We start from the raw sequence: 69,076 nt of genomic DNA, 5'->3' as shown, positions 1-69,076 counted from the left end.
ATTTGGTGTCCTCATTGCTTCTTATGCTGAACCCTATTTATATTTGAATCTTTTGTACTACAAAAATGAAGTTTTGGAAAAATTCTATTGACTTGAGAGTTTTGTGATAATTGTAAATCCAAGTGTGAGCTTGTTATCAAAAATAAAATCCTACCTGTGTGGACTGGATGCTAATTAGACTTGGAAAGGGATATTCATTATCTTTTATTAATGGAATCTGTAATTGTATTTTACAAGAAGCTTGTTATGATGACTCTTATTTTGCTACCCCTGCAAAATTTGTAGAATAATTATTTATTGTTAGATGTTAACATATGGTACTTAAGCTATGCTTATAATTATTATTTCTCAAATTCCTTCCGAGCATAATCCCAAACACTGAATTTGACTGAGCATGTTGTCATGAAGCTAGAAATCTTTATTTGTTTGTTCTGAACTGCTGGAATTATGTAACCAGTATGGGACAAAAGGGCAGCCAATAACAAGAAGCCCTTGTCTTTTTGAATGAATTACAAAATTAATAAGAACATGGCAAACACTGATATGAATTCACACAAGAACAACAAGAACCAAAGAAATTCTAGAGAAAGAAAGTAGAGATTACAGAGAACCAATAAGGAAGACAATAAACAATATTTTTATTTTTTCTTCTGTCTCCAAATGGTTACATGCACTTTTAAAATGATTCTTCCACAAAACTAATTAATAGCTCATAACAACTCATAGCTGGATACAACCATATCAGCTGTCTCTCTATTCTGTGACAATAATTTATTTAAAACCAAATTAAAACTAATTAATATAAAATCCAAAATGCAATGCAAATGACAATATAATATTTATAGCTATAGAACGACACCGTCTGGTTTACTGAGCTATGTATTTTGATCAACCTCTTGATCGTTAACAAGTGATATCATGTTTGTTCCTCCTGGTTGATTCAAGTTCATATCAACATTCCCCTCTTCGATTGCCTTGACCTTAAGGGAGAAATGAGAAAAGTGTTGCCTCATTTCTTCTGCAAATTCCCAAGTTATGGCAGCCTGCGAAAACCTTCCCATTTTACCAGCACCTGAGTAGCTGCAATATTTTGACGCTTCACTATTCGTTGTCCAAAATAACCTCAAGGGTATGATCACGGATGGGAATCATACCTGGTAGAGTTGGCGAAGCCTGTATCTGAGCATACACAAGTTTGAGCTAAGAGACAGGAAAAACATTATGGATGTCAACATCAGGCGGTAGTTGAAGACGATATGCTATGGCGCCCACTCTGTCTTGTATCTGGAAAGGGCCATAGTATTTAGCTTGAAACTTTGGATGGCCTCGGTGCATGGTTTGTTGACGGTATAGTTGTAGTTTTAGATAGAACCTATCCCCAACTGAAAATTGCCTCTCTGTTCTTTTCTTGTCTACTGTCAATTTCATACGTTGTTGGGCATGTCGCATATGCCTTTTTAGGAGCTGAATGGTGTCCTCCCTTGATCAAAGGAATGCATCCACAACCTCTACTATGGAATCATTTGGAAAGTAGGGAACATGGATAGGAAGTGGATAACCATAAAGGGCCTCAAACGGTGACATATTAATGCTAGTATGGTGAGATGTATTATACCAAAATTCAGCTAAAGATAACCACCGAAATCATGTATGAGGTAAGTCTCCAGCCATACATCTTAAGTAGCATTCCAAACCCCTATTTACAACCTTCGTTTGACCATCTGTTTGTGGATGGTAAGCGGTTGATAATTGTATACTAACCCCCTGGAGTCTGAATAGCTCCTACCAAAACCTATTAATAAACACAGAGCCTCTGTCACTAGTGATTGTGTTTGGCAGCCCATGTCATTTGTAAACATTGTCTAAGAAGACTTAAGCTACGGTGACGACTGAGTATGGGTGTTACAGTCTGATAAAGTGACTGTACTTTGTAAGCCGATCAACTACCACCAAAATGACAGACTTACCTTACGATTTAGGAAAACCCTCTACAAAATTGGTTGTTATATATGTAAAATCCCAGTAGGAATAGGTAAAGGTTGTAAGAGACCTGGGGATGCTATATTTTCAGGTTTAAATCGTTGACATATAGAACACCTCTTGATGAAGTTTCTGACTTCTTTCCATAGACCCTTCTAATAAACAATTGAGCTTAATTTTCTTGTTATGACATTGATTCCAGAATGGCCACCCATGGCAGAGTTGTGAAACAATGCAATGAGATTATTTCGTAAAATAGCATTTCATCCTACCACATATTTCCTCTTCATCGTAACTTATTGTGGTTCCAAGAATAATTTTCATAGCTATTGGGATTCTGTTGTTTTGCCTTGATAATGGACTAGAGAAGCTCATCTTCAGTCCATGTTGCTTTCACCCTACATAAAATTTCAAAAGGTAGCAAACTAGAGATTAAGCAATTGATTTCCATTCCAGGTAATTGCGATAAGGCATCAGCAACTAAATTCTCCTTGCCTTTCTTATTAATGATATCGTAATCAAATTGCATGAGTTTCGCAATCCAGGCTTGTTGAGTTGGTGTAACATCCCTCCCTAGAAGTACTACCCATCAAAGGAAAAATGTTACGAATTAATATTCGGAGCGTCTATTTTTTTTTCTCTTTAAAAATACTTTAAAATAAACGCATCATTAAAAGTGTTTAGGAAGTATTCCAAGAAAACTAGAAATCTGGAAGCGAACAAAAGATGTATATACTCATATGAAGACTCATCTGAAAGTATCTGAAAATAGGGAGTAATCATATGTAACTGTACCATAATCTCAAAAGTCAAAAGTCCATAAGAACATGCTACTGTATGCATGTAATAAAAACCAGAGATAACCTGCTCCAGCTGGATCTACCTACGCTGACCTGACCCTGCCTCGCAGCTACCTCGATCACCTGTACCTGCAATCAGGAAAGAAAAGGGAGTGAGTGATAAGAACACTCAGTAAGGGGAAAAATTAAGTAAACTATCCTTTTTTCCTGTTCTAACTCACTTTTGGGACTCAACCCCACATCCTAACCTCTATAAGAGATTGAGGGGGTAATTTAGTTCACTCTTTACTATTTGGGTCATACTTTGTCCCATCTGGTGTCTATTTAATACTTTCTGGAAGCTAACTATAGGGATTTGGCACTTTTTTTTTAAGCTCAAGCTCTTTTTCTTTCACTACACTATTTCTGACTCTGAATTAAGCTCTACTGCGAGCATGCTCTACTGCGAGCGGACCCTACTGGGGGTCTATGTCCTACTACGGACGTGTCCTACTGCGGACGTGCCCTACTGCGGGCGGTGTAGTGTAAAGTGCCCCCTCATAGTTTATAGCATACATACGGGTCTTATATTTTACTACATTTGCTTCCATTTAATTTTATTCATAACTCACCAGACATTACTCTTGGGACGACCCCTAAATCTTGAGTCCTAAATTCTTTTTCTTATTTTTCTTTCTTTTTCTTTCCTTCTTTTCTTTCCTTTCCTTTCCTTTCTTTCCTTTCTTCTTCCTTTTCTTTCTTTCTTTCTTTCTTTCCTTCTTTCTTTCCTGCCCAAAATTGCAAAACACTGTTCACAGAATAGTCATTTAACAGGGCAACCTTCTTTTTCATACAATTTAACATCCCAAACGGTTTCTAATTCATACAAGCTATATATCATTGGAAAGAGGATTCAAAGAGCTTTCCAACAAGATATAATAGCACTCATAATTCAATAGATAAGGCAGTCAAAACGTGAGCTAAACTCAGTGATAAAATTACGAAATACTGTTCACAGAACAGACATTTAGCAGGGCAGCATACTTTTTATACAATTTAACAGCCCAAATGGTTTCTAATTCATACAAACTATATATCGTTGAAAAGAGGATTCCAAGATCTTTCCAACAAGCTATAATAGCACTCATAATTCATTCAATCAGGCAGTCAAAACAGCAGATAAAGTCAGTGGCAAAAACTGCCTCCCCTGTTTTTCTTTAGTAAAACAGTCCTTTCGGTTTATACAATCTTTAACAGTCCAAATGATCTCTAATTCATACAAGCTATATATCATTGGAAAGAGGATTCAAAGAGCTTTCCAAAAAGATATAATAGCACTCATAATTCATTCAATAAGGCAGCCAAAACATGGGACGAATTCAGTGGCAAAAACTGTAAATATTCTGTAACTTTCTGCCATGAACAAAATAACATACATAGACATCCTAAATGGCAAAACAACATTCCTCAACATCAAAATCAACATATATGATATAGATCTAAGGAACCAAAAGCCTAAAACATGTCACATATCAAGGAGGAAACCCCTTACCTTGTTTCAAGCCAAATCTTTGAAAGTTGGCTTCCTCCTCTTTGTTTTGCTTCCTTTATCACCAAGATCACTTTAAATCAATACCAAAACACTCTAACATATTCACATAACATGCAAATAAACATAGATGAAAGAAGAAGGAAGGAGATCTTTGGTTACCAAAGCTTTCAAGTGCTTCCTTTTCTTTTCTTTCCTTATTTATCTTCCAAAAGCCTTCCAAATCACCAACTTTTTTTCAAATCTTTCCTTTTTCTTCAAGAAACACAGGAAAAGCATGAAGAAGGCTGCCTTTCTTTGGAATGGACGGAGAAGGTGATAAACAAAGGTAGGAGTTGCCTTTGTTGACTTTTTCTTTCTTTAGGCAATTATATACATATATATATCTACATATATATCTTTATGCTTTATTTATTTATTCATTTTTTTTCCTTTTGCTTTCTGGCTTTTTGTTTTTTGTATATATATATATATATATATATATATATATATATATATATATATATATATATATATATATATATTTAAAATGAGAAAAATCTCAAAACAGGGTCAAAAGACATAATTACCCCTGGAATATACCTGAGAGTATTACAGTTGGTGTGGTAACCCTCTGCTTCAGAAGGTGTTTCAAACTCTCATGATCTGTTTTTATGGTGAAATGATGATTAACTAGATAGGATTCCCATTTTTTTATCGCAAAAAGGATAACGAGCATTTCTTTTTCATATACTGAAAGTAGTTGGTTCTTGGGAGATAAAGCTTTGCTAATATGCGATTGGATGTCCCTCTTGCATTAATACAACCCCAATTCCATCTCTACATGCATCGGTCTCTATCAAAAATTCTTTTGAGAAATCTAGGAGGGCCAAAACCAGGGTGGTAATCATGGCCACCTTAAGCCTTTCAAATGCCTCTTGAGTAGTATTGCTCCAATGAAAGACATTGGATTTGAGTAGCTCTAGTAGTGGTCAGGCTAGATGACTATACCCCCGTACAAACTTTTGGTAGTATCCTGTTAAGCCAAGAAATCTCCATAGTTGTTTCACTGTTTGTGGCACAGGCCAATTTGCTACAACTTTGATTTTTTCACGGTCTGTTCTTACTCCCTCAATTGAAATTATATGGCCTAAGTAGGTAATTTCCACACATCCAAATGAACATTTACTCCTTCTGGCAACCAACTAATTTTTTCTCAATAGCTCCAGCACCTGCCTTTAGTGTTTAAGATGCTCTTTTTTGTTTCTACTGTAAACCAATATATCGTCAAAAAACACCAAGACAAACCACCTTAAACAAGTCTTAAATACTGAATTCATTAAGTCTTGGAATGTTGACGGTGCATTAGTCAGGCCAAAATGGCATGACAACAAACTCATAGTGTCCCTCATGAGTTTTGAATGCGGTCTTCTCAATCGATTTCGGATGCATTCTGATCTGCCAGTACTCTGATTTAAGATCAATTTTTGAGAAGATTACAGCCCCTCCTAACTTGTCTAAAAGTTCTTCCACCACTGGAATGGGATATTTATTTTTTACAGTTGACTTGTTAAGACTCTTGTAGTTGATGCATAAGCGCCAACGACCACCTTTCTTTTTTACTAACACTGTCAGGCTTGAGTATGGGCTGCTATTAGGTTTGATAACTCCTGATTCTAGCATTTCCCTCGCCATTTTCTCAAGAATATCTTTTTGCAGGCTGTTATGTTTGTATGGTCTCAAGTTGATTGGCTTAGCGTCATTTTTTAAAATAATCTAGTGGTCATGTGTTTGTGAGGGAGGCAGTCCCATCTAATCATTGTAAACATCTTGAAATTGTTGCAAGAGCAGTTCTAGTTCTGGCCACTCTCCGTTACTTACTTCTCCAGTTGTATGGATCATAGACAACTCCATTTCTCCTGGTTGCATAATTAATTGAACTAATACTAGTTGTTGATCCCTTTGCAATAATTTCAGTAGTTGAATATTATTAATAAGAGCTAGCTCACTATCTCTATGACCTTGCAACAACCTGTGCTACCCTTTTTGTGTAAACATCATTCGTAGCTCTTCGAAATTCCATAAAATATCACCTAAAGTTGCTAGCCATTAAGCCCCTAAAATCAAGTCATAGTTGGCAAGTGGAAGAATGTAAGCATCTACTATAAATTCCTGTCCTTGAGCCCTCCATGTAAAGCTTTCACATAGTTTATTACATTGTAAATGTTACCCATTAGCCACCTTAACCTTGGTTTCTTCCACTGGCACCATTGCACAACCTAGTCTCAGAGCAGTCTTTTCACCTAAGAATTTGTGAGTGCTGCATGAATTAATTAGAATGTATATAGGTCTCCTCCGATGTAATTCTTGTAGCCTCATAACCCTTGATTTTGCAACCCCATTGAACGTATTTAAAGAGAGGTGCATCAAACTGGTTTCCTCATTTCCTTCATTCTCTGTTGAACTTTGGTCTGCCTCTTCCTCTTCTCCAGTGTCAACCTCTAATTGGAGGGTATACAGTTGTTTCTTCTTACACCTATGGTCGAGGGAATATTTTTCGTTGTACCAAAAACAAAGGCCTTTAGCCCTCTTCTCATCAAATTCTTTACTGGTCAGAGGTTTGTTATTTCGTGATGGTTGTGTGTTTTGCAATTTAGATATATTTGGAGTAGGCAACAAGCCTGGTTGTGAATTTGGTTTTGTGTTTGTGTTTGGGATGGAAATTGATGCATTATGAGGTGATTGAGAGAAACTTGAATTCTTGTAAGAGTGAGTTACTCCCAGTAGCAATGGCTTGGTGAACGGTTTAGGTTGTTCTTTCATGGCAGACATTGTAAACTCTTGTAGTTTAGCCAGAGCATATGCCTATGCTAAGCTCTTTGGTCGAAACATGCGGACCGACATTTGAAGTACATCAACTAACCTAGATAAAAAGAAACTGAGGGCTTGGTATTTTGTGATACCAGCTCTTGGATGTAATTCATCGAATGCATCCAAGTAGTGTTGGAGAGAACCAGTCTGTCGTAAATTTCGAAGGTCCGCCAAAGTGTCATCATAACCATAGGATCCAAACCAAGCATTCAAAAGGTGGAAACATTCTTCCTATGTTATAGATTGGATTTCTCTAGACTTGATTAATCCTTGATGCCATTGGATAACCCTTCCATCTAGGTGTAGTGCAGCCAACTTCACTCGATTCTCTAGCGAAGTTCCATCCAATTCAAAAAAATATTCAACACGAAGAAGCCAGTTGTCAAATTCATCTTCATTGAATTTCGGAAACTCCAACTTGGTGGATCCACCCCACGTCAACTTCTGAACTTCTTCTGAAGAGGTTCCCTCCCCTATCATCTCTATCATTTGTTGCTTAGTGACAATCTCAGACTATTACACACTTAACTCACCGATCAAGTTTTTGATCTCATCAATGGAATCTTTCAACAATTGTTGTTGGCGAAGCTCCGATTCCTGTACCAACTGTGCTAATTCTTGGCAAAGCTCCTGACTTCGGGTACCATCAACCATATTTCAGATCACTGCTTTGATACCACTTGATAAACACTTATATGAATTCACACAAGAACAACAAAAACCAAAAAAAATCTAGAGAAAGAAAGTAGAGATTACAAAGAACCAATAAGGAAGACAATGAACAATATTTTTATTTTTCCTTTTGTCTCCAAATGGTTATATGCACTTTTAAAGGGATTCTTCCACAAAACTAATTAATAGCTCATATCAACTCATAGCTGGATATAGCCACATCAGCTACTTTTCTATTCTATAGCAATAATTTATTTAAAACCAAATTAAAACTAATTCAAATAAAATCCAAAACGCAATGCAAATGACAATATAATATTTATAGCTATAGAACGACATCGTCTGGTTTACTGAGCTATGCATTTTGATCAACCTCTTGATCATTAATAGGTGATGTCATGTTTGTTCCTTCTGGTTGATTCAAGTTCATATCAGAACATCAAGATAGTATTTGTTTATTAGTATTTTGTTTGGGGCAGAAAAGAATCCATAAACTAGACAGGAGATTGCAAAAAAATGTAAGGGGTAGTTGTCCCTTTAAATTACTAAGTATACAAGACAAGTTTAATTGTTTTATGCTGATTAACTTTTATATCTCCGAACTCTAACGGAACAAAAGGGGAGTTGATGGCAAGAATTCTTTCTGGGTGTGGCATATGGGAATACATTGAGAGACAATTTTGCTATGCATGCCGTTCTTTAGATTGAACTGCACAAACTACAGAATGAGAAAAAATGTGTCTGATACCTTGAGCATATGAATTTTCAGTTACTGATCTCATATGGGGTTCAATAAAAGTAAATCTTTTTGCAATTTGTGCTTGAGTGTGGAAGCTCTTGAAGAGGCATCACACTGTCCAAATTAAAGACATGAGTTTCTTTCAGCCCAGATTAGTTTATGCCCTTTAAATTTGGATTGTCAGAGATTGTAGATATTGTGGTCATATATATATATATATATATATATATATATGAGATGATTTATACATGGATCTTGACCAAGGTTATGTCATATATATTACATAATTTGGAATCTGGGATTATACCAAAACTGGCTCCTGCTAAGGGATAGAGAAAACAGGATTTTGTTTTCCTGTTGAGCTTGGGTATGAGAATTTTGTACTCTTTCAATGTTAAGAGATTTCAAGTTCTTTGGTTCAATATGAACTGTTGAAAACTGCTTCTTACTGAAACTGAGTAATTTGATTTATTGGAATTTTCGCTGAAGTTAAAGATTTGAGCTTCCAATGGAGACTGAAAAAACAGACTGTGTATTCTGGAGTGCAGAGCCATGGAGTTTCATGGGAAACTGATGATTTAGATATTCATTTGGTTAAAGATCATGGGGAAACAGAAGAATTCTAATATTTATAAGCCACAATATATAAAACTAAATATAATCAAGGAAGATAGTTCAAAAAAGAAACGTCAAAACGTTAAGAATTCAACTGCTTTTAAAGACAATATAACAGAAAACATAAGAGGTTTGAGCCGTCATGAACAGCGTCATGGAGAAACTTCTTGTACAGAGGTTAAACTTGGCTCCCAACTGGATCCAAGGCCAATTCTTCCTTTTGGAAGGGGTGGTATAAAAGGCTTCTTTCCTTTTCCACCTCTTCTCTTTGACTGTCCTGACCCTCTGCCCTTGGCAATATAAAATTCTTTTGCAGATCGAGCAGGTTCATGCATATTATCTCTCTTTGTATCCCAAGTGATCCTTGCATCTGACATATCTATGCCTTCCGCAGGTGCTTTGAATCTAACCTTACTGTGGTATCTTCGCTTCAGTTTCTTTGCTGTAGAAGTTGGAATCATATAATATTTCTGACCAGGCAATAGGTTTTCTTCGGGCCACAAAAGGGATTCATGGGGTTTTTTGAAAACTTCAGGTCGAGCGACACACATCCCAGGATATTTTTCCATCAATTGAGAAACAGAAACTTCATTTTGGTACAGCTCTTCTCGCCCACCAGCATGAACTATCCTCACAGAAATATCCTTTGATAGTGAGGTGGTGTCCAGAGATACGGGAGCTCCTCTAAATTCTTTATTTCTTCTGGAACTGACATCCTTTTGCCTGCCTCGCCCCAACAATTGACCACAAAGCTGCAGCATTGCTGGCAATCAGTAGCTGTCTGACCCAAAAATTTCATTAGAGTCTTCTTGCAGGGGAAGTGGAAACATCATAGCTTGTAAGTATTTCAAAATTCTCGGTACATTGTGTGGGTTGGTTATACCTTTGTTTCCCTTGGCCGGCTTTCCGTAATTTAATATTTTCTCACAATAGTAGTGATGAATCCAAGGCCCAGCATTGAAGGAAATATAAAAGAAAAGTATCTACATCTCCTTGCTCCCACGGTGTTACCAAAGGTAGCATCAGATAAGAATAAGAAAAATCACCAAGTGTCAAATTTAACTCATCAACTTGGTTTTGTGCCAGCTCTGTATACACATCCTTGTGGTAATGTCATACTCCCATAGGCCTGACAAGACCTGACGTTCCAATTTTTTTAACCTCCCACTGATCCAATTATTGTGAAGAACAAGACAACCTATCTTTGCACAGGCTCCTTTCACATTTTTCTTCAGCCACAAGTCTAAGTAAGCCCCATTTGGGAAAAGTTTTCTGTCCAAGAAATGAACTGTTAAGTTCGTTTCAGGCTCCACACATTTATTATCACCCACACGATTGGACCCACCTTCGCCGCATAAAGTGTCGTAGAAGCTTGGCTGCTCAGATAGGCCAGAAGTCGCAGCATGCTTCACCACTTTTTCCATAGCAGCAATTGTTAAATTATTAGAACGAGCAAAGTAGAAGCCAGAGTTCAGGCGTCTTGGCAGGTTTATAGGTCCTGAAAATAGAACAGCAGCAGACAGGCTTTGTGAGTTTATTTATTCATCGTCCAGTCCAGAAGGTTCACAGTTTACCACTATGTCATCACCAGAGTCATATTGATGGAGGAGAAACAAAATGCCAGTGATTATTTTACGCAACCAGCAACACTACTTTTTTACACCATACATAGAGAAAGAACAGAAGTTATAAAGAAGTAAATTGCATAATAATCCAATAAAATATCCTGTTAATCAAATCCCTTCACTGTACCTATACAAGCCATACTTAAAAACCATGCCACCAATGATTAATAATTTTAATTGTGCCAAGAGTGGGAAGTAACCTGTTCTGTTGTGCTCATCTGACTGTGCCGCAAGAACAGAGAGACCAAAAGAGTAAAGCAACGGCAATGGATTTCTGAACCAATACACATCCACATCACTCAAAAGCACATTGTATCCTAGCTTCAGTATCTGCAAAACTATTCTGGACTTCACTTTGGTAACCCTCTGAAAGCATTTTGTTCCAAAGTGGCAATCATTAAAGCTGATATTACTTGGAGCTGATGGATCATTGAAAACAGGCAGGCCCTAGCACAAAATAGAATCAACCAAAGTCTTGATAAACACCTCCAACAAGGTCAGAGGGAAAACAAAACAATGAAAATTTCAAATGCTATTATATATCACAGAGCACATAGAAGGGGCACTTCAATTCAGATGATTTACACTTGTGATATCAACCGTTTTTCACCAAAACCTTAGATTTTACTGACAGTCAGATGTATAAAGCCATTAAGGAGAATAATCCAAATTATAACAGCTTCAAGATGTTTAAAATCTTCCCATAAGGTGTCAACTACTGGCCCCCCAATTCCACAATGGATCTGATCTGCTTGTATTTCCTATAATTTTAGTGAAAGTGCCTTTCTTATGCTGTTAATTACTAAAACCTTGGTTTAACAGAAGTAAGCCACTTTCCTCTTTTTTTTTGTATTGTATTGTCCATGCATGTGTTCACACAATATTTTTTCAGCCACTTATAATGACCATAGAAGTTATTACCTGCAAGATTGAAAACTGATAGGTTTCATGGTCTAGTGCACAAACCACAAAATTAGTGACTCTGAGGAGGCGTAATCTGCATACCCAACTCATCAGCATATCCTTGTAGCTATATCCAGCAACTGCAAGCACAACTGTCCTATTCTTGTCTGCAACGACTGAAAGAAGTGACTCTAATGGAAATGGATAATCTAATGGAGCAGAGGTCTTTAACTGATCTGTGAGGGAGCAGTCTAATCTTCTGTTGGATGCTTCAGTATCATCAACACAAGCCATAGTTTTCTTTAAACTTGAAGAATGGAAGAATTTTTCCTTCCAGGTGAATGGCCTCTCATGTATAACTGGAAAAACGGTATTTTTTGCCATATTGACAAAATTATATTTCCCGTAGCAATTCATAACTTTTGCCAAACAAGAAGAATTAATTTCATGAAAGGAAGACGATCCATATAGCGCTCCAAGATGAGAATTGCCAACATATTCCCAGTTTCTCTTTTCTGCATCAGTAACATGGGATACTCTGCCAAACTGATTAGACCAATGCACAGGATCATTCAAAGAAAAACTTGAGACAGTCAAACTAGCATCAAACACAAATCTTAATTCACACAACAAGGCCTCACTAATGACCCAGGGGTTGTGAGTCCCCTTCCCAAACAAGAAAGGAGGGAAGACTCCATTGTTTAAGGGTAGCTCCCCACTGTTCCATGCCATTAGCATTTTCCCTTCACAAAGATTCCCCTGCTGACTCTGATCAAGAATCTCCTGAAACTGATGAAAAATAAAATGATGTCACTTGATTTCTCACCAATAGGTCATCAGCTTTCAATCTGGAGTATATTCCTTCATACCTCATGGGTTCTAACCCTTCTCCCATCCTTAGTTAGCCATTGTTTTCCATCATCACTCAAGTAGAATGGAAAACGGGAAACATTGTGTGATGAAGCAACAAGGAGCCAATCCCTGTTAATCTTGTAAGCACGATTCAGCATAAAAATGAAGTCAGGCAGGAGAATAGTATCAGGATCTATCAAAACATATATGTCAGAGGTAAATGCCCATGCTCTAGCCATCATCGAGTGAAAGAATGGAGTGCCAAGGAACCTAGAAAAGCAAGAGGCTAATGAATAAATAGACGTTCCTTGTGAAAGAAACAAGAAATAGCTAACATCTATAACACTGAGCATCAACAAGTTTACAATTGCCAAAATGGATAACATTTCAAATAGGGAAATTCAATTCATAGTACATTTAATAATGATAACCAATATATTCAACTAGGCGCAGTCAAATCACAAAAAATGCAAAACAATAAAAGAACGGTTAAAAAGCTGGTATGCTTACGTGAAATCAATATTGGGTTCAACCATTAGTCGGGAACCAAAATCCCTAGCAAAAGCAACCGCAGAAGGGTGTTGGGTGAAGAGAAGAACAGTTATTTGCGGTGACAGACCAAGCCAAGACCGCATAGCTAAACTCTGACTGGATCCAATAGAACCTATAAAGGGGGCAGGAGCAGTGAATATTGCAATTTTCGGACCGCTGTGATTAAAGTGGTTATGGTTAATTCGATCACTGTTGAAGATAGTTAAGTTACGAGTAGCATAAAAGTTGAGAGCAATGAAGAGGAGCCCAGATAGCCATATTGACAACACTCCCACTTGCAACACCTGTAAATCAAAAGAAAACAATTTCATTAATTAGACATAGACAGAAGACAAGAAGAGAAACGCAGAAAGGAACTGCACCTTCATTTTTGTTAAGTCAAGTTAATAGGAATGGAATAAATTGGATTCGTTTGTACTTTAGTAAAAGTAGAATTGGGTTTGGCGTGAACAAGAAAGAGTGGAACTTCAACTGAAAAAAAGTAGAAAAAAAAGAGCGGCTGGCAGATTGGCACCACCAAGACGGGGAAAAACCATTAAAGACATGTGAGGTTTGGCGTCATCGACACATCACCTCTACATTCTACATTTTTCAGTTGAAAAATACTGGTATTGGCATCAAGTTTTTTAATTAAAATGAAAAAATACCGTTATTATTATCATAGATGGCATGGCATGATTAACACTAGGAAATTACATATATTTCCGAATATAACCAGGTGAAATGACAATACTTCTCATTGTAAGAAATTTCTATATAAAAAATAATATATTTACAAAGCTTTATTTAAAAAAAATTGCAATGGGCATAACCTCCCCAATGGCATCTTATTAGTATCATTATTTCAAAACCAATCCTTCCATATGGTGATACATCACATTTAGTATATAAATTAATATATATTATAAATTCCTTTTCAATTTTTTTTTTTAACAAAATATCTTAGTTCAAATGAAATCAATCAAACCAAGTTTAAAAATCACTCAAACTCAAATCAAATCTATAATACCCAATTTGAATTCAAATCTTAAACTTAAACCCAAACTCGATTTAGACTGATATATAATATCACTCAAAGTATGGCAACCAAGTGACAAGTCTCAATATAAAAGTGAACGATATCATTGATAGAATAAACAATATTATTAGATGAATAACAAACAAATCTTTATCCGAACTATCAAATTAGAGATCCAACTCAAGATAAACTCATTCAAACCAATCCATGAATTCGAACCTAACCAATTCAAATAGGATCCACCCATACATCTTTGCTTCTACCAATTAAAAAAAAAAAAATAGAAAGGCTCCAAGCTAATCTGATATCAGTAGACCCATGATTAAAACAGCTACAGCATTGAAAGATTATCACACGATTAGGCAATGAATACCTTTCAATATGAGAAAGGTTTTGAACCAGCACTCCTAGTGTTATTCTGCGCAGAATTGGCCAGCCAGCAGCAAATCTACGGATACGGAGAAACATCGGAGAATCTGCTGTTATGATTCACATCTTTACACTAAAATGCTGGACTAGCTTTATATCAAGAACTATACATTTGCTACTGAAATACAGGTTAACCTAAAAAAATGTGCCAAGCTTAAGCCAAAAACTGAGATACAAATCTCTATTAAAACTCAGCAAGAAATAATACAAGCATATATGCATTATCATCTAGAGAACCATCCAAATTATACGGGACTTAAACTTCCTTAATAATGCATTCATTTCTCATTGGACTCATTGAGCATGAAATAGATGTATTAGCCAAATCTCCGGTTTCAGGTACATCGAATCTTCAGGTACACCTGACAAGAATTCTCTGTGCTTCAGAGATCAGATCAACACTAAAAATATAACCTCTAATCATCTCTGCCTCCTCACAGGTGATGTGGACCTTGACCTTCTTCTCCTGCCAAAACAAGAATTAATGAACCAAGCAAAATTGAAAGTCTGTCAAGAAAAAAAATACAAGTCATATATTTGGCATCCTGCTTCTTTCACCTGAGCTGCATACTGTTATAATGATGGTTGTGTATGTCTTATGATTAACATAATCTTAATCTTTTAATACAATGTAGTGACATACCTGGTTGTCTCAAGAGAAGAATAAGGAGAATGCCTGCGCTGAGATGGCCTGCTATGTGGTGACCGCATAACTTGTCTAAAAATGAAAACATCCATTATTCTGATTCGGTAAGTTCAATATATATAGTTCATGAGATATGCTTAGCCTTCTAGAGTCAAAACTTAATATCCAGTGTGCCATTTCTTATCTGACATTAATGACACAGGATCCAACTCATCAAAGACCATCAACAAAGGTAATTTTTTAGGGGAAAAAAAAAGGGGCATCTCAATGCATCCTAATAATGACCGTATAATTTTTTTTTACCTGAATCCAAAATATAAAAAACTTGGACTTTTTTAGCTTTAATATAAAATAGAATGTCTTAATGGTTGTATCTATAAGAACTCTTAAAAAATTCCACGAGCGATTCATCAATTTACATATCTTGTCCAACATAGCATAAACTTTTTCTCTTTATATTTCTTTGAACCAAATTACCAATCCATTTTCTTGGCTTATGAAATTAAACTATAAAATAATGCTATAAATCTAAGTAATATATCCAACTTCTCAAGTACTATATCTACATGACATTACTGTTTTGCTTAAACATCAACTTATCACATACACATTAGTGTTTATAAAAACACACATAACATTACATGACATACTTGGACAACATCACAGAATCATTGTGCTGTCATTCACAAACAAGTTTGGTTTAGAATATGATAATTTATTGGTTTGTAAATGTTTGTACAATATAAAATACTAAAAATATGTACACAACTTTTATGAGAACATGTGTACTAAAATGTTGATTTTCAGATGCTTTTGCTTTGTCATACAAAAATACTAATGTTTGGTCATAAGCAGGACAATATAAAAGACAACAAAATAACATTTCAGACACACACATTAAGGTTTATTTACTTCAATTGAAATTATTAAAAAAACAAACAAATGCAACCCTAAACTAAATATCCACCCAAAGTTTTTGCTGACATTGTCTTGTCTAGTTTGTCAAGTAATAAAAGAGTATAATAACTTACCATTTATTACTTAATAAACCAAGTTAATATCAACAATAAAATATTACAGTAATTTTTTATTACCAATTTAACGTGCAAGTAATATAAGAGGTAATATAATTATCATATTCTCTTTAGTTATTAAAATACTACTAAGATAATCTTAATTTTGTTACAATTTTACCCCTACTTAATAAATTTAATTAAACATATCAAGGACATATAAGTAAATTAATATCTCAATATTTTTTTTATTAGTACTAACCAAATAGAATAATTATTTATATATAACAATATATCCAAACACATTATTAATTTATCTTTATAGTAATATTTTACTTTTGATAATAAAAGATTCCCAAAACCAAACACATCCTAAAAGTGCAGTCCAGTAGTCAAATACATAAATAACCTTAATAATGAAATACAATTTACCTGAGAATGGAGTCAACTAGTCAATAACTATAAAAGCTTAATGTAAAATAAGATTACCTTAAAATGCAGTCAATTAGACGATACCTAAATAAGCTTAATGACAGAATAAAACAAAAAATTTATAATTGCAATAAACAAAGATTCCTACCACAAGAATCAAAATTCAGTTCACAAACTCAATGTCATTAATTTATCAAACAATTTCTAATGCAAGACGGGAACCTCATGTTGCTTACATGGATTTAATAAGAAGTCTTGAACCACACCAGATGCAACTTAAATCAAATTCCAACCAACAGATGAAAACTACAAAAAGATATCGAGAAGGGAGATGACAGGAGAAAAATTAACTAAACATGTATCAAGCATCTATCTAATTCACATGTCAGCAATAACTATTGATTAAATCATGCTCACAGCAGCATGCACTGAAAAAACAAAACAAAAGAACCTGACACAACTAAAATCATTGTCCTTCACTGTCCAATTATCATATTAACTAAAAAGATCCCAAGTTGGGATATTGCACAAAGTGGATTTAAACTACTGCCACTCAGTGATTCAAATGGTTGCACTCTGTCCAAAAAACATAAATACCTCAACCTGCTTGGTGAACTAGAATTCCAATGTTGAGCACTCATCACATATTATAAACTATGGTTTTCAACCTTTGAAGACACATACGAATAGTAACAAGGATAGAAGCAACAAAAATCTAATAAAAATTTACCTTCTCCTAGGCCTGTCAGGCGATGGAGACAAATTACGTTTTCTTGAATGTGGCTTCCTGCAATATATAACAGAATTTAAGATTCTATACACAGTACAAGGGGGAAAAATAGATAAAAATCTCAATAGCAAACCTTTTAGAGTCATGTGATGTATCATCACTTGACTCATTGGCCTGGCCAACTGAGCTGTCATTGCTGTTTCTACCCTTACTGCTAACTGAAGAGGAGCCCCTTCTCTTACATTTGCTTGAGTCACTAGTAAGTTTATTTCTAGATGAATTCTCCTCCTTTGACCATTTACATTCTTTATCAATAACTTCTTTGGTACTAGATCTATGTTGTTTCTCTAAATCTCTTCTATTCTCCTTGACATCAACGTCAGTGGATCTTTTTCTTGACTTGGATTCCTTAGTTTTTTCCTCAGGCCTGACATTGTAATCTTTCCTTTTATCTCTTGAACCATTCCGATCATCTGTCTTTTCCTTTCTTATATGTCTTTCATCCTCCCTCCTACGATTTTCATCTCCCTTCTCACCTGCACTACCACCAGTCTCTATTTCCTTACCTCTATCTTTTCTAGAACTCTTTTTACTATCAGGCCGATCATTTTCAACTGATCTCAATCTGTTTTCAGTATGTTGAGAATTATCATTCATTAACTCTTTTGAACCAAAATCTGCACCAGGTAGTTGAGGCTTCGTTTTCATTCCAATCTTTTCTCTTGATGTCATATTCAACCCAGAACCATTATTTCCATCCAGCAATTTTTTGCTATCAACACTATTTTCATTATCTATCTCTCTTGCACCACTGTTATTATTTTTGGATGTAGATGCATTACTTTTTCTGGGATCAAACTCCAAGTTTCTCTGGCCTCGATTATGCACCTCAAGTCCCACAGGTGAATTATCTTCAGCTGTATTATGTACCTCTTCTGGAAGCTTATCTATGCTTGACTGATGAACATCGTTATTTTTAGACTTTGGCATGCTGTGAATTTCAGCATCTCCAGCATCATCATCATCAGAGGCATAATTTGCAAGACCTAAAACATCTCCAGGGGAGCTGGAACCAGTATTTTCACTGGCTTCTTCAGTCTCCGGTTCCCTGGCTTTAACTGAAACTAGAACCTTCGCAGATGCCTTAGGAGTTGGAACAGCTGGAGGAGGTTGTGAGACTTTATGATTTGATATATTGTTGTGATTGACTGGAACAAAAAAAAACTTACATCACAAGAAAAATTTTTGGAATACAACAAGAAGTTAGCTGACTTCAAAGCTCACGCTGAGAATTCACCTTCAACTGTCAAATCATTTTCCATAAGAACTTTAGTTGCAATTTCATCAAAGAGCTCATCAGTAACCTGTTGAAAACATAACAATTATAACTATGAAAGTGAGACATTATATTAGAAAAACATAAGTCTTCAGGCAACTTAACCTTTAAAAGAACTTCAGTAAGGATGCGTTTAATTTCCTGGTTAATTGCTGCAGTTCTTGCTGCTTCCACATAATCCTGCATGGAGAAAACAGTTCAAATTCCAAAGACAAATTACATTGATGCAAATAACTATTTCACAATAATAATAACCCATTGAAAGAAAACTAACTCATCTGCAGGATTAACAGATAAAGAGTTAAAACCTCATCGTCATCCTCTTCTGTTGATTTAGAAGAATCAAGGCTTTTGCTATCTGCCTGATCACCTTTCCCAGATGGTCTATGAGCAGATTCATCATCGATGGATTCTGATTCCTCTTTTGGATTCTCGATAGATGACTTTGTGATGGCAGCTTTATTCTTAATTATTTCCTCTTTAAGCCAGTTAGGCACAGAAGCCTAGTAAAAATTACATGGGTAGCTCATATGTTGATGCGCAATCAAGAATGATTATGAAGATATTTAAATTCAACCAGTGTAAAGGAGTAATAACCTTTTTAGGGCGTTCAGAAACACTAGAAACCGCATACGCATCCACTGGGAAAGCTGTTGAAGGATGAAGTGCAGCTCCTGCACCAAGGCCAAAAGCACTGGTAGATGGAATTGCTGGCTGGAATCCTGGACCAGGAAACCTTCCAAATTGAGGTGCAACAGGCCCAGGAACTGCAGATATGGTCAAGGAAGGATCATGCTGAAAAATAAAGCATATTCATGTAAGTGTAATCCCAACAATTGACATATGTCAAAGGAGTACTCACAAAATCAGAATCATCACCTGTGGCCCTGACTGATAAGCAGGTGGAATTGGAGGAAAACCTACACCAGATGCAACTGGAGAAGTCCATGAATTAACAGAAGCCAGGGCTGCAACAGGGTCAGCACCTCTTAGTGTTCCTACTGAGTCATGATGAGCAGCATAACTAGACTGCAAATGAATATCACGATCATGGTTAAATCTACACGCAAAATCTAATGGTTGATCACTAAGATCCACCATTGGATCAGCTGCTTGATTCCCAAAAGCAAAGGGCTGCCCTTCCTGAGCAGAGGATATGGGCATAGGAAATGATCTATGCAAGTGTTCCTTTTGATCTGCAGGCTCTTCTTTAACTGCCATTGTGCAAAAAGTCAAAAAGCAGGAAAGAAAATATAAAACAAAGTTACAAAACATCATAAGCAATAGAATTCAGTTCCATTAGCAATTTGCTAGGTGTGATGAAAAGCACAAAACTTCAGAAAAAATTTAGGTTCATAAAATTTTAGGTCCTGAAATTCAATATACACATAAGGATAAGAAACTCTTTTTCCTATGCAATATACCCAATTTTTCTTTATTATAAGCTACTAGTCTCTATCCCTATTTTACAGCAGAACAATATGAAATGACTTTTAAATCCTGGTTTGTTATGTATTATAATTATAATTCGCTTGATATGCCATAGAATCCAGGCATCTGATGGGTGTTCTTATAATGATGAAATAAAATTAGATCCCATTTTGTGAATCTTTTTCACATCATTATATTTTGTTGAAAACATAAATCCACATGGGGGATTGAACCTGCAGAACAATATGCCAATTTTAAATGTTATAGTATTCTAAATCACATAATTATAAACCAAATAATCTACCCCTATGTTTCAATAAGATTTTAACTAATAGAAGGAACTAATTTTGATTAGGAGATAAACAAACCAAGTATATAAAAGAACTAGAAAAAGAATGTAGAAGAAGAAAAATAATACATTTTATGGGGTGGAAGTTTTTATGAATCAAAAGACCTGTGATTATTCTCTTTAGCTTCAATCATTCAGAGTTTGAACTTCATCTAATTTTTTTTTCAAAGAGGCAAGAAATCGTTCTCTACTAGTATATCCTTTCAATTTCAAGGTTCCTAGAAATCGGCACCCATATTTTTTTCTATTTTCCCAATATCTTGCACCATATTTTCTATCTAATAAAGTTCCATATTACTTAGACAATCATATATCTTTCAAAGAACCAAGAGCATAACTCAATAAGCCAGAAAGCGGGCATAGAAAAAAAACCTAAGTGACATACAGTTCCCTCCTTGTTCACAAATATCATTTTGAACCATTAAATTACTATCATAGGGATTTAGACTTTAAGTACAATAAAGCATCCAAACAGAAGACTAAGCTCTGACGAAGAATGCTCATATTGCCAACAAAATTAGGGGAAGGAACACCTCAATAGCATGAATGCTTAATCAATTACTTTCAAAATAAACAAATAACATGAAAAACAGCAAAATCTTGATATGGGAGTATTAATTCTCCAGCCCCTGTCCAAACACAATACAAAAAGAAAGAGTTCAGATGAAACAAGAAAACACTAAAATCACTGAGGTTGAAAATGCTATAATCACGAAATATTTTCACAAAAGTAGCTCCAAGAAGGTTGAATTGATGAGTGAGTATCAACACAAAGAAGATAGTGTCAACTAGAAAAAGATGAGGTCGATAGAAGTAATGTTGAGCACAAGCTTCACATGCAAGTTCAATATGCTCAGTGTATTATTACCTGTAACAGAAGAATAACTACAAGGTACCTCCTGCTGATGAACAGATGGACTGGAATGTAAATTTTCTTGATGAGGAAATCCAGCATTTGGTTCTACAGCTGAAGATCCATCATAGGGTAACTGCACATCAGGAGTATATGAAGATGGAGCAGAACTTATAGATGCATTCTCCAGTTGATAAGCAACTGGTGGCTGCTGTAAAGATGCAGCTGGAACTGGAAACTGTTGATAACCAGATGCAGGAAGTGAATGATGTTGGGTATCTACATAAGAAGATTGCGGATACTGATCATGGTAATGATTTTGTTCTTCTGGTCTGGAAACAAGCGTAAACTGGGAGTGGAAATGCTGGTTCTCCATTGCAGCCCTTGCATTGGCCCATTCTTTAGCCTTGGCAGCCCAATCTTGTGCACCACTGTGGGCTGCCATTACAAGAATCATTTAAAGGTAACTAAAAAAATTACTGAACCAAATAAAATATACATAAAGAAAGAAAGAAAGAAAGAAACACTGAGATCAGAATCACCTTTTACCAAAATTCTGTGAAGATATATATATTTCAAGTGAAAAAAACAGAATGGACAATTTTTTTACATACTTACATTCCTAAATTTTGAAGACCCTTAAAGCCATTGTCAGCACTCACCAAGAAAGCATGAAAGTATTAAGGTTGTTTTGGCAGCATGCACATGAACCATCATTTTGATTACTTAGTGTATTAATTAAAAGGTATAGATGCACCCCAAGGTTTAAGCTTAGTGGTAAAAGCAAGAGGTGAAGAGTTCAAATTGCCTTGTGCAACCTACTTGGAGTATAATATTCAACAAAGCTTCCAGTTTGAAGGGTCTAGAAGTAGCTCTTAATTCATAACTCAATGAACATGTAGCAAAATATAGACAAAGAAGCTTCTACAGTTCATGATAGAGTGATGGACTTGCTTTTAAAATTCTGATGTTCTGCCATAAATATCACAATGAGATTTATTGTTCCACAAATTTCAGAAAGTCCATGATAGAGTTGGGGCAAACCGATGACAGGTCTAATATGTTATCATCAGTCCAAGGACAAATCAATCACAAATTACATGACGCCGCGACAATAGAATTGAATTGCAATAAACCAGACCACAGTAATAACAGTATAGCGAACTTTTAAATTATACAATGGAAAAACATCTACTTACCGCTGTAATCCCAGCTTTGCTGGTGATGGCCCCAGTTCGGATTGCCCCAATCCTACCAACATTGATTTAATTGATAAAGTAAAAGAAACGCATCGCCAGATATTTTAAAAGAGAGAGAGAGAGAGAGAGAGAGAAAAGGAAAAAACAATGAGGTTAACTACCTGATTGGGCTGAGGATAAGACTGAGAGATCTGCGAAGGCGCGGGAGGACGAGGAGGAAGAGCGTAGTTGTTGTTGTGGTATTGCACAGGATAAGGAAGCGGAGGAGGTGGTGGAGGAGGATAAGAAGAAGCGGGAGGGGTAACCCACTGAGAGGGAGGAGGAGGAGGAGGAGAAGGAGAGTGAGATGAAGGATGTTGGTAGTGGAATTGATTGGAGTACCATTGGTTGCCATGTGGATGGACTGGCGGTCTTGGTGGTTGCTGCTGCTGTTGGTAAAGGAAATGATGGTGAAGATGCTGATCCGCCGTGGGTGGTGGCTGTTGAGGTGGAGGCGGCGGCGGCGGTCCCATATACCGGTGGGGCTGTTGATACGCGTCCATTTTTGTTTATTTTAGGTTCCTTCTAGTTGAACGACGAATAAAGAAAAGGAGAAGCGATATTTTTCGGACGAGCAGGAGCAGGTGCAGTGAATCACAGTGTAAACTGCTGTTGGGGATTTTTACCCCGTGAAGAGGCGAGAATTAGTGCACAAGCTTATATTGGGAAATTATTTTTACGAGTATGATCAGTGGGATAATATTTTATTATTAAAATTAAAAATTTATTTAAATATTATTTACGTTATTTAAATTAAAATATATTAATATATTATATTATTTAAATATTTTTTAATATAATTATTTTAAAATATTTTTTATATTAGTTAAAAATATATTTATTTTTATTATAAAATTTTTTTAATATTTAAAGTAATGATAGAAATCAAATTATCTTTTATATTATCTATCACATTACTACTGATAATAAAATATTATCGAAATATTTCATTAGTTATCAACTAAATAAAGTAATATAATTAATAAAAAATAAATAATAAGACCTCTTAACCAAACGACTCCTAAAGGCATTTAAAATTAAAATATTAAAATTTTTACCGCAAAATATGTATGTTTATGCAAATATATCACACTTTTAATAAACTAAACATTTATCAACTAAATAAAGTAATATAATTAATAAAAAATAAATAATCAGACCTCTTAACCAAACGACTCCTAAAAGCATTTAAAATTAAAATATTAAAATTTTTACCGCAAAATATGTATGTTTATGCAAATATATCACACTTTTAATAAACTAAACATTTATATTATAAAATTTACTGAATACCTAAGCTACACTTGTCTTTAACCTTATAACACAAGTTGGGCTTTACATACTAAAAATCACATATTTTCAAAAAAATCTTACAGGAAAATCATCCAAATCTATACCCCTTATGTTATATATTTTTTTTTTGTTTAGCGATTGAAAATAAAAAAATGTATGTTAGGTTAATATTATGATTTTATGTAAAATATAATTTACTATTGTTTAATGTTATAATTTTATCTTGTTATATTATTTGATAATGATATAATATAGTTAGAATATTGATATTTAAATTGAGAATAAATTAAACGAAAGATCCACTTTATTTATGGATCAAAAATAATATGAAAAACTGATTGACAAGATCACCACCCGTAGCTGAGATTGTCAAAGATAGACAATCATGTCAACCCGTTCTTCTGAACTCATGAATTACAATTAATTATCCGAGATATTTATTTAATGTTTTAAGTTCGGTTTAAGTCAAAGATTGTAAACATTGTATTTAGTTTCAATTTCATGTGTAAACAATAACAAGGTCAAAATTCACATGCAAACAGTAACCAACAACATTAGATTGACAAACGAAGGGCCTTTTTGAAATTCTTCTTAATTTATGGTAAAAATATTTAAACGTTTATTTGCATAGTAATTTTGTATATTAGATTGCTTTTCGTTCCAAAAATTTTAATATCCCATTGAAATTTCTATAATATATTTTTAATTAAGAATCTCAGTTTTTCATTTGATTATTCATAAACCATATATCCTTAGTATTTTGTATTAAAGACTATCTCATTTTTCATCTTTCATAAATACACCATTAACAGATGTGCCCCTGTAAAGAAAGTCCGAGTATCAAATTGGATTAACTAAATACACAGAAAATAACACACCCCCCCAAATGCAGACTCCACTTTAAATCAAAATTTTTTACTGTCTGCATTTAAATAATATTACATTTATCAGGAGCAACATGGTTGATGTCCCCACCTTCTCGAATAATCATAATTTTACATTTGTTTTTCTACAGTTACACCCTTGTAATTACAACAAATGAATTTTTGTTATGTGTTGCACTCCATTTATATTGTCCTCGTGTATCATGGAGTATCAGATAGCATTACAGCTTCATTGTATAATTCCTTTATCCGTTGTGTTGTTTGGTATAAAACACATGGATCAGCTGTAAAATAATAATAAATAAATAAATAGCTTCAACCTTTATCTCCTCAAAAATGAGTTGAAATTATACTGCCAATGCCTGACATATTATGACACAATCAAGCCACTGCATCAGCTTGTCTTCTGGTCAGCCGTGCATACAGGCCTTCTTTACAGAGAAGCTCCGCGTGAGTGCCCGTCTGTGAAAGAATAGAGAGTTATGTTCATGGCACATTTTCTGGGTGAAGCATTCCCTTGTTTATTGAGAAGAGACATTGTTGTTAATCAAGCCAACTGATGGCAATACTTTCAGAATCAATGGTAAGGCAAGATAGCGAGAGCTCAAAATAAATAAACCATAGTACCAACCTCAACAATGTGGCCACCATCCATTGCCACTATCCTGTCAGCAGCTTGTATTGTGGAAAGCCTGCAGAGGGTGAAAGAATTAACTACAGACTTGAATTACTTCACATATAAAGGAAGGAATTGGATATTTACCTGTGTGCGATTACTAGTACACTTCTCTTTGTCATCTTGTCACTTCTCATTGCACGAAGAACACCCTAGATGTAGTGGCAAACAAACAGATTACATACAGAAAATATAGTTAAGGTCTTATAAATTTCCTTTTTATTCGTCTTGGTTCATAGAGGAAGCAAGAAACTGAGCTATAACCAGAAGTAGCTACCTTAATGTTGTATTCACTCTCTGCATCTAATGCACTAGTGGCTTCATCAAGGATCAAAATAGTAGGGTCCCTAAGAATGGCTCGAGCAATAGCGATTCGCTGCTTCTGTCCCCCACTAAGCAAATCATCATCAACAAGTGTTTTATAACCATTGGGCAACAATGAGATGAACTCATGTGCATATGCTTGCTTGGCAGCCCACTCAATATCCTCCTGCTTTATTTCTCGGGTACATCCATATTTAATATTTGAACTGATGTCCATGCGGAAAAGTTTTGGTTCCTGTTCAAAACAATCTTCAGAGGAAAGATTTATCACACTAATTTTGTTCATTTTAGAGTTCAATGAACTAATGAAGAACCTGTCCCACATATCCAATTCTTTCCCTCAGCCACTTGATATCAAGCTCCTTAAGAGGGAAGCCATCTATCAAAATCTGCAATTACAGGAACAACTAATGAAAACTCAACTCACTATTAATCAGAACACCAACAATAATAAGAGAACACAATATCTGCTATTAACTTCTTTAGTTCATACTCTTCAAAGCGGAAGCCACCAAAAGACATTTAAAATTAAAATTCCTACTGTTATGAAATGTTCAATTAATGATCACCTGCATAGCAAACATTGAACATACAACAGAACCAATTTTTTATTAAAATGGAACCCCACTATCATGAGTGTTTGCTGACAGCTATGGAATAGCAGAATTTTAGGAATCATTGACAACCATGTAATAGCATATTTTTAGATATGATTGACAACTATATGATAGCTTATTTTTTGGGATTTTATTAATTTACATATGTCATTATGTTAGGGTTGTATTAGTGCCTATTTTTATTTTTTTTCAAGTAAAGGTATTTTTCCTAGTTTAGAATTATTGTATATATACATAAGGATGCAACCCAAAATAATATATAACAGAATTTTTATATTCCTCTTTCTATCTTTTTTCTCACAACATGATATCAGAGCATATGCTCTAAACCGCTGCTTTCTAGAAAGAGATCCTTTTTCTGAAAGCTGAAGTACAACCTAGCACTTGCTTAAAGTTTTTATAAATTGCTATCTCCTTTTTAGCCTTGAAGCTAACTGCAGCCTATCACCTATTTAGGTTTAAATTGCTGCCCTTTTTCAGCCAATAGAGGAAGTATACAGTCTGCCTTGATTAATCAAACATGACCGAAGGGAATTGTTCCAAAACTGCCATTGAAATCAGCAGAGTTAAAGTTGGACTGTTGGGCAAAAATCCTGCACTGCAGATTAGCCCGATAACACTAGATGGATCATGTCTTTTGTTCATCCAAGCTCACAGTTTGCAGGGTCATAGTAAAGGGGACAATCCAAAACCAAGCATAACAAACCCAACTCTCAACCAATGGGAATCTGGAAACTCTCCAGTCATGTCCTGGCTTATCAACTTGATGCAACCACAAATTGTTCAAGGATATTTGGTAATAAACACCACTTTCAAAATACAGAGTGCAGCAACCACAACCTATTCACAAGTAGGCAATTATGTTCATGTCTATAAGTTGCGAAATAAGGTGCATGGGATGAAACAAGGAGAGAAGACTATAGCACAATACTTTGCTGAATTCAGTGGTCTATGGCAAGAACTTGATTATTATTATCAAGATTTTCAAGCTACACGTCCTGAAGATGCAACCAAATTTCAAAAAGCCACAGAAAATGAGCAAGTATATGATTTTCTTGTTGGGCTGAACATGGAATATGATTAGATACAGGTTTAAGTTCTAGGCAAAAATCCTTTGCCCTCATTACGACAAACATATTCTTATATGTAGCAGGAAGAACAAAGAAGTGCTATGTTACACACTGTCTTCGTGGACAGATCAAGCATGATAGCCAACTCTCTTCATGAACAGATGAAAGTTAGTGAGACAAACGCATTAGAAAACGGTCTCCTCAAATGTGATTATTGTGGGAGCCCTCAACATACTAAAGAACATTGTTGGAAGCTTCATGATCTGCCAAGTAGAGGCCGTGAGTGATTAGGTGCTTTCAGATCACAAGCTAATCTATCTGAAATTATAGAAACGGTAGTATCGGGTAAAACTGTCAATAGTGGAAGTCTTTCTAATGAGGATGTTCAAACCCTAAAACGTCTTTTGTCTCGGCTTGATTCTCCCTTGACTATGATTTCTTTCTCTAAATTTGTTAACTCAAGTATAACTCTTACTGCAAACTGTCCTACTTGAAATAACCCTTGGATTATAGATTTAGGAGCATCAAACCGTATAATTGACTCTTTCAATTCTTTTCTAACTTATTCTCCTTACTCGGGTAAAAATAAAGTCTGTATTGCCGATGGGTCTTTATCACCTATATCTGGAAAAGGTTCCATTAATTGTACTTCTTCAATCAATCTATTTTCAGTCCTTCATATTCCTAGTTTCCCTAATAATCTTTTATCTGTTAGTACATTTGCTTAATTGTAAAGTTGTATGTTATTCGTCTTTTTGTGTCTTTCCGAAGTTGAACACAAGGAAAACAATTGGCTATCGTAGAATGTGAGATGGCTTATATTGGCTAGACGAAGGCTACAGTTCGTTACTCTCATCTAAAACCCAAGCTTTATTAGGAGAATCAATGAGAAATTATCAACAATTGATTCAGTGGCATAGAAACTTAGGACATCCATCTTTTTCTGCTTTAGAAAGGTTATATCCTAGTTTGTTTAAGAATTACAATCTGAATTCTAAGTCTGATATGAAGTTTTACAGAATTAGGCATAGGATAACAGGTTTCTCGAAGACCTTTGCTCTCCTAGTTTGTTTAAGAATTACAATCTGAATTCTAAGTCTAATATGAAGTTTTACAGAATTAGGCATAGGATAACAGGTTTCTCGAAGACCTTTGCTACCTAGTTTTTAATTTTGCCAAGATGCTGCGGGCCTGCAATCTACATGCCCAGAGACAGTTTTCTTCAGTTCACAAACCTGCTGTTAGCTCCTCTAACAGCCAATATTTTTGCCACAGCCTTCCAGCTTCGGTTACCACTGGGGACTGCTGCTCTTGCAGGAGAAACTCTCTGCTCTTTCGATTTCTGCAAACCTCTTGATCTGTCCCTCTGCAAGAATTTGTTACTGGTTACAGATTGTGCAGATGGCCAGGAGTTGCCCTTCTTTTTTGCAGATTTTGCAGAATTTGCCGCTACTGGAGATGTGCAGATTTTGCAAAACTTTCCCTATTTGCTCTCCAGGCTAGTTCACCTAGCTTTCTCCTTCAACTCAGACTGCAGTCATCTTTGGTAGCTGTTCTCCTGGGTTGTTGTTCCTCCATTCATCTGTCCAGCCTTTGTCCTCAGTCTAGGTTGTCCAAAATTTTCAGCAGAAGAGGCGGCATTTCTCTTCAAAACTATAATGTATGCTCAGTGTTCTTTCCTGCTAGTTTCCTTCCCAGATTTCTAACCTGTCTAGCTGTCATGATACAGAGTTGCAATTCTCCCAATTTTCTTGGTGCAGCTCTGCCAGACATATATGCTTCCTCTCTTTAGCCTTTTCTAACAATGTTTGGTACATTTGGAGGTGCACAGTTATTGCTTATTCCTGGTTATTTCCCAGCTACTTCCTCTAGCTACTGTAACCAGGTTTTGCAGTCTTCCCAGAGTTCAGATTCAGCCCAAGACAGCCTGTTCTATGGGTGGGTTATTTCATCAGTTTTCTGAGCCTATGTGCCTGCTCCATGCCTGGCACAGGTCCATGGACTCCACCTTGCTCGGTTTTGAGCTCCAGAAACCTGAGCAACTTCACTTGCACTTATACAGAGACATTCCTGGTTTTTGTTATTCTCCATGGAATTATTAAGTTTTTGTATGGTTACAGCCTCTGGGACTAGCTAGATATTGGCTTGTATTGTGCCTTTGCTTCTTTCAACTATTATAGGGTCCTCTTTTTGAACTCTATCATTATAGAAACTCTGATAGACCTTCAATAGAAATTGACCTCAACTTTGTACAACTTAAACGATATAGTGTTGTCAGTCCTTAGCTTGCTTACGCTATCCTCTGTTCTTTGAGGGTGAGCTTAGATTGTTTCTAGTCGTTGTGGCCCGTTGTTTTCTATTAATATTTATTTATGAAAAAAATTAAAACATACAAAAGTCTCTTATCCTTCTATTAATAACAAACAAAAGTTCTATTTCGAATTAATTATTCATTCTGATGCATGGGTCTTACTAAAACTATTTAATTTTCTGATTATAGATAGTTTATATCTTTTATTGACTATTGTACTAAGATAACATGTGTGTATTTGATAAGAGCAAAGTATGAGGTTTTTACTTGTTTTGAGTTGTTTCACAAAGTTATTTGTAACCAGTTTGATGCTAAAGTTGAAATTTTGAGAATTGATAATGGTACATAATACATGGAAGTTGTGTTTCATAACTTTCTTAATCTCATGGGATATCGCATCAAACTAATTGTGTGAATATTTTTGGGTAACATGGAATCTCTGAATGAAAGAATAGACATTTATTAGAAGAGGCTTGAGCCCTTGTGTTTACAATGAATGTCCCAAAAGCCTTATTGGGGGGATATTGTACTTTCACCTGCATATCTTATTAATAGAATGCATATGAAAACACTAAACTTTAAAAGCCCTTTGTAAGTTATGCAAGGTACTAATTCTTACATTGTTCTTCCTAAAGTTTTTGGTTGTGTATGTTTTGTTCCTAGGAGGAATATAGATAAATTAGACCCTTGAGATCTTAAGTGTGTGTTCGTTGGCTACTCTACAACTTAGAAATGTTATAAGCGCTATCACCCGCCTACTAGAAAGTTTTTTGTAAGTATGGATGTCTCATTTTGAGAATTAGAGCCCTATTTTTCTCTATTCCAGTCACCTCTCCAACAAGACATTAGGGAAGAAGAGGTGACAACACTGAGTCAATATACACCTATACATGTTTTAAATCAAATTTCTCACAGTGAAGGTGAAAAAAATAAGAGTAGGAGACTTGATAGATCAAACTTCAAAACAGACTGTTAAGTACCTGGAGGAGACTCAAGCGAAATTGTTGTTACCTGGAATATCCCCTCTTAATGCAGTAGCATCCTGTAGCTGATGGTGTAATAGTTGGCCGAGTTGTTGTGTTTGTTTGAGTTGATAATAATATTATGTAAATAAAAGTAGCTAAGGTAACAGGGGAACAATGTAACAAAAAGACACTTGCAATGGAAATTTTACTGAAATGAAATAAAATCATTCTACATCATAATGGATTCACAGTATTGCTCTGCTTCCATACAAGTTCAACAAAATAACAAAAACAGCAAGATAACATGAACAAGTCACAAAACACAAAACAGTAAACACTTAAACCACTCTTCCAGCTTTCAAAAGGCTGGAAATCTCTCCTAAATGGCCTAGCTTTTGAGAGGCTAGGTGCCTCCTTCTTAGTCGGAGCTGCCCGCTTTTCCCTGAAAAATCTCTCCGCCTTCCTTCTATTTTTTTTTGTTCTTTTTATAGTTAGGCAGTCTTCTAGTAGTCTCCCTTTCATGCTCTAAGTGTATGACTCCTATTAGCTGAATAACCTGATTTCACCACCTCATTTGAGTTAAAATTCTTCTGCATGAACCCTTATGTTTGTTCTTGTGCACCTTAGGTTCTATCACATACACTCGCAAAGACAAGGCAGATAGGGCCATTGAGCACATTCTACCTAGTCAAGCACTTCCTCTAAGCTCAGTTCCTATGGAAACCTACGTTGAGCCTTCTTCAACTCTTGGTTCCTCTAACTCTGAACCTAGTATTAATGATCATGACATTTCTATTGACGTTAGAAAAGGTGTCAGAGCTTGCACTAAATATCTTATTTCTAACTTTGTTTCATATGATTCTTTGTGTCTCAATTCCACAGGGTTGGCAGGAAGCTATAAATGATTCCAAGTGGACAGAAGCCATGATTGAGGAGATGAAAGCCTTGACAAAAAATGAAACATGGAAACGTGTTGATCTTCCATTAGGAAAGAAACCCGTTAAGTGTAAATGGGTGTTCACTGTTAAACACAAAGCTCAAAGCTGATGGATCAATTGATATTCAAAGCTTAATTGACGGCAAAAGGGTTCACTCAAACCTATGATGTAGACTACCAAGAAATATTTGCCCCAATCACAAAAATGAACTCAATTAGAATCCTTTTGTCATGCACTGCTAATCTTGGATGAGATCTACAACAATTTGATGTTAAGAATGCTTTTTTGCATAGAGATTAGGAAGAATAAGTATACATGGAAATTCCTCCAAGTTTTAATTGTGAGCAAACTAAAGGGAATGTATGCTGATTGAAGTAGACATTATATGACTTAAAGCAATCACCTAAAGCATGGTTTGATAGGTTTAGTAAAACCATGATTTCATTTGGGTATAACCAAAGCAATGTTGACCATACTTCTTTAATCAAGCACTATGTTGGTAAGATCAAAATACTCATAGTTTATGTTGATGATCCTGTGATGATAGGAGATAATGTTAGGGAAATGGCAAAAATGAAATAACATCTAGCTCGAGAATTTGGAATAAGGATTTGGGCAAGTTGCAATATTTCCTTATAATAGAAGTTGCTAGATCTAACAAAAGGATGTTTATTTGTAAAGAGAAATATATTTTAGATCTTTTGTACGAGATTGGTATGTTGGATTGTAAGCCTGTAGACACTCCTATTGAAGTTAATCACAAATTGCAATGAAATGTTGGAAAACCTATTGATGTTGGTCAATATCAATGGTTGGTTGGAAGATTAATATATCTTTCTTATACTAGGCCAAATATAGTTTATGTTGTAAGTTTAGCAAGTCAATATATGCATCATCCTTGAGATTCACATCTTGATGTTACTCTTCGTATTTTTAAAGTCTCCAACAGGAAAGCGATTCTTCTTCTCTAAAAATGATCACCTAAAGATAAAAGGTTTTATGGATGCAAATTGGGCTAGGTCCCCTGATGATAGAATGTCTACATCCGGTTATTATACATTTATAGGTCATAACTTGGTTACTTGGAGGAGTAAGAAATAGGTGGTAGTAGTAAGATCAAGCACAGACGCTGAATATAGAGCCATAGCCCAAGATGTGTTTGAAATGATGTGGCTCCGAAAATTCATGGAAGAGTTACAATTGTCAGATGGTAAAAGCATGTATTTATACTATGATAATAAAGCTGCAATTAGTATTGCTCATAATTCAATCCAACAAGATCAAACAAAGCATGTTGAGATTGATCGACATTTCATCAAGGAAAAATTAACCAATAGGATTCTAGATATTTCTCATACACTTTCAGAAAATCAGCTAGCTGATGTTTTCACTAAAGAGTTTGCCAATAAGTCTTTCCATATTTTGGTTAGCAAGATGGGCATGCGAGATATCAATGCACCACCTTAAGAGAGAGTGTTGACAACAATGTAATAGCAGAATTTTAGGGGTCATTAACAACCATGTAATAGCAGATTTTTAGGGATGATTGACAACTATGTAATAGCTTATTTTTTGGGATTTTATTAAATTTGTCTATGCATTATGTTAGGGATATATTAGTGCCTATTTTTTGGTTTTTTTCCTGTAACGGTATTTTTTTCTGTATTAGAATTATTGTATACATATATAAGGATGTAACCCAAAGTCATATATGATAGAATTTTTCTATTCCTCTTCCTATCTTATTTCTCACAACAGTGTTTAAAGGGGTAAATAATACAGGCATCATTGACAACAATGATTGCATGCTTAAAACCTTTCAAGATGATATGGAAGACTAAAGTCCCTCCCAAAATTCAGGTCTTTTGTGGGCTTTTAGCCGAAGGCAAAATCTATATGGAAAATATGATTCAAAGAAGATACCCATAAATATGCCTATCTCCATCTTGGCACCTAATGTGTAAAGAAAATGCAGAGACTGTAAACCACCTCTTCCTTCATTATTCTATGGCTAAAAATGGTGGGCTAGAGTTTGGAAAAGATCTATAATATTATGAGTTATCCTAAGTTCTTGAGAGGCTTTACTTCCAGAGAACATTTTTGCTTTTCAAAGAGGGAACAAGGCCTAATCACTTTGGGAATGTACCATTTCAACTTAGACAGATATAATCAAACTTTTGGGGAGAAATGTGATGATAACAGAGAGCTCTTGTGGTAAAGGATTAGACTCTTTGATTCTATTTGGGCTTCAGTTTCAAAAGAATTCAAGGATTTTTTATTTTTCTTTACTCATCATAATTGGGAGGGGGTTTGAGGTAGGGTGGATATGAACTGAACTGAGTCCGAACATCCTTTGGCTTGAATTCGGTTCAAATGAAAAATAGTTCAATTCGAGTTCGGCTTGAATAAAAAAATTTAATTCGGTTCAGCTTAAATTTATAACTCTAATCAATGGTTCAAATTAGTAACTCGGTTTGGCTCGAATTCATAATTTAAATCGATGGTTCAAATTTATAACTCAGATTCGTGGCTCATTAACAAAACAACATCATTTTATGCAAATAATATATAAAATCTCCAATTCAAATTGAATCAAGCCACAAATTCAAACCAAACTAAGTTATGAATTCGAACTACCAATTTCAGCTATGAATAAAAAAAAACAAAGATATTATGATTAAAATCATAAGAAAACAATTTGACACCAAACACATTCATTGCCTTTTACTTTCTCGATATACATTAATCAAATAATATTATACATATATATCAAATTAAGAAGTGAATGGATGCTGATTTGCTTCTTCTTGATGGTAATATCTTTGATATAATTTTCATAAAATTATCTTTCTGTTCCTAGTATGAATTGCAAGAGGTTGGAAGCACAAAATTGGATTAAGAAACTTACCTGACCACTAGTTGGTTCATAAAGACGGAGCAAAAGATTCACCAGGGTGCTTTTTCCGCTACCACTAAGACCAACCTAAGCACAATTACAATTCGGCATATAAGTTAAAATGGTCATTGTGGACATAAAGATGAAGGTGAGTGAATAAAACACTTACAATTGCAACCACTTCACTTGGATTCACTGAAATGCTAACATTTTGCAGTACAGGCACCTGCACAATTGAATGTCAATTCGATATTGCAGTAGTAAAAACAATGGTAGAATTGTTACAACTTAAATATTAATGCAGTTTCCATTGGCTCAAGCTCCCAGGTTAAGTTATAACTTAGGATATCATCACGGCCAAATGATCTTGTGTTTGAATCCTTCCATTGTATAAATTAATTTACTACTTTATTGTACATGTTTTGGTGTAAATGTTGTGCTGGTATTTACTGATGGTTGTGTCAATCTATCTACAAGGTAATTGAAAAGGCAAGTTAGAGCTTAACTACTATTGAGTTCTTTACCTATTAGATTAAGTATTTGGTGATAACTTAAAAGAATTCCACAGTCAAATTAGTTTTAGATTCTGTCATGCTGAAGAAGAAATTCTAAGATAATTGAGTATTCAATTCATCTCAATTTCATTATCTACAAGAGAAACCATATAATGTTGCTAACCAAGGAATTTAAGGGGGAAAAGGAATAAATGGAAACTGTCTTAATAATAAGCCAAAGCACTACATTTAGCTACTATTTATTCTGTTCTTCTAAAATTACCATCCCAAAATACACTCTATGACTTTATAGAATATTACTTCCCCATGAGTACCAGTTAGTTCAACTTGTTAAATCTCTTCCAGTTTTCGGAAGGTCATAGCTTTGATCCCTCACAAACTAGGTTTTGGGGTGATTCAGTTCATTCTTGTAAGTTTCAAAAACGATTATATTAAATTTAGGACAAGAATATTCAATGCATTCCAGGGAATATTACAAACAAGAAAAATCAAAAGCCAGATGAGTTAATATAATGTGGAAACAGGAAAAAGTACCATTGCCCGGGAAGTGTAGCAAAAAGATAAATTAACAAAATCTATCTGTCCTATCAGCCTTTGCAGTCTTTTTCCTGCCAAGCAATAATATTAAAAAATAAGAAGTTATTCTAAAATAACATTAAGAAATATAAAAGAAAATGAAGCTCTGTTTTTAACTTTTTTAAAAGAAAACAAATCTAATTGTGTAGCAATCAAATTATGAACAAACAATTAATAAGTCTTCCCACAAGAATAACCTTGATCAGATAAATGTTTTTGCAGCAAACTCCCAACATATGGATTAGCAAATAAACTTAAATATGCATGTACAGGACAGATTCTAATTATGTAGCAACAAAATTATGTCAGGCATTTCATTGGAGTTTATAAATTGCTTGCCTTTTGATATAAATTGGTCACTAGGCATGAGATTCATCAATTGGAAGACTTTTTCACTAGCCCCAACAGATTGCATCAAAGATGATAAATTATCTCCCACCCACCATGTAGAATATATCAGCCATTCACTGTATAAGATAAACTTTGTAAGTTGCTCTGCAGTTAAACTACCCTTCAGAATAGACACTCCTCCAATCAGCACAGCAATAACCTACAAAAGAATATTAGCCAATTAACGTATCAGTTAACCCCAGAATTTACGCTTTACCAAAATGTATGAAGGAAAACAAAAGATTAGAACTCAAATAAGTTTTAGTAAATGCATGATTTTTTATAAACAAAAGCATGAAACTCTGGAAAAAGATGAACTAATAAAAGGTGAAAATGTTCAAATCTTTTTTCACATTATCAATTTCTTAATGACACCCCAAATGAATGCAGCAAATATTTTTCAGACCATAAGAAAAGGAGTTAGGAAGTATGCTCCTAAGCTCCTATAAGATATGAAATCCTGATACGAGATTATATTAAGTTACAGATGGATGCATGTCTTTTCAAAATTTTGCTAGAATTCATTAACAAACCATAACAATAGAACTCTATCAAATTTGAGCTTCGGTATATAGGATTCAGAACCTGGTAAAGTATACATAATGTAATGCATTACCCGCATAAAAAATGTTACTGAGAGTCAAATATCAATTCTTCACATGTCAAATATTTGAAAAGCACTTGCATGCAACAGTTGACAATTATTGAGCACAAGGAAAATATCTTTAAATAGTGAACACTTTAAATCTTGAAACCAATGGCAGAGATAAACCTGCGTTGAGTGATAAAGCATATGGAAGCTCAGGCTCCAGAATCCAAATGCAGCACTCTGTCGCAAACTTAAACCAGCCAATTTATCTAGCCACAGCTTGTACCTGTCGACCGTAGATGTAAACTTCTATGTCAGAACCACTTATAACACACATATGCACCTGTTCACATACATTAACCTTTTCTTAAGGATTGTGCATGCAAAAGTAAAATGCAAACACAAGATTATTTATAAAAAGACAAGTTTCTATAAAAATAGATTACCTTCCAAGCTCCAGCTTCTCTGTTCCATAGACACGAACAGTTCTTATCAAAGAAAATGTCTCTTGTGCCACCTACAGAAAATTAATACCATCTTTAATTACAGCAAGCATTTGAGAAACAGAATCTCTTACAAAAGTTTATAGATCATGTGTCTTGTTTTACTTCATTGGCAGAAGCAGTGAAGTCTTGTGTTAACTTTGCTGCCTTCTTCTGGTACCTATAAAGGACATAGTTGAAGTGATGAGAAACAGTACTGTAGAGTAGAAAGAAGTAGTTCATATTACAATTCACCAGAATGTTTAAACACAAAAAGGAAATGTGCATTGTGTGTGATCTCAGAAAGTGCAAGAAAATATTTTCCGTGGGGTCATAAGGCACGATGTTTTTCTCAATAACTTTAACTCACTTTCAGCCCTTTCTGGTTCTTGAAAACTCAATTACGTTGCCATATCTCATCCAAATGAACACGTCACTGACCTTAGTGCACATGCTCATACCTACATATCATCGTAAACTTACCATGTATCCCCTTAACATACTAAGTTCAATCAAATATATTTTAATTCATATACTTTTAGGAATGCAGAGTCAATTTTTAAGAGGAAAATCTGATAAACTTTAAAACCGTACATGCCATGGATCACCATCACTCCTGCTAAGGTCAAGCATATTGCCAATGTGCATAGACCAAGTGGCCATGACAAAACAAGCAAGTAGATCAATGCCCCTCCCCCCTGAAAAGGAAGAACATTAGCACAAACTATATTCTCATCTTTTAAGCAAACTCAGAAGTGTGAAATATGACGAAGGAAAAGACCTGAAGAGCATTGCGTAATATCAGATTGAGATCATTTCCAATAACTCGTGAAACCTGCTGACAGTCTGACCCAAGCCTACTAGTCAAATCACCAACTGTTTCAGAGTCAAAGAAGGATATATCCTACAACAGATGTGCCAATAAAGTAGTCTAAATAAGCACATACAGAAACAGCTATATCTTGCTTAGATGCAAATGGCAAGAAATTTATTTATCAAAATTTCAAATTTGCGTTATTTCAGAACCTGAGAAAGAAGAGCAGAATATAAAGTTTCTCTCATTCGCTTCACCTGTGAATTGTTACAGGAAATCAATCAGTACTGAAGTCATACTCTATTGACTATACAAAGCCAGAACAACAGTTCCTTCAAAATTGGAAAATTGGAAAAATAAAAATTTGTTTTACATAAAAAATTGTCCTCATATTAGATTGCCCTGTGAGGAACCAGACAGGCATTCCCAACTTGATCACCTCTTAGATGAATGAAAACCCCAGCAACTTTAATATAAACAAGATTATCATCTTTAGACACAATTCTCCAGAGCAAGTAAGCAAATTTGATATCATCAAACAGGACTCAACCATTCATCCATGAATTTTCTCAAAAGAAAACAATAGTAGAAAACAGATCATTTGATAAGACTCACTAGGATCATATTCGCAATGCCAAAACAGCACCCGCGGAGGCCGCTGAAGTTCAAATAAACAAGGCACAGAATCAGCAATTAGGTGAACTAATGCATGAGAAAGTACATACCAAGTGAAGATTAAAAGCTTCAAATAGAACATTGTTCAAGCAATATCTTATTATTTCATATTTTAACCTAGACAAATCGTGACTGACAGAAAGTAAACTAACTTACTTTTAACATATGCCCACTAAAAAAAGAAAAAAAATAATAAAAAGGAAATATTTCAACATTGTGTGAACCCACGATAGATTAGGGCCGCCCCACAGTTTGCTATGTAAAGGAGAAGAGAGGATTGACCATACAAGATTTTAACCTGCATATTCCAGAAGTAACACATAAGAGAATTAACAAACGCACGTTGCGGTGGAATGCGATGTCACCACTCTGTGCGGTGAAGATTGATGCCGTCAAAAAATGTGGTATGGAAATCTCCGAAAGCTGTAACATTTATACAAAATAATTAGTGAAGGCAATGAAAAAGTCACTCAAAAAAAACATATTCTCTCCCAACAAAAACGTACTCACCGCCGCGACAATTAGAGCAGAAAAGGCAGCAAAAATAACCCAACGGTCCTTAGCAACTAACTCCCACATTTTGCTAAGCGCACGCCACACAGTAACCGGTTTCTCCATAAGTTTAAGCTCGACCTCATCACTGAAGCTCCACCAACTTCCTCCGGGAAGAACTGATTGAATGATATGAAGCCAATTTCGAATCCTTTCGTAAAAGTCAACATTTCCTTCTCTATTAAATGGTTCTAGACGGCTCTTCTCTACCGAGAATCCGTTAATTGAAGAGGATTTTAGAGGAGAGAGGCGCCAGCGCGATTTGGAGCACCGGGAACATAGGAATTTTTTGTTTAAAGAGAATCGGAGATTGCTGCAGCGGTGGTGAATGGAAAACGTTTGTTTGTGGTGAAATGACGATAACACGCGAGGTTGCGCGTGACAGAGAGATAAAGCCATGAAATCAGAAGGTAGCCGATAAAGAAAAGCAACGCAGAGAAAATGAGCAGATTTTTTACGGAAGCTCCAAAAGAGAGGGATTGGGAGAGTGGCAACCTTTGGCGGGCTACGGCACGTGGATCACGCGCATGCGTGTTCGAAAGACATTTCTAATTAGGCGAAAGAACTATTTCCCACCCAAACTATGCTAAACTCTCAAAGTTTGCCTATTAACTTTGAAAATATCATTTACCTACCCATAACCAGTTAAATTTAACGGAACCCTAACCCTTAAAAATTTAATCTCATTTTCCTAAAAGTTTAAAAGTTAACATTTTATCCCCTAAGCCAAGTTTGAAAAGATCACATTTCCCCTCTAAGGTTTAGTTTCAAAACTCATTCACTTTCTTCCACGTCATCACCGGCCGTCTCTCTTCTTAGAGGGAGATGAGTCATCTCGTCTTCGTCTGAGTCATCTTTTGGGAAGACAATTTCTCTTTTCAGATGACGTCTCTCGACGTCGGATGAGTTAGGATAGAGTTGAGGCGGGTCATCGGAGGAAAGGAAACTGTCAGAAGGGAGAGATGGTTGGCGATGGCACCGGAGAAAGTGAACGGGTTTTGAAACTAAACCCTAGAGAGGCAATGTGATTTTTTTAAACTTGGTTTAAGAGAGAAAAGTTAGTTTTTTAAATTAGGGGGAAAATAAAATCATATTTAAGTTTATTTTTAATATTAAATATAAAATGATGATTTTATCTTTAAAATTAACAGATTATGAATAAATGGTATTTTCAAAGTTATCAGGGAAACTTTGAGTATTCAGCATAATTTGGGTGGGAACTTGTTATTTGGCCTTCTAATTACGCTCCTTTCCTGGTGGCGATTGGGAAGAGATCAAGGCACCTTGTGTTTGGCTTCCCACCGCAAGATCACAAATTCGACTAATTAAACGACATCGTTTTGGTTGTGAGGTATCCGGGCTGTGACGTGTTTGATATAAGCAGGCTGCTGCTTCCGTGAGACTTTAGTCCCTAAACGCGACACTCGTCGAAATAGTGCCACGTCTACAATATTTCAGACGGTTTTAACCTCAGACTTTTCAAAACTTCAGTAGTTACCACTTCAGTTTGCGGTAAGGACAGTTATGTCATATCCCTCATCAACAAGTAAATATCTTCGCCAGTTACCCTTGTCAGTTGAACTCCCTATCTCGCTCCGCTGATTTCTCTCCTCTTGATTGTTACTATGGCTGTCGTTCTTGGAAATTTAGCGCCGTTACTGGATTTGACCTCGCCTCGAACGATAATAATAACGGACCGGAAGTCTCGTCCGGTGTCATCCGACGTCATTTTAAACCTGCCAAAGAGAGATCTTCACGTTAACTACTCCGCTTTAGCGAACAAGAGCTTTGACTCGGAGGGCGATAGTCGGAATCACCGGGTAGTGACACGTGGAAAGTCGAATTCGAAGGTGAACGGTGTGGATTTCGATGCAGGGTCGAGTGACGAAGAAAACGGAAATGGTGAGGAGGAGTATGATTGGGACAAGGAGATGAGAAAGAGACTGAAAGAGATAGAAGAGATGAGAGAGTTGGAAAAGAAAGCTGAGGAAATACAGAATAGAGTGGAGGATGATGTTGAAGCTGAAGCTAAAGAAGAAACTGAGGAAGAGAAGAAGATGAGAGTCAGAAGAGAACTCGAAAAGGTTCATTGTCTATGTTACGTTATAAAATACAACTTTAATCCATCGTCCTTTATTTTTGAATTTTTATTATATGTTTTGTGAGATCAGGTGGCCAAGGAGCAGGCAGAGAGGAGAGCTACAGCACAATTGATGTTCGAGTTGGGGCAAAAAGCTTATGGTAAGGGCATGTACGGACGAGCCATTGAGTTTCTTGAAGGCGCTCTCACTATTATTCCTAGACCCACATTGTTTGGCGGTGAGGTTGGTTGATACTGGATAAGTATCTTTAATTATTGGCAATCTATTGTGGTTATTGGAATTTTTATATGACAAAATTAACGGTAAAGTTTTGATTTTGTAATTTCAGATTCAAATATGGCTTGCAATGGCATACGAGGCCAATAACCGCCACGCAGATTGCATTGCTCTTTACCAGCAATTGGAGAAGAAGCACCCCAGTGTTAGCATTCGCCGCCAGGCTGCAGATCTTAGATACATTTTACAAGCGCCTAAACTCAAGATATCTCAAGAGGAGATAGTTACTATTCCACTTATTGGTTCTAGTTATGACAGGTATATAACTTGGTGTCATGATCTTTCTGAATGTTGCTTTTGCAATTGCTTAGATTAACAACATAGAACACCGTATGATTAGCATTAGCATTATAGCTAACCTTTAGTTTTGAACATGTTCTTTGGCAAGCTCGTTGCTTTCATGACAGAAGTGTATGTTCTGTTCTAGTTTCCACATAAACTTCAGTACCTTGAACAGAAGGGAAGCCATGCACTGAAATTGACCAATTGATCATTATTTGTTGTTCTCTGCCCACCAAGGCTTGATACTTTAGTTAGGTTTGAGTGGTGCTACCCTATTTTATACCTTGCATTCGTTGACTGCATTTCTAGAGACTACCTTCATATGTATGCATAGTCTAATTGAAAATATCTAGACTATATTCTTATTATGTGATTGTGCCAATTTCTTGTTTTTTGTCTTTGTGGTGGTGATCTGTGTTTATAACTCCTTTGCTTAGAGAAGGATAAAACTTATAGAAGCTCTTTCTGGTACAGCTATCAGCTTCTGAATAATGAATATACCCCTTTTCACTTCATCTTCAACTATATTGTCAGTTATAATTAATTCTTGTAGTGAAGTGCTCTAACGATAACAATATAATTATTCCGCTTTGGGACTTGACTATTTTCACTTCGCTCATGCTCGAGGGTATAGCTTTATAGTCTAAGAAAATATGTGGTCTTTATACACCTATGGGCTACTGGTTTTAATGTAAATTATGCAACTAATGTATAAAATTTAGAGATATAGCACTACCTTTACCCCTTGAAAAGATAGAATATGTTTATAGCCAAAAGTCCTCCTTATATTGTTATTTCCTTTTTTATTTTTGAGGCCAGTTGGGAGGAATCTTAAGCTATTCTCAACTCTCGCATATAGTTCTATTGCAATGTAAGTTGACATCCATGGTTATCTAGATGAAATTAAGATATTGAAAACTAAGAGTCTTGAACATACTTATAATGCTAAGATTCTTATCAATGTTTAAGTACTCGACCGAAGCGTTGACTCATTGAAGATCTAGTCCAGGTCAACTGTTGGTCTGACCAGTCAGATTGGTAGTTGGATCAATAAATGTTTAGGGGTGGTTTTGTCATATTTTATTTATTTATTTTTGTATAGGTCAAACTAATATATTTTTAGGGGTGATTTGTTGATTTTATTTTATGCAAGGACCGAAGTAATATTTTCCGAAAAAAGTATAAAAAAATGAGAGATGAAACCCTTGCTATCGCCACATAAACACTAGATGCCAATCTCCCTGACAAAATCGTCATTTTCAACTTTTCCTCACATCAATTTTATCATTTGATTCATTTTCAGCGTTGATCTCATCATTTTGATGTTGATGTCATTATTTATTACATCGATCTCATCATTTCCGACATCGACTCATCATTTCCAGCAACTCATTCTTACCCTAAACCGATGATCCACTTGTGACCCAATGCAAGTTTTATGGTCGAACCATGATTCAATATGGTACAGTGTCACACGGAGCCATCGCTGCCAATGGGCCCGGTTGGATTGGTTGAATCGATCCATTTGATCTGCGAATTAAAACCATGGTTATGATACAATAACCTGTCTTTTAAGTTTTTTTTATTATTTTCAGTATCATAGTTTTGAACCCAATATTTCATACTTCAACGCTGTGTTTTCATTTCTTTGTGCGTAAACTTGTTCTAATTGTTTGTTTTCCATATTTTAACGCCTCTAGTAATATATCGATACGCCACAACATTCTCCATGCTTCAAATCCTTTATGAGTGGCTTTTTTTCAATCAAATATGTTAATTGTTTCTGGATTGTTTATGGCTCGTTGCAGTTATGCAGTGACGTGGAGTGATAAAAACAAGAACAGGGATGAAAGGAGAAGTGGTTCAACAACCAACCAGCTTCCATCATCCAGAGACTTTTTAGGGGACTTTTTGGTGTGGCGACCTCCTACAGGATTGGAGAAAAGTCGTGCATTTTGGATAGCTTTGACATTGTGGTTTGGCTTGGTAGGAGCTGCCCTGCTTATTCAAAGATGAATCATACCAGCGCAACATATTGTAATTACCAAGTAATATGTTCATTTGATTATTTAAAGTTGCCCTTGTGATCATGTAATATTCTTTCACTGATATCGTGAATTCTCTGTATTTGTGTGTTGAAGCAATGCATTAGTATGTATGAAGCATAATGTGTGTTTCATATTTAGTTCATCCATCAAAGTGTGAAAGTCCAGGACATCCATGGCATAGCATACTTCTTTATTATGATTTTTTTTTTTGTTATTTTCATGTTGCCCTGGTAATTTTAATTGATGCAACTAGATTCTTTATGCCATCTAATCGAAAGGAGAATCAGAATATAGAAATTTATTGGTCTCCCAAAGATGATTTTCGTTAATAGCACAAGTGTTGGCTATTGTATCAGCTTTTTAGATCTCAAGTTTCCAATCGGATCATTCGTGGAATGGATGCTAGAGAGCAGAAAATCTGACTACCTTTTTTTTTTTTTTTTTTCCTTGGAAAATTAATTAAATTACCCTTAAAAAGGTCAATAAAAAATTTATCCTTAATTTTGGGGTTTAAACTCAAATATCCATATTTTAAAAGATTTAAACAAAAATTTACTAAATATTTAAAAAAATATCAAAACTATTCTTTTATTTCAATATAAACCATCTCTTCCTTTATCTTTCGTATAAATAATTTTATTCATTATCTGAGAGAGATTTCTGGAAAAGGAAAAAAAGTTAGTGATCAAGATTTCGAGCAAAAAGAAAAAAGTTAATGATATTGAGATATTTATACGTGTTATAACTTCAATCGTTATTATTTTATTGATAATATAATTATATGTGGTGTTTTATATAATAAATTAAAGTTGTGTATAAAAAGTAAATTGATAAAAATTATATGAGATATTTTGTAATTATTACAGTAGTATAGGGTGAAATGATATTTTACAATAAAGGGTGTTAGAGGATTAGATTAGATAATAATATCTGGTGGTAAAATAATATTTTACAATGAAGGGTGCTACAGATATATTAGATAATATTTGAGGGTAAAATGATATTTTACAACATAGGGGTAAAATGATATTTTTACAAATTAGTATCATATTAATCAAAGTATATTAACAGTCGCAATATATAATCGAATTATGAAATATGTATAATTAAGCAACATAAATAAAATCATGAAATTCAAACTTAATAATAAAATAATGTAACACAAATCTGTAAATAATATTTTCGGTCATGTTATTTATGTTGATTATATATTTTATTATAGGATTAATATAAATGACTGGTTATGTTTCAATTAAATACAAGAGGAAATGCATAGAAAGGGGTGACAATGTAATAAAATATGTTCGAGGTAATAGGAAATTAATTAAAATTTCAAAACACATGGAATTCGAAAGATTAATTCAAATGGTGAGCGAAAAGTGTAACATAGATCGAAGGATATTTAATATTTAGATAAACATGAAACCAAAGTATCTTGACGACAACATCCCTGTTGAAATTTTGAATGATGAAATTATTAAAGTTTTTAATGGTCCGTCTAACCTTTTTAAAAAATGTGTTCCAAAAGATCAAGAGTTTTGAACTATGTCGTATGGATACTCATCACACATACTCTAGAGGTCAAATATTATCTCGTCATGGGCAAATGGGGGCTCGAGCTTTAAGGCAAATTTTGAGGACAAGATTTATATTAGTTGATCAAGTTTATCGACCAAAGGAGATTATTGCGGACATTACCAACCGATATAAAATTGATATATCATATGCATAAACATGGATCCGATCTGTGGCCTTCGGTGAAAATATACATGTCAACATCCAACATATAACTGAATCGAAGACCTATCATAATGGCAAACTTGTACAGGCTGAAACTCACATCAACCTCATTAACTCGAAACCATAACTCCTCTCTCGAATTCGCCTTATTTACCACTCTGAAAATGAAATAGTGTATTAACACCCTACTAAATCGGTTATCCTTAAGGTCTAGGAAGTGTCTGAAATAGGTACATCAAACATCTGCAACTACAGCTCTGATAATATTTTTTTAATCACGGCTCCCACATCTTTATATCCACATGTAGTAACTTAAGCCTTGAAGTGTTTTTCGATAGGAAATCTCATTTCATCCTTTCCTTCATCTTTTTTTCTCTTTTGTCGAGCTTCTTGTAAAAAATATTAAATTACAATAATATCAATTTTATATTAGAAATTATTCAATTCTAAACATGGATGTATTATTCAAAAAAACAAATATCAAATTCAAATTTTACACATAAAAAAAACCTTAAGATGCAAAAATTTTAATTTGCCCCTTACATGAAAAAAATCAAAAAAACCCATAATTTTGAAAAAAAAAATTCTACCCCACCAAAACCTACCACGTGAATTTTGAAAAACCGTATTTTACCCCTTACCATGCGAATTCATGTGTCAACCACACGAATTAGCGTGTCCACCACCCGAATACGTGTGGTTGACTAGTAAATTCACGTGTCAATGAATTTTTCAAAATTAAAATTTTGTCCAACCACACGATTCACTTTTTGGAAACTAGCATTTTGGTCCCTAACCACACAAATATGTGTGGTCTTCACAGTAAAATGGGGCATCTTTGTTTAAAATGCAAAAACTTGAGCAATTTCGTTTTCCACCCCTAATTTTTGGGTAATTTAATTAATTTTCCTTTTTTTATATACTTACAAAGAAAAAGGTGGTGAGATTTTCTTTCAGGCTTCTAATTATCAATTTTTAAATCTGATCATTATATAATATAATTAATGAACAACTAGCAATTGTAACTATACATAAGCAAGAGTTAATTATTTAATGACTTTCTACTTTCTAAGGGTCATAGATAAAATGGTCAAAGTTTTGGTATCTATCAAAATAAAGCCTCTTAAATTTAAATTTTTATTCATATTTTCCTTTATTTTTTTCACCAAATAACACATCCAGTCTCTACCCCGAATAGTGGGAAAAAAATTAATTTGAAGAGTAGGACACAAAATAATGTTATTTTGTTTTTCTTTTTTTAATAATATAGTGGTAGAAGACATATGTGATGCAATCTTTTAAAATCCTAACCAAGTCTTTGACTAGTTTGATCAATCTATCAAACTTGTGACATTAGAATATTCCAGAAGTAACTCTTTTTTATTTGTGCAACTATACCACCCTTTTTCTTGGTTGTGTTATCCTTATCCATACCATTAGTTTTATGTGATTGTAAAACCTACCACCACAACCCTTACTCCATTAGATTTATTATGCCACACTTTTCCTTGGTCTCACCACCCTTACCCATATCATTGGAGCACTGCAGTTGGCTTCGTGGCAGTATATCACCCACCACCACCACCCTTAATCCACTAGATTTGTCATTGCCACCTTATTTCTCCACCAACACACCATTAGATGTACAGCAACTGCTAAACCTATCATGTTTCTCTTTCTCTACCATCACATTATCATTGCGTTTGTGCCACCAACAACATATCTTCACCACCAAGCATATGCACAACTTCACATGGATTAACCCAACGATTGAATTGCAATTGGAAGCAATATGCCCAATTTGATCATTGATCGACCTGGTTAAATTGCTTAAATCAATTTAAAAATCAAACTGATGCGTACTTGATTATGATATTTTATTGCTGCAGATGTTATGTCCCCTAGTTGCAACTCAGTTGCTAGATGCCTAGAGATATTATTATTGTTTGTAAAAGAAGTGTGTACTGATAATTGTAAATAGATTGCAATGCTTAAGTTGTAACAATGAATAGATTGATTTTTTATTAAATGAGAAATAATGCAGAGCATACTGTTTTATTGGCCAAATAAGAAATAAACAAAACACCTAAAACAATGGATAAATAAAGCAAATACTCAAGAGCTGCAGTGAATAGCTTCTAGAGTCCTTAGGCTACCAAGCCTCAACCTAACCTAAAAGTTTACTAATTTTCTCGATGCCTTCTGTTGAAACTTTCCTCCTTTTTTAATGTTATGTTGACTTCTTGTAAATCAACTTCATTATTTGTTTGATTGCTCTGATTGTGATTTGTTTCCATGTCCTTGTGGTTGACTAGATGTGTTGTCATCTTTGTACGATCTTTATCCTCCTTTGCCAATTGTGTTTGATTTGCTAGAGATTTATTCAAATATGTCATATTTGGATCTGCCAACTAGTTTTGGGTTACTAGAGATGTATTTCCTAAGCTTTGATGACTGAGGGTCTATTAGTACTCCCCCCCCCCCCCCCCCCCCGCCCCAAAACTTTCACCTTGTCCTCAAGGTGGAAAAAAAATAAAAAATGTCGTGATAGGTAAGTAAGTTTCCTATGAACTTTCATTCATTGGGAGACCTTCCCAACGAATAAGCACCTCCAAGTCATTTGAAGAAGACCCATGGGTCGTGAGTAACTCTTGGGGTTAAACGTCAAGTTCCACATCCTCTGTGAGATAGGGGAAGTGGTTGACTAGTTATGGACGTCCCAATAACCTTCATAAAATGAGAAACATAAAAGACCGGGTGGATCCTAGCATATGATGGAAGGGATAGGTGATAAGCCATCATACCTATCTTTTCCATAATATGAAAAGGGTCCATAATCGCAAGGACTGAGCTTTTCATTAGGCTAGAAAGCTAAAGAACGAAGGCGATATGGTTGCAACTTTAAGAAAACCCAATCACTAGTCTGATACTGAAGTTTTCGTCTAAAGGAGTCGATATACTTTTTCATTCATTTTTAGGCTTTGATTAAATTGTATTTAAGCTCATCCAAAATATGATATCATTCTTTCATCTGAGTGTTGACATCTTCGACCATGGAGTGATTGTCACCAAATCATAGGAGGGTTAGAGGGTCATAGCCATAAAGAGGTCTGAAAGACATCATTCCTGTGACACCTTGATATGTGGTATTATACCAAAATTCCGCCATGCCAAACACTTAACCCATTGAGAAAGGGATGAACTAGAAGAATAGTGGAGGTAGGTCTTGAGACTTTGGTTTATAACTTCTGTCTGGCCGTTAGATTGTGGATGATAAGCGAAGCTATATTTTAATAAGGTACCTACAATACAAAAAAGTTCAGACCAAAAAGCACTTAAAAATACCCTGTTGCGATCAGATACAATGGTACAAAGATAACCATGTAAGCGAATAATGTCTCAAACAAAGAGCTCAACAACCTGACATGTAGTGTAAGGATGCTTAATAGGAATAAAATGGTCGTATTTAGTCAATCAATCTACTATGACCAAGATAGTGTCATACTTGCCAAATTTGGGTGGCCCCTCAATAAAATCCATAACAATATCCTTTTAGACTTGAGTAGGAATTAGTAAGGGTTGTAAAAGTCCTAAAAGCTTCAGAGCCTCATACTTGTTACGTTGGCAAACTTCACATCTAGTTACAAATTTTTGTATATCACTTTTCTAACACTCCCAATATAGAATACTAGAAATCCTTTTATAGGTACAAAAAAATCAAGAATGTCCTCCTGGGGTCAAGAATGCAATTTCAGAAGTAGTATTGAAATAAACGAAGATTGATGCATCACCCCTAGACGATCTTTATAAAACAAAACTATCTTTTTGAGGCAATAACCCAGGTGAGACTTTGAATCTAGAATGAGATCTTAGACAATTTGTTTAATATAAGGGTCCTTGGAAATTTCTTTTAATAAACCATTAGCACAAGTGGTCTATATAGTGGAAATAACAGTAAATTATCCTTGTCTTGATAACACATCAGCAATATGATTTTCAAGATCAGGTTTATACTGGATCTCAAAATCATGCCATAACAACTTTACCACCTATTTTTGTTGGTCAACCCCTAACACATTCTATTCCATCAGGTATTTTAGGTTTTGCTGATTTGTCTGAATGATAAAATGTCGAGCTAACAAGTAATACCACCATTTTTAAACAGCAAACATAATGGCCATAAGTTCCTTTTAAACTAATTTTAACTTGTTTCTTTGAGAGAAAGCTTGGCTAATGAAAACGATTGGTCTACCTTCCTACATAAGAACAACCCCTAACCCAACCCCTAAAGTGTTAGTTTCCAAAATGAAAGTTTTAGAAAAATTAAGCATCACCAGAATCGATACTGTGGTCATTGCTTATTTAAGGTGATTGAAGGCCTCCTACACATCTTTACCTTATTCGAAACCATCTTTTTTGAGAAGCTTAGTCAAAGGTTCAACTATTTTCCTATAGCCTTTGACAAACTGACAATAATAATCTACAAGGCCTAATAACCCCCTTAACCTCTTAACATTCATGATAACTAGTCAGACATGCATGCTCCCAACCTTCAAAGGATCTATTGACATACTTGAGACAGAAATGATATGCCCCAAATACTCTACCTTTTGACACCCAAATAAACACTTCTTTTTATTAATGATCAGCTAGTGTTACTCTAACAACTTGAATGTAGTATGAAGATGAGTCAAATGAGTATTCCAATCTGGGTTGTAGACTAGTATGTCGTCGAAGAAAACCAATATGAACCAGTGTAAGTAAGGGCGAAATATATTATTCATTAATGCTTGAAATGTGGTCGGGGCATTGATAAGCCGAATGACATAACTAGGAATTTATAATGCCCATTGTGAGTTTTGAAGGTTGTTTTCTCAATGTCTTCTTCTACCACCCAAATCTGATGATATCTTGATTTCATATTCAATTTTGAGAAAATGGTTGCACCCTCTAACTCATCCAAAAGTTTATCAATTGCAAGGATCAAGAATTTGTCTAAAATAGTGAGCTTATTTAAGGCCCTATGCAAAACCTCAAACCTCTGTTTTTTTTTTTTTTACCAACAAAAAGGGACTAGAATAAGGACTGACATTAGGACAAATGATTCTAGAATCCAACATCTTCTGTACTAATTTTTCTACTTCATCCTTTTGATAATAAAGGTAGCGATAAAGACGAATATTAGGTGGTTGTGCTCTAACTACAAGTTTGATGGTATGATCATTGACCCATTTTAAAGGTAATTCTGATAATGGTTTAAATAACTTTTGAAATTCCTATAACAAACTCGAGATTTTGTGAAAGTATAACATGTGAATTTTAGAAGTCTGTCTTTATTCTATTCCATTATATCCAATACCTAACAATTTCCTTGTAAACCGTTCGTAAAAAGGTCTTTAGAGAAATGTCCAATCTAGTAAGTGCAGGGTCCCTCTAGATTTTGAGCCATTTATGGCCTTGTTTGAATTTAAGGGTTAATAATTTCTAATTCATCCTGATATCTCCAAATTCAGATAACCATTCATTTCCTAAATGGCATCAATATTCCCTAATTTTAACAATAGAAAATTTTGGACAATTTCTATCCCTTGCACTATTAATTTTAAATTTTTGTAGACCCCCTACCTCTGATTTTATAGCCATCTTCGACTGTTACCCCAACATTTTTAGTTAAACATATAGAAATATTAAAATTTTCAACCAGTGCATTTGAAATAAAGTTGTGACTAGCGCCACTATCAATTAAGATACGTACCTCATGTCTTGAGATGTCATCGACGACCTTGAACATTAATATAGGTTTATTCTAGCGACCGAGTGGGTTAATTCTATTTGCTCTTTTGGAAAATTTGTTGCTTTGTATTTGTCATTGTTGCTACTGTCAACGTTACTTTACCGAATTTTGGCTTCTTATCTTTGTCACCAAGGATCAAAACTTGCAGGGATCTTTGATGAGACTAGTGGTTAGGACCATAGGGCTCGTCACACCGAAAGCAGAGGCCCTTGAGGTTTTTTATTTGCTACTTGATGCTAGAGAAGGGATGAAATGAGAGTCAACATATTTTGCCTTCATATTCTAGAGCTCTCGCTATCGGTGGTTGAGAGACGCCATTGTTGGAATTGCTAGAAGCTACTAGGAGTCGTCTATCTACAGTTATTGGTGTTGTGACATTGGTTGGATAGGCAAGGGTAATTGGGTTGGTTCAGTTAAAAGAAATGGGTGTAAAGGTAGTGCGAGCTTTATTTGGAGTGGGTTGGGTGGTCCTGTAGTGGATGAAGTAGGTTGTGATGGTTGTTGGGTGTGGGTTTGAAATGGTTTGGGTCCAAGAATGGTTGGACTTCGTGGCTTTAGTCTATTACTTCACTTGATCTAGCAACAAATTTCTATCTTCGACTCATTGAGCTACACTCATCACCTATCACAATGTCGTCGATTTTATCACCATGATTTCACCTTGGATTTCATCACGTAACCCATTGATAAATGCCTCTTTCAATATAGTGTCTGATAAATTTGGCAGAGCCGCCATTAGTTTCTCAAACTGGAATCAATAATTAGCAACATAACCACATTGTCGAAGTAAGTACAACTCTTCATAGGCTAACCTATCTTTTGTCACTCGAAATCTCTCAACCACTGCCAACTTGGACGTCTCCCAATTGTCAAATGTCTTTTGAGCCTCTTCCCACTGTAACCATGTTAGGGCAGCTCCCTTCATACATACACTTACTGCCTTCACTATATCCTTCTGCCTCACTCAATTAACAGAGAAGTATTTCTCTACCCTAAAAATCCAACCAACTGGGTCATCTCCTCCAAACATCAGAATCTTAATTCGTCGCGAGTATACATCTCCTCTGTCATGCCCTTTGATTTTTTTGGGTTTCTCCTCCTGTTAGAGGTGTCGTTGGACCTCTTTACTACATCTTGAATCGTTTCGGTTCTCCTATACCTCTGATTGATCAACTATCATTTTTCCCTTTATTTCTTTCTAGCAGAAGGCCATTAGAATATCCTTGATTTATGTCACTTCTCCTCTCATTGAATGCACTTCTCATAATTCTATTTGAATTTCCCCTAGTTAATTTTTTACTATTCCAAATTCATCTTCCAAGTTTCTAAATCTCTTATTAATTACTTTCTCCATTTGTTTGATTCTAGAGTCCATGCGTATACTGACCATAACCCAATCTTACCTTGCTCTGATACCACTTTGATGTGCACCTAATTATGATATTTTATTATTGCAAATGTTGTGTCCCCTAGTTGCAACTCAGCCTTTGGATACTTGGAGATATTATTATTGTTTGTAAAAGATGTGTGTAGTGGTAATTGTAAATAAACTGTAATGCGAACGTTGTAACAATGAATAGATTGATTTTTTATTAAATGAGAAATAGTGCAGAGTACACTATTTATTAGCCAAATAAGAAATAAATATAATACCCAAAACAATGGATAAACAAAGCAAATACTCAAGAGTTGCAGTGAATAGCTTCTAGAATCTCTAGGCTACCAAGCCTCAACCGAACCTAAAGGTTTACTAATTTTCTCGATGTCTTCCATTGAAACTTTCCTCCTCTTTTAATGTTATGTTAACTTCCTATAAATCAGCTTCATTATTCCTTTGATTGCTCTGATTGTGATTTGTTTCCATGTCCTTGTGGTTGACTAGTTGTGTTGCCATCTTTGTATGATCTTTATCCTCCTTTGCCAATTGTGTTTGATCTATTGGAGATTTATTCAAAGATGTCATATTCAGATCTGCCAACTAGTTTTAGGTTGTTGGAGATGCATTTCCTCTCTTTCCCTTTCTGTTGTAAGCTTTAATGACTATAGGTCTATCACAAACTTAAACAGAGCTAACTATCACATGTTAGTCAAATTGATTCAACTACTTAATCTATTCCAAGTTTTAAAACATTGATATGAATGTTTGGAAGGTATAATAAAAAGGGGTTAGAAAGATATATGATAATTCAAATTGAGTTGAAATTTTTATATATACAAAAAATTAAGGAACAACATTTGTAACAAAGTCCAAAGTTTTAATACCAAACAATTCATGCGATATCCTAGCATTACTCATAAAAATGGAGTTAAAGCTCCTGCTTGATATTTAATATGTTTCCATTTTAATAGAGTTATGATTTCTATTTTAATCAAGAGGGTCAATAATCTATATAAAGGGTATAAGTTTTTGTGATTCATTTCAACAATCAATAAATTAATTCAAGTTATCAATGAAATTTAGGTTTGAGTTTTTAAGAATTACTTTGCAACTGGTGAAATCAAGCTCCTGTTTGAGGTTATTCTTAATCAACATGTTGTGACTTGCCATAAGTATCTCATTACTAAAGCACTTGTCTAGTGGGCTAATTTGCCAATCAAAGACGCCATTTGGTAGTACTACAAGTCATTAAAGAAGAAGTTTCTAGAATTTAGTATTATTCAGCCTTAAGGATAAAACTATTTTAACAAAACGAGGATTGTTAAGATTTTTTTATTTTAGGGTTTTGAATCATAATTTGATTTATTGTAATTATGTAGAAGTATTATATTTTCTTTTTTGGAATTTCAATTTGACTAAGGAATACAAATCCTAGTTGACTAAGGACTAAAGATACTATATATATGTGATGTCTTTTGGCTATTTTACTCAAACAATAAACATATCATTCAAAGCTTTTGGCTAACAACTTCTAATGACTTTTACACTCTCACTTTGAAATAGATTTTTTTGTTAATGATTTTCTTAACCAAAGAATCTCGTGTACTTGATAAAATTATTACTCTTGTCAAAATTGCACAACAATCAAATTGTGATATTCTCCCACACCCATTTATATTTAGGGGGCATTTGATTGAGGGAGATTAAAGAGTATTTTAGTAATCTATTTTTTTATTATTTATATTATTTTGTTTGGTTTATAAATAATAAAAAAATGTGATAATTTTTTATTATCTATGATAATGTGACAAATAATATAAGAGATAATCTGATTATCACCTTCATCTTAAGTATTAAAATATTACTAAGGTAATCTTGATTTTATTATAACTATAACTTTATTTATTAATTTTTTTAGGACAAAAAGAATATCATTTTCAATTAATATAATAAATAACATAAAAAAATATATTTTAGAATAATTATACAAAAGCACATTTAAATAAAATAATATACTAGTATTTTTTTATTACTTCTAACAAAATATAATAATCATTTATACATATCTGTTTTAATAAATTTTATCAAGAATAATAATAATTTATACCAAGTAATTCACAAGGTAATTTATTTTCAAGATAATTTTTCAATTTTAGTAATAAAATATTTCTTAAACCAAATGCCCCCTTAGAGTGATTTTATTTTCCCATCAAAGTTTAGTCATAAACAACTTTTCCACCTACCGAATATAGAAATCATATTTTATTATCTAAAACTTAACTCTGGTAAAAAAAAAAAAAGAATTTTGACACATTATTAAAAAGTTAAATTATTATATTACCTCTAATTATTTCACTTTTCAAAATTATTATATCATTTCAAATCAACATAATTTTAAAATAGTTATATGTATATCAAATTTGTTATCAACACTCATTTTTTCTTCTTTTACTTTTACTCTTTTCTTCATTATAGATAGTCCTAGTGGGTTGTCGGGTTTGAGTAGGTGATGGTTTTGATAAGTTTAGACTTGGGTAGGGTTGAATAGGTGGTGGTTGTGGTGGTTATGGTTTCTAGCTTAAATTATATAGATTAAATTACATGTTTTCAAATATGTGAAAAGGTCAAACTATTATTTCGTGGTTTTAACGGGTTTGAGTTTGGTAGGTGGCAATTTTTATGGTTTTGGGCTTGGATGTGTGATAGTTTAAGTGGGTTTGGATTTGTATGGTGGCGATTGTTGTAGTTAGAGTTTTCAAACTTGAATTACATAAAGTGAATTGTAAGTTTTCAAACCTATAAAAGGGCAGTTGTCCTATTTAAAATGTTAAAGTGAAATACGAAAAAGGTCATTTTTTAGTTTATTTTCAAATTTTTTAGATAATGAAATTACTATTTTACCTTATAATGTTATATTTTTTCAATGGAGTTAGGTTTAGGATTAAAAAATGTGATTTATGTACTCAATGAGTGAAAAAGTGTTTTAATACCAAACTAGGCATAATCATGGGCCATATTGAGTCATATCTAACACCGTTTATTGTACTCAAAGGTCGTGTTTAGCCATGGTCCGCGAAGGGCAAGCCCTGCTAGCCTACAATATGGCATGGCCTAAGACCCTTAAATCATGCCTTTATAGGTCTTTAGTAAATTAACACGTGCACTTTAATAAGTCAATCAGTTATATTATATACATACATACATAGTATATATATATATATATATATATATATATATATATATATATATATATATGTATGTATGTGTGTGTGTGTGTGTGTGTGTGTGTGTGTGTGTTATAAATATAATAGAAATAACTATATGAGGAAGAAGATTTGAGAGATAGATTTGAAATGGAAGAGAAAAAAGTATAAGCTAATTGAGAGGACAGAAAAGTGAATATATATATATTGCCTTTTCCTGGATGATTTAATTACAAAGGATTAGGGGGGGGGGGGGAAGGTGTATTTATAAGCCTTCATGTCGCCCTTCAAGTCAAGGAAAATAGCTATCTCTTTAATGCTTTCATATTACTTTCCACTATTTACAGATAATTATATTAACTTTGCTAAGAAAAAAACCCAATAAGATAAAAACCAAAGCAAAAGAACATAATTATTTAATATCCTATAAGTTCATGTTAGACATGCTTAAACTGTTTCATTAAAAATCTTACTAAGAAAACCAAGTGGAACAAAACCTAGTGAATGAAAAAAGAGTATAGTGCACCTTTTGTCCAATATGTGATAAACTTCAAAAATTTGCCTAACAAATGCTCCCCTTGATGAATGTTCCCCCTCTTTGTAGTAGGATTAATTTGGTTGCTTGTTGAACTGTCGCATACTGATGTTATACATTAACTTCTTAAATGTTGATGTCGATAGTGTCTTAGTGAACAAATATGCAAGATTCTCACTGGATCTTATTTGTTTGACATCAATCTTTTTGCTCTGTTGGAGCTCATGAGTGTAAAAGAACTTCGGTGAGATATGTTTGGTTTTGTCTCCTTTGATGTATCCACCTCTAATATGGGCAATATATATTGTATTGTCTTCATATAATATAAAAGAAGTGTTTGTTGTAGAAGGAAGACTACATGCATTCCAGATATGATAGATGATAGACCATAACTATATGCATTCTCGACTGGCTTCATAGAGAGCTAGAATTTCTAAATGATTTGAAAACGTTGCAACCAAGGTCTGTTTGGTAGAGCGTCATGATATTACTGTGTCATTATAAGTGAAAACATATCCCGTTTGTGAAAGGGCTTTATGAAGGTCAGAAAGATAACCAGTATTTGCATATCCAACCAAACTAGGATTTTTATGGGATTTAACAGAATAGAATAATCGTAAATCTCTAGTTCCACATAGGTAACGAAGTATATGTATGTTTCGTTCTAATGGCGACGAGTTGATGTTAGGGCTGGATTCGAGCCGAGTCGAGCCCGAACACGGGGAAGCTCGGTTTCAGCTCAATTACTGTTCACTCGAGCCAAGTCGTGGCTCGAGCTCGTCGAGCTTCACGAAAATGTAGCTCGTATTCGAGCTCACTGGCTCGCGATCTGTTCGCGAGTCTGTTGAACGAGCTGATATCGAGCCGATAATCGATCTAGGATCGATAATGCATAACGAGTCGAGCTATCAAGCTTATAACGAGCCGAGCCATCGAGCTTATAACGAGCTGACGAGCCGAGCTTAATAACGAGCTGACGAGCCGAGCTTAATAACGAGCTGACGAGCTGAGCTTCATAACGAGCTTGCGAGCTGAGCTTACAAAGCATCAATCTAAAACTCAAAGATTCAGAGGGTAAGTAAGGACCACATAATATTTATATTTTCATGTCAACCCGAAACTTAATAGATTCAATGTAATATCCAAATTAATAAAATATTGTCAATACAAAATAATTCCAAGATTAAATATAATCAACTCCTACCTACAACATGTGACATAATTTCAGTCATAAATTTATACTGAGGATAAAACTAGGTTCTTTGCTGATAACATAGATGCAAACACATGTTCTCACCCACCTAAAGATAATACCAACAAAGAAACCAAAATATAGTTCAAGAAATGATTATAAGATTCATTCGTTTCCTTATCTGAAGTTAAATCCTCACCATACTTTTCATGTGGCATCAGTGATAATCATTTGATAACCAAACTATATGACAGTATCTTTAAACCTATATTATTTATGAATCTAAGATCATTCTAAAATCTTTCTAAACTGGTTGTAAACAATGAATGAGTCTGAAAATCTAAATAAAATGGAATTTTTTTTTGCTCTTGTAGTTTGACTTTTTTCTTTCTGATTGGATTCGTATTTCAAGTAGTAAGTTATTTGTTAAGTAATAAAATTTAGAAATGGATTGTCCAATTATTATCTAACAAAAACCCCATAAAATTTAAGTTAAAAACGCCATATCTTAAAATCATTCACAAAATGAATCCCACATTTCCAAGTGATAGTAATAAGAAATGCTGAACAAATGTCAATCCACTATTCAAACTCATTAAGCAAAGAGAAAAAATTAATTCAAGTTACCAAATTTGTCTAAACATAATTCGCAACACTCAGGTGTCTAGAAGAAAGAAGATAATATTCTTAACAGACACTTTATACCTCCAAGGTGATCACAGTATAGCCAAGCTGCATTTAAGGGTAATGTTACGACAAACATTTTAGAAGAAATAAAAATTATTACCAAATCAATAGCAAAGATCTTCATTTTATCTTTTTACTGAAACAAAATCAGTAGCAAAAATGGTAGGAACAGCAGAAAGTAGCAAGTAAACATTTAATAAAAAAAGAAAATGTCCATGACATGTTTCTCAACATTAAGATCAATATTATTTTGCAGTAGATCATTGAGATTTGCATAGATAATATCTACATCACAAACTTATTTTCCACACTGCTTTTTCTTATTTTTAGTATTTCCACATTCTGTCCTTCATCCAAACACTAACAGCATCTAACTTCTCTTTCTTGTCCAAAGGATTACAAAATCAAAACAGCTGAAGACAATAGCAAGGGGAATAGTTGGTCAATGCAACAACAACAAACTTATTTCAATAAATATCACATAACTCAAGCATCCAGCGAAGCTGAAAGAAAGTAAATAATCCCACACCCTATTCAATAAAGACTGCTCAGCCTCAGCTGCCTTCTTTGAGGATCGATTCTTTAGCTCTTTCTCACGACGTTGTCTATCCATTTTGTGAAAATTTCAACGTGAAACAATCAAGTGAACAAAAACAGGCCAAAAGATTACCACATATCATACAGTGAAAAATAAAAGGAAAACTACAGGAACAGATGACACTCAACTCAACCACACGCAAATACATTGAAATACTTAAATTTAAATAACTTATTAGTTTAATTTGTTTATGCTATTGAGCTGTCTAGACCATGTTTTTGGAGAGTTTATTTGCAGACAACTTTGCTTACCTTTCAGTAAATCCTTTTACAAATGAATATATCTATCTGTTTCTTATCAAAATATAAATTACGGCAATGTTAATTTATCAAAATATAAATTATTCAGACCATCATTCTTGGGATTATATTTCATAGCAGACAACCTGATCCGCCTTTGTGACAAATGTCGAGAAGTCAATAAGGATGGTATTCTGACAGGAGCTGATTTTTCAACAACCTGATGGTAACCACAAGTGATTGCAATAAAAATTTTTAAGATATAATTAAATTCAACCCATAACCCTAGAGTAGCAAGCAAAGTTAAAGAAAGCTAAAACTTACTGGCATGCTAGAAATTCCATATTGGATTGAAGGAGCAGTTCTAGCACGACCAATTGACATTTGAGGCATTGCAGGGAGTGTCCCAAATGGATTTGTAACCACAATAGGTTGCACGGTAACAAAACTCGGAGTGGCAAACCTGGTCAACAAAGGTATTACAGCATGAATCCTTTAAGTCATTAGCAGATAAAAACTAAAAATAAATTCCCTCTGCTTTATAATGAACTTCAACTAAAGGAAGAACTAATCAGAAGAAGTTAACAAAGGCAGCCATCAATAGAAACAATAACCAAGGGAGGGGAATAGGGGAAAATGCGTGATAAACTAGTTATTCATGCATTTGGGTTACCACATTTCGATCTAAAAAGAATTGTTTAAATCTACATGCACATAAATACTAATCAAAGGGCTTAAACAGGTGAGACATACAGTTGTCCAAAGTTATTCTGACCAAGAGTTCCCAACGAGCCAGTGAAGTTACTTGTATTACCTGCTATAACAGCAAATAAGTTAATGAAGTCAGCACTATCAGGCAAAAAGCTTAATCACTGTCATGTATATCATCAACTAGTATGGAGAGAAAAACAAGCTACCTGCGTGTGTCTGACCCAAGTTGCTAAATCCAAAAGCACCACCAGTCTAAGCAGGTTGACCCAGTTGAAATGGCATAGATACAGAGGGCTAAAGATGTATACACAACAAAAATAGAATTCACATAAGATTTTAACAGAAACTTCAAAATGAAAAGTTTCGATATGCCAATACTCTCAATCTCCAGAAATCTAGCTCTGTAACATTTTAGATATGCCAATATGAAATGTTTAGATCTCAAACATTGATGCTGCATGTTCTACAATCCAAACCACTTGTCTATCTGTTATTTACCATGTGATTCAACATGACAAATCCTGTGTTATGTAATTGAAATTGGAATGGCAGATTGAAATCAATGTAGAAGACCCCTTAAAACATACCAAAGCAATACAGGAAAAATTTTCCAGTAATGGCCTAAACAACAATAAGCTCTAAAACTCTCTTCAAGACAGATTAAAAAGCAAGAACAGAACATCATACTTACTATATATCAACTGAACAACTAAGTTTAATATCACAATGAAAGAAATCAATTTTAACGATTTCAAGAGTCACTTACAGTTGGTTGACCGAACAATGGTGTGCTAGAAGGAGCAAGTGATGGAGTGCTTGAGAAAATGCTACCAGAAAATCCAGTGGAAGGTGTGCTAAATATATTTGAAGTACCAAAAGAAGACATAGTACTACTGTTTCCAAATGAAGAGGTGGTCAGTCCAAAACCAGAACCTGCCTGTCCAGGGGCAGCAGAACTGAACAAGGGAGATGACTAACTACCAAAATTCAAGCCAAAGCCAAATGATGATATAGTACCCTGAGTTGCTGTACTATTGAAGAGGGATGGTGACGGACCAAAAGTAGGTGGAGATGAATTGGCACCAAATGCAGAAGTTGATGTCCCAAGCCCAAATATGGAAGGAGCTGCAGATGAAGTTGATCCAAAAGGATTGGGTGTAGATGACACACCAAAAGGTGAAGTACCAAAAGCAGTTGATGTGGTGGTTCCAAAACTTGATCCAGTAAAAGCTGAAGTTTTAGGAGCAAATAAATTTGAAGATGTAGTGCTGGAAAAAGGACTAGCTGATGATGCACCAAATACAGATAGAGCAACAAAGGGGCTTGATGGAGCAGCTGATACACTAAAGCCAATTCCCCCAGCAGATTAACCAGGAGGAAGTGGTCCACCTGAAATTTCGAATTGTAACGTGGAATATAAATGAATCAGCCAAAGTCACCATTTATAGGAATAAGAGATACTGATTTTCCAGATTTCATTAACTTACCTTTATCACCCAATTGATAATCCTCCCATCTCAACTCCTCATGGCTTTTATTTTTGTAGACAAGCATGGCACATATCGATTCCAACTTTCTAGCAGGCTGCGTACTACTACCAGTATCTGCTTCAGTTGTAGGTGTGTAAGCAGCTACTCTACTTCCATCACGTTGAACCCCAATATTAGACTGCCCAAATGGAGTGCTTCCGAATATTGGTGTCGTGGCTTGGGATCCTGTGCAATAACATACAACAGTCATAAATTTTTTTTTTTGCTTACTTTCAATAGTTGCTGACAACACAAGCAATAATAAAGACAGAGAACATTGTAGGGTTAATGAGCTTCCCATTGATACAAATGCTTAACAGAAGATAAACAATAGTACTTATTTAAGAAACTCACTAAATGGTGAACTTTGTGCTCCAAAGGGGGATGTACTGGTTCCAAATGGGCTGCTACCAAATGCAGAAGTTGACTGGCCAAAAGCAGGTGAGGACCCAAAACTGAAAGATGCAGAACTAGATGCATGTCAACAGTAAATAAGAATTTTAATTGGATATTCCACAAATACAATTAATTTCATGATCTGAACTTATATAAAAATAAAGAATAAAAAATAAAAGTAAGGTTGCCATGTTGAAGGGAGTTCTCAATAAAGAAACAAAACCAACATCAAAATGAGAGCTAAAATAGAAACACCATTGCATGGAAAATACAAACCAAATGTAAAGAAAGATTAACCACACATAGTAGCTATATTAAAGGCATAAATCTTGGTGTTTATACATTATGTTTCTCTGTCATCTCAATGAAGTTCACACTTAATTACTTGTACCAAAGGAATCTATCATACACAGGGGTATAAACACCTAGTCCTGCTATACTATTAGACAAGGGAACTCTTGGCTAAGGATTAAATAACCCTTCTCTAGTAATAATCATAACTTCAATTATAAACTCAGCATAGTAGAATGACCTCCTTAAATGATAGTTTCCTAGGATGGTTAAATGACCTCTTCTACTGAGAAAAAAAAGGGAGTTGTCTGGTGCAGATAAACAAACTACCAAAAAACATTAATACAACAAAATCCAATGAAGTAAACAAGGTGTGGATTTTATCTCTTACAAAGCTTGCCAAGGTGTGGATTTTAGGGGTTTACCATTAAGAACTGCTTGAACAAATGAACACCCCTTCTGATGAGGCAAGTCACAGCCACTGATCCAATAATTTTCTCCCTGATAATTTTGCTGATGAGGCAACCCAGTCATAATTTATCTGGCAAGATAATCTCAGCAATCTCGTTTTCAACTTCAATCTTCAAGAAATTAAAAATTAATGAAAGCTATTAATCATACCACCAACAGTTAAATGAAAAATCAATTTAAAGATCATATAGTTGTGATAAGTTATTGACTACCTCATCTTGTTTCTTCATATTATAATGTGTTCTCATCCATTCAGCTCCACACATAAGCATGTTGATTGTTTCTGGTGATAAAGTTGACCTGTACATATCTATCACTCTACTACCCGCACTAAATGCGCTCTCCTAAGCCACTGTTGTAATAGGAATTGCTAAGATATCGACTGCCATTTGTGAAAGCACTTTATACTTATATTGGTTGTCTCTCCACCAGTTAAGCACATTAAAGTCGCCTGAGTTGACATCATCAGATATTTCAACACAACGTTCATCTAGATACATTTCTAACTCAGACTTTTTGGTTTCTTCTGAGTATGTTTTCTCCTTATGGTCCTTCAAACGCATCCAACTATATCCAGGACGATAATGTCTAGTCTCTGAATATCGAGAGCTCGATGATTTACCTACAAATTAAATGTTAGAGCTTATGATATGTTATAAAGTTTCATTTAATATCAATGATCTAATGTACCTGATATACTTGATGGTGCTTGTTGGGTCTTTGGCTGATGTTGTGGATGTGCAAATGCAGTTGATGAATTTTCGGATGACAACATGTCAACGTATTCTTCGTATAATTTTTCTAACGCCCTTTTGACATTTTCTATCTCCACAAGGGCATTTTCTTCACCATATAAAGTGGGAAATGCCAAAGTAATCATAAGAAACTTTATCCTGAAATCAGCACAAGCAAACTAATTATTTAGAAACATGTTCTTTAATAACCTTATATATTATAATAAACCCAATCAATTGTAAATTAATTACCTGGGATCCATGATGCTAGCAATCGCCATAAGGAAATTCACCTCACCCCAATATTTGTCAAATTTTTCTGACATTGCTTACACCATCATTGATATAGAATAATCTTCATCAAATTCTCGCTCTTTAAAGACCTCTTTTATCCTAAACACTTCTTGAAAATACCTATTTGCAGTTGTATACTGCGACCCAGAAATTAATTTTGTTATATCATCAAATATTTCTAAGAAGTCACAGACGACCTCCAATCTCTCCCACTCTTCCCTTGTTGGGCAATAAATATAACTTGACTCAACAAGCATAAACCGAAGAAAGACCTCTCTGAACTGCAGTGCTGTCACTAGCATTTTGTATGTGTTATTCCATCGTGTAGCACAATCCAAAACTAGCTTCCTCTCTTTAATTCCACACTGCATAGCAATTTTGGCAAAATTTTTTTGCCTTGCCTCACTAGCTTTTACAAACTTTACACTTTCCCGAATATTGTCTATGATGAATTTAATCACGACCACCCCATCCTGAACTAACAAATTTACAATATGAGCAGTGCACCTAACATGGAAAAGTTTTCCATCACACAACAAAGTTCTCTGCATTTGAAAATCTTCCTTTAATCTTTTAACATAACTATCATTTGCAGAAGCATTGTCTACTGTGACAGTTTCCACCTACAAACAAAATTAATGAATATTAATGAAATGATATGCAATAAAATTATATGTGTTTTGATAAACAATTTACAAATTTGATTTTACCTTATGTTCAATCCCCCAACCCTTTAGACAGTCAAATATTGCTGCTGCAATGTCTATTCCTCTCCTAGGTAGAGGTAGGTGCACAAAGTTTATAATTTGTTTATTTAAGGACCATGACTGGTCCACCCAATGCACTGTGAGTACCATGTACTCAATACTTTGATGATCTAACTTCCAAAGATCAGTAGTAATACTGATCCTTCTAGTCTCCTCAAAAACCTTCTTCAATCTCTCACGCTCTGCTTGATAAACCCTAAAGCAATCAGCTTTTACTTGCTTTCTTCCAACTTTTTCATAAAGAGGTTGCAGAACGTGACAAAAATTAATGAAGTCAGGGTGCTCGACAAAATTAAACGGCAATTCAGATATCATAACCATGTGGGCTAAGGCCTCTCGAACCTGAAACACCAACACCATAATCATTGCATTAGTTAATACAATTAATTTCATAACAATTTTATAGTAATAATATACGTTAATAATTAAACTCAAACTAACCTTGGGATGCTCATAACTAGTCTTTGTTTTCACCACAGTTGGATTAGGCACCCCTAAAGTTGAACGCTCAAAACCCAAAATTGTTTGTCCCCTCACGACCAAGTCTTTCCCCATTGCTTTCTTCCTTTCCACACATTGACCCATATATCGTGTCAAATGGGAAGTAGCCTTGGTCTTTTGCAATTTCAGTTTTTTTTGGCAATACTTGCAAACCGCATATGTAGCATCGCCAATAGTAACAAACTTATCTTCGGGATAACACTCCCAAACAGCTGATGTTTTCCTCCTCTTAGTAGATGAAATAACAGGAGGTGGTGCTTCCATTTGGCTTTCAAGACGTTCAGTTGCTTCAGCTTCTTCACTTGAAGCTGAGACATCAAAATCTCCTATTGCAGCCAAATCAATATCAACATCATCAATAGGTGCTTCAATTTGCACCGATTTTCTCTTAACAGATGCACATATAGAAGGAGCCATTGTGCTTGCAGTCGATGCTTGAGATGAAGCTCGACTTACTCCGGAGGGTTCTACTCTTCTTGATGTCATATTCTACATCACAATCACATGCCAACGGTTAGATACAATTTAAATAAAAATTTAAAAACACAACCCAGTTAGATACATGAACATAATTTCAGTAACAGCACAAGCTAGAAGGAATAATCATAATTCCAGTTTAAGCAGTTAACACTTTAATTCTTCCTAGGATACAGAACATAGAAAACAAAGATATATTACTAGTTTAAATGAGACAAAGGATTAGAACAGTTCAATATTAAATCAGGTCTTACAGAAATTAAATTGATCAATCCTATAGTTTCACAGATCATATCACTACATAGTATTGAGACATAAGGTTAACCAAATTAAAAGAGATAGAGCATGCAAGTAGCCTTTTTTTTTTTTAAGCAGTATCCAGAATCATACTTCATCAAATTAGTCAAATTTGGTACCCAACAACGAGTAACCAAACAGCAAAAAAAACTGGAAGCAAACACAATCGATTTAACATGCATAAAAGAAAACAAACAAAAGTGATACAACTTCAAAAAAAATTACAGCCTGCATTTAACCTCCACAGACAGTGAAATGATTAGATTTCTCTTCAAACACAAAGACTGTAGAATATAGACCTAAACAAAGTACACTAACTTACAGTGGATCTTTAATGATACATGACACAGCATAGCAACCACAACAAATTTAAACATGTAGCAAACAAGATTGCAATGATATCATAAGACCTTTCAGTAACAGATTATAACAAATTGGATCTACTTCAGGAATCAAATTATACATGAACATCAAATTGAACGCAAGCAGTAACACCGACAAGTAGATCTACACATTGAACGCAAATCCATATACTAAACATTGTGAACAAATTATCAAAGATCATGAAACATTGAACACTAGAACTGAAAAAAAAACTTAGATCTACTCAAGTAAACCCTAAAATTAAAAACCCCAACAGTGTAGTTTCAACAATAAAATTTTATATTAAAAAATGGACTACTGAAAGGTGTCTCCTTCATCTCACTTTGGCACTGAGAGAGGGAACATCAGGGGAGAGAACTACAATAATCAGAGAAACTACTTAAAAAAAGTAGGAAAGAAAAATAAATTTTAAGAGAAAAAATATAATTTCTTAAAATTTAGATTAAGAGAGATATTATAAGTTTTAAAAAGTAAGATGAAGTAATGAGATAATTTTTTTTTAAATTTTACTAATTAAATAATAATTATATTTTTAAATTTAATAATTATCCTAAAAATATTTAAATTTTCAAAACTTACCACAGAAAAGTTTGATAACCAACTAAACCTTTCTTTAGAATGGGTCTTTTGGCCTTTAAACTAAAACTAATCAGAATTATTAAAGGTACTGAATGCCAGTGGAAGCTTACAAAATTTTTAAGATATCTCCTAACCTTGGGTGGGACATAACTATTTGGCCTTAAATTGATAAAAGATAGCTGAGTTGGTAGGGGCGACGACAGACCACTGATTAATTCAACAGATATTCTAATTTTCCAATAGCGTCAATTAATTCTTTGACCATAGACAGCAGCACAACAGTCGTCTACATCCAACCCCAACAGCGTAATTTCAACAAAAAATTTTATATTAAAAATTAAAAAATTAAAAACCCCCAATTCAGAAACCCTAATTCCAAAGTTAGGGTTCAATCAATTTAAGGCAAAAATTACAAAATTGAAAGTGAAAAAATGGAAAAACACAAACCTGAAATATATTTGTGTCGTCCACGTCACCGTCGTCGTTAAACTTCTCGCTGTAGAACTCTCGATCGCTGGAATCTTCTATTGGCACGTGACGTTAGAAGACTTGAACAGAATCGCTTGAAAAACCCCTATCGAAAGAACTGGAGAGCAGCTGCAGGCCAGAACTTCAGATGGCGAAGGGCTGTACTTTGGTCTGGAACTGGAACTGAAGCTTGGAGTTTGGTTGGAGAAGAGTTTTTACGCGTAGGTCTGGAACTGGAAGTCTGGAACGCAAGCGCGACTAGTTTGGAAAAATAAACATGTTTAAAGGGAATGAATTATGAACTTCTTATATAACCAAAAACGGCACCGTTTGCCATTTTTGGTTAAATAAGAATTGGCTCGCGAGCCAAGTCAAGCGACACGGCTCGCGAGCCATAACGAGCTAGTGGCTCGTGACATGTAACGAGCCAATGGCTCGCGACCAATAACGAGCCAGTGGCTCGCGAGCCATAACGAGCCAGTGGCTCGCAATCCATAACGAGCCACTGGCTCGCGAGCCATAGCGAGTTGCTCACTTCCAGCTCGTATTCGAGCTCGAGCTCGATTCCTCTGAAACTTAAAGCTCGAGCTCGGGTTCGAGTTCGTTAATACTTGGCTCGTTTCGGGCTCGTTCAAGCCGAACTCAATTTCGAGCTCGAGCCAACTCGACTCGAATCCAACCCTAATTGATGTAGAGCTAAATCAGGCCAATAAATTAACTGCGAAGGATATATTCCCTCTCGTGCATTGGGCCAAATATAATAAGGCTCTAATGACATTAAGATACGGTACTTCATGACCAAGTATCTTTTCATTTTCTTCTTTAAGACGAAATAGGGCATTTTTCGAACTAACAGACCGAACAACCATTGAGAAGCTCAAAGGATAAGTCTTATTCATATTAAAGCGTTTTAATAATTTTTCAATATACATTGATTTATGGATAAGTATTCTATTTGAATTGTGTTTGATCTGCAGACCGAGACAATATTTTGTTTTCCCCAAATCCTTCAATTCAAATTTTTTTTTCAAATATTCAGTAGTTTTTTAAAGCTCTTCAAGAGTCCCAATTAAATTCATGTCATCAACATAAACTGTTATAATAGTAAATCCCAATTTTGACCTTTTGATAAAAACACATGGGCATATAGGGTCATTCACATAGCCCTCTTTTCTCAAATATTCACTGAGACTATTGTACTACATACGTTCGAATTGTTTTAATCTGTACAATGATTTTTATAATTTAATTGAGTACATGCCGCTTGAATTGACCCTTTTTGCTTCAGACAATTTATATCTTTTAAGAAGTTTCATATAAATTTTAGTGTCCAAATTTTTATACAAATAAGTAGTGACTATATCCATTATACGCATATCCAGTCCTTCAAAGACTGTTAAACTGATTAAATATCTGAATGTGATTATATCTGTCACAGGTGCATATGTTTCATCAAAGTTTATACTTGGCCTTTGGGAAAAGCCTTGGGCTACAAGTCTGGTTTTATATCTAACAATTTCATTTTTCTCATTTCTTTTTCTCACAAATACCCATTTATATCTAACGGGTTATACGTCTTGAGGTATTGGAACTACAGGTCTAAACATTTGACGTTTTGCTAGATAAGCTAATTCTGTTCAAATTACTTCTTCCCATTTAGGCCAATTATGCCTTTGTTTGCACTCAACCACAGTACGTGGTTCAAAATTATCATTATTCAGAATTTCAATAGCTATTATAAATGAGAATATATCATCAATTATAAATGTTTCACGATTCCACATCTCTCGTCTATGAGCATAATTTAAAGATATTTCAATATTCGTATTATCATGTTCTTCAGGATTTTGTATCACTTCAGGGGCTTGTGCAACTTCAGGGGCTTGAGTTTCTTCAGGGACCATAACTTATTCTTGAGGAATATTAGAGAGTATGAACTTTTCAT

General features: G+C 34.8%; 5 protein-coding genes, 1 long non-coding RNA gene and 1 pseudogene across 10 annotated transcripts; 1 reads left to right on the top strand and 6 right to left on the bottom strand.

Annotated features, from left to right (window-relative positions):
* Positions 1–9,173: 9,173 nt before the first annotated feature.
* LOC123215994 (beta-arabinofuranosyltransferase RAY1) lies at positions 9,174–13,634 on the bottom strand. Of its 3 annotated transcripts, none has more exons than XM_044636329.1 (6): positions 13,479–13,634; positions 13,075–13,400; positions 12,582–12,834; positions 11,731–12,495; positions 11,010–11,256; positions 9,174–10,682 (listed from the first exon to the last, which is right to left on the bottom strand). In XM_044636329.1, exons 1-6 carry the CDS (start codon positions 13,482–13,484, stop codon positions 10,243–10,245), a joined length of 2,037 nt encoding a protein of 678 aa, XP_044492264.1. In that variant the 5' UTR covers positions 13,485–13,634; the 3' UTR covers positions 9,174–10,242. The 3 variants fall into 3 exon arrangements, with proteins under 3 accessions (XP_044492264.1, XP_044492266.1, XP_044492263.1); XM_044636331.1 differs by having other exon boundaries at positions 11,731–12,501; positions 12,582–12,693; XM_044636328.1 differs by having other exon boundaries at positions 11,731–12,501; positions 13,479–13,633.
* A 649-nt stretch (positions 13,635–14,283) lies between these two features.
* On the bottom strand, positions 14,284–23,226 carry LOC123215993. Its single transcript, XM_044636327.1, has 12 exons — positions 22,714–23,226; positions 22,553–22,604; positions 21,369–21,791; positions 19,600–19,934; positions 19,318–19,515; positions 19,029–19,223; positions 18,826–18,900; positions 18,682–18,748; positions 17,518–18,592; positions 17,385–17,441; positions 15,207–15,281; positions 14,284–15,029 (listed from the first exon to the last, which is right to left on the bottom strand). Exons 1-12 carry the CDS (start codon positions 23,092–23,094, stop codon positions 14,984–14,986), a joined length of 2,979 nt encoding a protein of 992 aa, XP_044492262.1. The 5' UTR covers positions 23,095–23,226; the 3' UTR covers positions 14,284–14,983.
* A 1,473-nt stretch (positions 23,227–24,699) lies between these two features.
* On the bottom strand, positions 24,700–39,659 carry LOC123215991 (ABC transporter B family member 26, chloroplastic). Of its 3 annotated transcripts, XM_044636325.1 has the most exons (19): positions 39,117–39,659; positions 38,905–39,029; positions 38,547–38,589; positions 38,144–38,188; positions 37,899–38,021; positions 37,712–37,815; positions 37,244–37,298; positions 37,082–37,152; positions 36,819–36,921; positions 35,996–36,206; positions 35,615–35,688; positions 34,735–34,791; positions 34,578–34,652; positions 26,083–26,157; positions 25,722–26,003; positions 25,532–25,596; positions 25,400–25,460; positions 25,136–25,230; positions 24,700–25,052 (listed from the first exon to the last, which is right to left on the bottom strand). In XM_044636325.1, exons 1-18 carry the CDS (start codon positions 39,555–39,557, stop codon positions 25,150–25,152), a joined length of 2,091 nt encoding a protein of 696 aa, XP_044492260.1. In that variant the 5' UTR covers positions 39,558–39,659; the 3' UTR covers positions 24,700–25,052; positions 25,136–25,149. The 3 variants fall into 3 exon arrangements, with proteins under 3 accessions (XP_044492260.1, XP_044492259.1, XP_044492261.1); XM_044636324.1 differs by having other exon boundaries at positions 24,700–25,230; XM_044636326.1 differs by having other exon boundaries at positions 24,700–25,230; positions 38,894–39,029; positions 39,117–39,613.
* LOC123215992 lies at positions 26,627–30,740 on the bottom strand. Its single transcript, XR_006502180.1, has 2 exons — positions 28,606–30,740; positions 26,627–28,507 (listed from the first exon to the last, which is right to left on the bottom strand). It is a non-coding gene; the product is annotated as an uncharacterized LOC123215992 (long non-coding RNA).
* A 1,064-nt stretch (positions 39,660–40,723) lies between the features above and the next one.
* On the top strand, positions 40,724–44,012 carry LOC123217330. Its single transcript, XM_044638297.1, has 4 exons — positions 40,724–41,242; positions 41,330–41,482; positions 41,589–41,794; positions 43,627–44,012. Exons 1-4 carry the CDS (start codon positions 40,784–40,786, stop codon positions 43,832–43,834), a joined length of 1,026 nt encoding a protein of 341 aa, XP_044494232.1. The 5' UTR covers positions 40,724–40,783; the 3' UTR covers positions 43,835–44,012.
* A 14,553-nt stretch (positions 44,013–58,565) lies between these two features.
* On the bottom strand, positions 58,566–61,953 carry LOC123216336 (annotated as a pseudogene).
* A 2,162-nt stretch (positions 61,954–64,115) lies between these two features.
* LOC123216335 (zinc finger BED domain-containing protein RICESLEEPER 1-like) lies at positions 64,116–65,412 on the bottom strand. The gene is made up of 4 exons (XM_044636768.1): positions 64,867–65,412; positions 64,369–64,767; positions 64,193–64,281; positions 64,116–64,131 (listed from the first exon to the last, which is right to left on the bottom strand). The coding sequence occupies exons 1-4, from the start codon at positions 65,410–65,412 to the stop codon at positions 64,116–64,118; spliced, it is 1,050 nt and encodes a 349-aa protein (XP_044492703.1).
* Between the last annotated feature and the right edge of the window lie 3,664 nt (positions 65,413–69,076).

This window comes from Mangifera indica, chromosome 5 (assembly GCF_011075055.1).
Source record: "Mangifera indica cultivar Alphonso chromosome 5, CATAS_Mindica_2.1, whole genome shotgun sequence".
Classification (NCBI taxonomy): domain Eukaryota; kingdom Viridiplantae; phylum Streptophyta; class Magnoliopsida; order Sapindales; family Anacardiaceae; genus Mangifera; species Mangifera indica.
The sequence above is the reverse complement of the archived record's forward strand: the minus strand, read 5'-3'. Positions and strand labels throughout refer to the sequence as shown.

Bases quoted from the DNA above. Each gene is read 5' to 3' on its own strand.
- LOC123215994 (XM_044636328.1), bottom strand. The intron at 12,835-13,074 runs GTAAGCATACCA...TTGCTTTTCTAG, and splicing joins GAACCCAATATTGATTTCAC to GTTCCTTGGCACTCCATTCT. The intron at 10,683-11,009 runs GTTACTTCCCAC...TTCTATTTTCAG, and splicing joins AGATGAGCACAACAGAACAG to GACCTATAAACCTGCCAAGA.
- LOC123215993 (XM_044636327.1), bottom strand. From the start codon at position 23,094: ATGGACGCGTATCAACAGCCCCACCGGTATATGGGACCGCCGCCGCCG. The intron at 21,792-22,552 runs GTAAGTAGATGT...TTGTAATGGCAG, and splicing joins GCAAAGCTGGGATTACAGCG to CCCACAGTGGTGCACAAGAT. The intron at 19,935-21,368 runs GTAATAATACAC...GCACAATGGCAG, and splicing joins TAGTTATTCTTCTGTTACAG to TTAAAGAAGAGCCTGCAGAT.
- LOC123215991 (XM_044636324.1), bottom strand. From the start codon at position 39,557: ATGGCTTTATCTCTCTGTCACGCGCAACCTCGCGTGTTATCGTCATTT. The intron at 39,030-39,116 runs GTGAGTACGTTT...TAAATGTTACAG, and splicing joins CTGCTCTAATTGTCGCGGCG to CTTTCGGAGATTTCCATACC. The intron at 26,158-34,577 runs GTAAGTTTCTTA...CTGTAATTGCAG, and splicing joins ATGAACCAACTAGTGGTCAG to ATTTTGATAGATGGCTTCCC.
- LOC123217330 (XM_044638297.1), top strand. From the start codon at position 40,784: ATGGCTGTCGTTCTTGGAAATTTAGCGCCGTTACTGGATTTGACCTCG. The intron at 41,243-41,329 runs GTTCATTGTCTA...TTGTGAGATCAG, and splicing joins TCAGAAGAGAACTCGAAAAG to GTGGCCAAGGAGCAGGCAGA. The intron at 41,483-41,588 runs GTTGGTTGATAC...TTGTAATTTCAG, and splicing joins CCACATTGTTTGGCGGTGAG to ATTCAAATATGGCTTGCAAT.
- LOC123216335 (XM_044636768.1), bottom strand. From the start codon at position 65,412: ATGACATCAAGAAGAGTAGAACCCTCCGGAGTAAGTCGAGCTTCATCT. The intron at 64,768-64,866 runs GTTAGTTTGAGT...TTGGTGTTTCAG, and splicing joins CTAGTTATGAGCATCCCAAG to GTTCGAGAGGCCTTAGCCCA. The intron at 64,282-64,368 runs GTAAAATCAAAT...TTTTGTTTGTAG, and splicing joins GTTGGGGGATTGAACATAAG to GTGGAAACTGTCACAGTAGA.